We start from the raw sequence: 72,089 nt of genomic DNA, 5'->3' as shown, positions 1-72,089 counted from the left end.
ATTTTTAAACATTGAAAACAACCTAGTTGTCCATCAATAAAAGAAAAAAAAAACAGGTGAAAGTAAATAGACTAATAAATTAATATATACTAATATACACTATTAAAACCAATAAACTTTAGCAAAATGATAAACATGAATAAATCATAATGCAAATACATATTTACATTATAACTTTTATAGAGTATTTTAAGTATGCAATGCCATGTCTCTGATGTGTTTGTGTGTGTATATGTGCATTAAGGTATTAAAAACCATGTTGAAAATGATAAATAGGAACTCTGGAAAGCTCCTCTTGGAGAAAAAATGAAGCAAACGGAAGTGAAAAATGTTACATGGGTGGTGTCAGTTCTATCTGGAAAAAAATCTGAGGCAAATAGGCAAAAGGTTAAAACATTAACATTTAATCAAGTAATCATTATATCATCCTCTTTATTTTACAACTTAAGCATTTTCTTCTGAAAAAAAAAGTTCAAAGTGAAATTTAAAAAAAAATCAGATTCTAAAACTGGATATGAAAGCTTTTGTGTTTGTGTGCTATCTTGTGTGTCGGGTAGTGGGTGGTGAGGGTGGGAAGGAATGTTTGAATCTCAGAGCCCAGAGACAGGTTCCAATCAACTTTATTTGAAATTCACAGGATAAAACACACTTTTGAATAGCAACTCTGAGATTAAGAAAGCTCTTTACCATATTAAGTGGAAATTTACTGTATGAATCCCATGGGTATAATGAAGTATAAAGAAAACAGGATTCCGATTGAGATTGGAGTTGGAGTACCATTTCGGCCACTTACTAGCAAACAGGCCACTAACATCTAAATTTCCTTATTTTCAAAATTAACAAATACATGTAGATAAGAACATATTTGAAAAGGTCTACCTTACTGGAATTTAAAATGCAAATTAATATATTAACATCTTATTAATAATCAAATATTGAAAAAAATAGTTAATAATCAAGATCTGTGCTGACCAGTATGTGGTGAAAGAGGTATTTTCATACACTGATGTGAAAGCATAATCTGATTTATTTTCTGTAGAGAGCAAAATACATCAAAAGACTTAAAATATTCATACACTGTGTCTCAGAAATACACTTGGAATTCTATTTTAATCAAGTAATTGTAAAGGTTTTAGGAGACAAGCTCCTTTTGGACAAATATTTGTTATCGTGTTTGGTCACAGAGCTAACTTCAGTACCTACTTTTAGTTCAGTCAGTTCAGTTCAGTCACTCAGTCATGTCCGACTCTTTGCAACCCCATGAACTGCAGCACGCCAGGCCTCCCTATTCATCACCAACTCCTGGAGTTTACTCAAACTCATGTACATCGAGTTGGTGATACCATCCAGCCATCTCATCCTCTGTCGTCCCCTTCTCCTCCTGCCTCCAAACCCTCCCAGCATCAGGGTCTTTTGCAATGAGTCAACTCTTTGCTTCAGGTGGCCAAAGTATTGGAGTTTCAACTTCAATATCAGTCTTTCCAATGAACAGCCAGGACTGATCTCCTTTAGGATGGACTGGTTGGATCTCCTTGCAGTCCAAGGGACGCTCAAGAGTCTTCTCCAACACAACAGTTCAAAAGCATCAATTTTTCAGCGCTCAGCTTTCTTCACAGTCCAACTCTCACTCCAACACTCAGTCCAACTCTCCATACCTGACCACTGGAAAAACCATAGCCTTGACTAGGTGGACCTTTGTTGGCAAAGTAATGTCTCTGTTTTTTAATATTCTATCTAGGTTGGTCATAACTTTCCTTCCAAGGAATAAGTGTCTTTTAATTTCATGGCTGCAATCACCATATGCAGTGATTTTGGAGCCCCCAAAAAATAAAGTCTGACACTGTTTCCACTGTTTCCCCATCTATTTGCCATGAAGTGATGGGACCAGATGCCATGATCTTAGTTTTCTGAATGTTGAGCTTTAAGCCAACTTTTTCACTCTCCACTTTCACTTTCATCAAAAGAATTTTTAGTTCCTCTTCAATTTCTGCCATAAGGGTGGTGTCATCTGCATATCTGAGGTTATTGATATTTCTCCTGGCAATCTTCATTCCAGCTTCTGCTTCTTCCAGACCAGCGTTTCTCATGATGTACACTGCACATAAGTTAAATAAGCAGGGTGACAATATACAGCCTTGATGGCCTCCTTTCCCAATTTGGAACCAGTCTGTTGTTCCATGTCCAGTTCTAACTGTTGCTTCCTGACCTGCATACACGTTTCTCAAGAGGCAGGTCAGGTGGTCTGGTATTCCCATCTCTTGAAGAATTTTCCACAGTTTATTGTGGTCCACACAGTCAAAGGTTTTGGCCTAGTCAATAAAGCAGAAATAGATGTTTTTCTGGAACTCTCTTGCTTTTTCAATGATCCAGCAGATGTTGGCAATTTGATCTCTGGTTCCTCTGCCTTTTCTAAAACCAGCTTGAACATCTGGAAGTTCACGGTTCACATATTGCTGAAGCCTGGCTTGGAGAATTTTGAGCATTACTTTACTAGCGTGTGAGATGAGTGCAATTGTGCAGTAGTTTGAGCATTCTTTGGTGTTCCCTTTCCTTGGGATTGGAATGAAAACTGACCTTTTCCAGTCCTGTGGCCACTGCTGAGTTTTCCAAATTTGCTGGCATATTGCGTGTAGCACTTTCACAGCATCATCTTTTAGGATTTAAAATAGTTCAGCTGGAATTCCATCACCTCCACTAGCTTTGTTCGTAGTGATGCTTTCTAAGGTCCACTTGACTTCACATTCCAGGATGTCTGGCTCTAGGTGAGTGATCACACCATTGAGATTATCTGAGCTGTGAAGATCTTTTTTGTACAGTTCTTCTGTATATTCTTGCCACCTCTTCTTAATATCTTCTGCTTCTCTTAGGCCCATACCATTTCTGTCCTTTATTGAACTCATCTTTGCATGAAATGTTCCCTTGGTATACCTACCTTAGAGCTCAATAAATGTTGTTGAAATAACAGATATATTAATATTACAAGTTAGTTGTGTTATTTTTCATAATAATAAAAAACTATAAGCATTCCAGATATCTAGGAAAAATATTACATAGATTTTGGCATTTTCATTTGATAAATTATTTGTTGCTTTTAAAAATAATATTTAAACGCTTAGAAAACCATTTTCAACACTATATTAAGTGAAAAAATTAAAAATATATATTTAATAACACCTGCTGGATAAAAGCTTTAAAATATACCCATAGAAAAACATATTATATATAACTTATTGTTGTGCATTTCTCCAATTACTCAAATTTTCCAAAGAACACATTCAGTTTTGTAACCTAAAGAGTGTTTTTTGCAGCAGATGTCTGGAGCTAAAGCCTAGAGACTGAATCCTATAAAGTTAGGGCTCTGCAGCCTCAGGTGAGCCCATGAAAGGAGCAAAGAATGAAGGCAAGGGAGAGGAGAGTCATGACAGCTCCTGCCCACGGGCCTCCAGCCCCGGGGACTCTTTGCTTGTCCTCAGCTTCTCCCAGGTGGAGCCCTGGGGTTTCACATACACAGAGGAAGGAGCAGGATAAATTCTTCCATGACAGACATAGCCTGATGCCCCTCAGTGACACTGGTGCCATCCTGCCTACCCTCATCCTTTTTCAGAACTGATGACCTGGCTTCTCTTTTTAAAAGTTAGCAGCTGCTGGTGAGTCTCCACTGCTGTTCTGTGCCAGGGTCTCAGGGGTGGTTATTAGGGGGTCACAGGAGAAGAAAGGGAGAAAATACAAGAAGGGAATGTAGAGATTTCCAAGAAAGCAATGATCCTGGAAGGAGGTGGTCTGTGTTCTGGCTCCTCTCCTAACACTTAAAAAACTTTAGACAGGTATGTTCTCCATGTTGGACCTTGCTTAATTTTTTCAAATGCAAAATGAAGTCTTGGAATCCAGGCTTTCACAGAAGCTCTTTTACTTCTGATATTCAGTGTGTTTGCATAGACCCAGAGCCAGAGAGGGGATCAGGACTTGCTCCCCCTAGAAAAGTGGGGGTGACCATCTGCACTATCATATTACTTGGATTGGAGAGAGGGCTGCCTCTCTTCCTGACCATAGCCTCCATGTCCAGGCCTTCCTTCCCGGCTCCTGTCTGGAATCAACCTCCAAATTCCTTCAGGATGTCACAAGCCCTTTAGTTTCCATACACACGTCTCTGGTGAGCTGGCTGGCACATATAGCCTTCCCTTTTCCTCTTATCAATCAAATTGACATTTATTTAACAACACACATATTAAGTGCATTTTACGTCCCAGATCAGCTAAAGCAGAGAGGGTCCTGTCTCAGCCTTTGTGTATTGGTACAGACACCCCCTGTGACTTCCCCAGAACTTGCGATCCAGCCCTCTTCTCTCATAGTCCTCTGCTACCCCAGTCATAAGAGATATGTTGACAGGAGTTTGACAACTGTGGGAAGGTTCTTCCTCATTCAAAGGTGAGGTGTCTGTCTGATCTACGTCCTTGTGCTCAGGCACGGCTCCATCTGCATCTTCTCCTACACATAAGGGACAGCAGTCTCCACTGCTAATTTATTTTTTAAAATAAAATATATTGATTTGAAACATGAATATTTAGAACATACAGATGAGGTGGAAATCTAATTGCTTACTTCATAGTGAATATCACTGCTTTCATGAATTTCCTCTTTAGATCTCTCCTATATCTCTTTTGCTGTGAACATTTAAAATGGGTTACTGTGAGCCATGACTATGTACTGACAAATGGACTCTGTTGGTGTCATAACATAGAGAACAATCTTTATTTCTAGGGAAAACTCATTGGAACTTCCTTTAGGAAGAATAACACCAGCCCCATCATGGTCTGCATATAAAGTTTTCATTTCCCCCAGATCTTTAGACTTATTCTAAAGTCTGTGAAAGCAAGACCCAACCCCAAACTCTAGACACAGCTAATCAGGACAAGAGGTAAGCACTCAATTCACTCATTGGCTTAATTTTTCACATAAAAACAGAGTGGGGTCCTCTTGTGTTAGACACTGCCGTGGGCCCCAGTGGTCTAGTTGAAATTTTTTTAAAAGTGGATAAAAATCAGGTTATAAAAACACACACATATAGGGACTGTATTCTATGCTATGCTACACTAAATTGCTTCATTTGTGTCCGACTCTTTGCAACCGTATGTACTGTAGCCTGCCAGGTTCCTCTGTCCATGGGTTTTCCCAAGTTAGAATACTGGAGTGGGTTGCCATTTCCTTCTCCAGGGGATCTTCCCATTCCAGGAACTGAACCTGCGTCTTCATTGACAGGCAGATTCTTTACCACTGAGCCACCTGGGAAGCCCTTATAAACAAATAAATATATATAAAATGTTTAAGATGTATATCTGTGCATTTACAACTTTAACGGTGCTGTAGCAAAGGAACTACATGCATACAGAGAGGGATTTGCCTAAAGCCTACCTGTGAAAGTGAAGAGACATTTTTCAGAGAAATGATATCTGTACTGTCTTAAAGGATCAACAAATATTCACTGGTCAAAAAATCAAGGTGGTTTCTGTTAGGAAAGTAAAATATAAAGCAATATAAAGATTAGAAACAAAACAAAAAACACATATGGGGAACTGTAAAAAAAAAAAAAAAAGCAACATGGGCTTGTTAACTGTGGGAGATAAAACATAAATTTGGAAAGATACCAAAGGAAGAAAGGACTGGGCAATGATGGAGTATTATTAACACATCCTATTAGGACTGCCCAGTTTGGAATTAGATAGTGTAGTGATTAAGAACACACATAAAAGCACTGACTGGTCCCACTCTGAACTTACAAACCTGAAATATTCTTTTATCACTGCCTGGAATCCTACTATATTGCTCTTGTACACCTATTTTCTCTCTCTTCCTATTTTTTTCTTCTTTATCTTATGAAAACATGAATGCACTTTTCCTCCCTAAGAACTGCTTTATTGATACTACTGCACAGCTGTCCACTCAAGTGGTCCTGTGGAAAATAATTGAGAACTGTGATTGTTCTGGGTCAGAAGCAGACATGCTCACAGTAGAGGGAAGTAGCAATATTGACAAGGTCATAGTCCTTCTGGAGTAGGCAGGGATGATTTTATTCCCAAGTATTCTTGCCTGGAAAATCCCATGGACATAGGAGTCGCAAGAGTCGGACACGACTCAGTGACTAAACCACCACCACCACTCCTTTGAAACTGTTCTTCTCAAGGTCAGTTTTAACTTGCACATTGCACAGTCCTTTAGTCAGTTCTCAGTCCTTATAGCCCTGACCCCTTGGCAACATCATATATAGTTGATTAATCACTCTTAAAAGTGATACAAGATCGCATTCTTCTTATTTTATTCTGACTGGCATTTTCCCCACAGTCTTTTTCAGTGGAGTCTTTTCTTCTCCAACTCTAAATATCAGATTTGTATAGTCAATACTGGAAACTTCTCCCTACACTAACATTTTAGGTTTCTGTATCCTGCCTATATACTAATACCTCTCAAACATGTATCTCTTCTTCAGCTTATTTCTGAAGTTCACATTTCTATTACTGAGTCAATGAAAATGAATAGATGAAAACCCTGTTGGGGGAGGTGACTATAATTAAAATTTTCAACATGCTTTTGAAATAACAGTGAAACACCTAGATGCAGATGCTCAGCCTACTGCTAGACATATAAAAGAAGAAGAGAATTATAGTTTTGTATTTGACATTCATCAGCTTAAGTATGGTAAATAATTATGGGAATGATGACATTGTATGAGGAGGAATAATAGAGTAAGGCCAGAAAATTTCCAAGGATAAAAGCAGCTATATATCAGCATTGATAAATGAAGAGAAGTCAGGAAAGAAGAAATATAAATGTAGAGAAAATCTTTTATATTCAAAGAAAATTTTAATCAAATAGTTTGGTGTTATAAGTGATAATAGTGAAGTAGAGGATATCAAAGCTGATGACGCTCATGATCTGCTTATGATGGTGTGTTTGTGAAGCTGAAGAATTAATAACCAGAACTTCCATTTATTGTCAGCTCAGCCCCTGAAGAATGCCAGCCCACTATCCCCTCCATCCTCACATCATGCTCCTGTCCAACCTCACACAGTTCAGCCCCATGCTCTACCTCACCGGCTTTCCCGGATTGGAAACCATTGAGCACTGGATCTTCATCTTCTTTTTCCTTATGTACCTCGTGGCCATCTCAGGCAACTGCTTCATCCTGATAATTATTAAGACCAACCCTCGCTTGCACACGCCCATGTACTATCTACTCTCCTTTCTGGCCTTCACTGACCTGGGCCTGTCAGTGTCCACCTTGCCCACTACTATGGGAATCTTTTGGTTCAAGTCCCATGGCATCTACTTTGGAGCCTGCCAAATCCAGATGTTCTGTATCCACTCCTTTTCCTTCATGGAGTCCTCGGTGCTCCTTGTCATGTCCTTTGATCGGTTTGTGGCCATCTGTTATCCCCTGAGATACATGGTCATTATCACTGGCCAAAGAGTGGTCAGCGGAGGCCTCATTGTCATTCTGCGGGGACCCGTGGCTCTCATTCCCATTGTTCTCCTCCTGAAGGCTTTTCCTTATTGTGGGTCTAGAGTCCTCTCCCACTCTTTCTGCCTGCACCAGGAGGTGATACACTTGGCCTGCACAGACACTACCTTCAACAACCTGTATGGGCTGTCATTGGTGGTCTTTACTGTGATGCTGGACCTGGTGCTCATTGCCCTGTCCTACGGGGTCATCCTGCACACAGTGGCAAGACTGGCCTCCAAAGAGGAGCAGCTCCGAGCCTTCCAAACATGCACCTCACACCTCTGTGCTGTGCTGGTATTCTTTGTACCGATGATGGGGCTGTCCTTGATTCACCGCTTTGGGAAGCATGCTCCACCTGCTGTCCACCTTCTTATGGCCAATGTCTACCTCTTTGTGCCTCCCATGCTTAATCCAATCATATATAGTATTAAGACCAAGGAGATTCGCTGTGTCATCAGTAAGCTCCTGGGTTAAAAATTCCACTGAGTGCCCAGAAGAAAATCCCAAATCAAGCTAAAGATTGGCAGTATTTAGTACCTGTTATTACATCCTTTGCTTCCCCAAGCTTTTTTCCACTGCCCTGAATAAAATATGGGTGAATTTCTTTCTTGAGTTATGAGTTGGTAATGCTGACCTTCTCTTGCTTGAATTGTAATGCCTTCCTCTCTATATAAGACTTAGATATTTTGGTAGCAGCAAAAACTGCCCAGAGGAAGACTGCTATCAATGTGCAAAAACTAAAGTGAAACTAAGCAAACACTGAAGAAGAGTAATCAGCAAAGAAGTACATAGAACAGAACTAATGAGAGAACAGATAAGTGTCAGTTGTTTAAATTCACTTCACAAAATTTACCTTCTCCCATGGCTCCTTGGTACTGCCTCCTTTCTCAGCTGGCCAAGATCCTTCTCTTAAGTTCCTATCCTGCATAACCCATATCCTTTGGACTCTTGAGTCACATTGGAAGAATCAGAACTCCTGCACTGTTTTCTAATTGAAACTCTTCCAAATGTTTCTGATGATGTGCTCTCTTCTAGCCTTATTCAACTAGTAGACACCCTGGACCCCACCCCTGGCTGTTATCATTTCTGATTTTATCTTTTGTATGGATTTACTGACATTAACTGAAGCCAATGTTTGCTTCTGGGCATTCTAATCATAAGATCTTGCACAATGACCAGAAATGCGACAAAGCTCCAATAAAGGAAACTACCACAAACACATCTAAGTCATGCTCCTGTTGCTTATGATGTTGTGAACCTAAAAGTGGCAGAGATTGGCCCTACTGTTGACTGAACAAAATTCATGTTGAAGTTTCAACATTGAGGTTGCTTTCTCATGGACATTTTTCAGGGCAGGCCTTCTTCACAAACAGATTCCACTCTGAACTTCAATTGAAATCCACACTATAGGCCACACTATTGAAGAGCAACTCTAAGACTCAGAACGTTCTTCTCCATATTGAGTGGAACTTTACTGTCTATGGATCCCATTAGTAGAATGAGGTCTAAAGAATAGAATTCAGATTTAGAGTTGGAGTTCAATTTCTGTAACTTACTAGCAAATAGGCCACTAACACTGAAGTTTTCTTATTTTTGAACTTAGGAAATATGTATACATAATAACATTTTAAAATTTCTACTTTGCTGAAATTTAAAATGTAAATTAACATATTTAAATCATGCTAATAAGTAAATATTAAAGAAAACAGTTAATAATGAAGCTCTGTGCTGATAAGTATATGGTAAAAGAAGGATTTTCACTGGTGTGAAAACATAATTTGGTTTTCCTGGTGGGTCAAACAGTAAAGAATCTGCCTGCAATGTGGCAGACCTGGGTTCAATCCTTGGATTGGGAAGATCCCCTGGAGAAGGGAACGGCTACCCACTCCAGTATTCTGGCCAGGAGAATTCCATGGACAGAGGAGCCTGCAGGCTACAGTCCATGGTGTAGCAAAGAGGAATGGGACATGACAGTGACTTTCACTTTCTGTAGGAAAAAAAATGTATCAAAAGACTTTAAAAGATATTCATACACCCTATCTCGGAAATACCACTCCTTGAATCTATCTTAATAAAACAATTAAAAATGGAAAATAAAGATTTTACAGTGTCAGCTCCTTGGAAAAAAATATTTTTCTTTTCTTTAGAAACCATGAGCTTTGAGTTCTTTGAGAAGATTAAGTTTAGAGAGAAGCAAGATACCAGTTCTCCTGATCGCATGGACATGCAGAGAGTTTCACATCATGACAATAAAGAGATAGAGGAGAGAGCAGATTGCATGAGGAAACTCTATGGGCATCTTCACTTCACTTCGAAAATTTAGAGATCATTTCTTCCATAGGAAAAGCTTGAAGTGGTAAAGTCAAACAAAGGCAATTTGGGAGTAACGATATTCCTGAGAATCTCAGCATTCTGTTAAGGTTGAGCTATGTAGATTTTTGTAAGGGAGACTAAAAAACTGTCTTTCACTAGCTGGTTCAGAATAAGAATACAGAAAACCCTTGCTGAGATTTGATGTCATCAAAGTTAAAGATTACATGGGAATAAGAAAAAGATAAAAAAAAACAGGCAAAGGACAGGCTGTCTGTAAGAGCAGGGGTTTACTGCAAGGTCATTGAGACCTAGAGAGAACAGAGAGGCCAGACCAGCCAGCAGGGCATTAGTCCGCTATGACAGTGCAACAGCTCATGCTTACTGGCCTAGTAAACTTGGACCCATGGCCTCCTTTCACAGAGCAAAGAGGACTCTTGAGAAGGACGATGTGTCCGCCTTACCAAGTTCCAACCTGAGTTTCCACGTCCCTGTTGATGGGCTTCCCAGGCCTGGAGTGGGCTCGCTGCTGGAACTCCCTGCCCATTGCGTAGGCTACCTTGTGGCCCTCCTGGGTGATGCCACCATCTTGCATCGGGTACGAACTGACCCTGTTCTCCACCAGCCCGTGTAGTACTCCCTGGCCGTCCTGGCTGGGACAGATTTGGGCCTGTGGTTGTCCATGCTGCCCTCAGGGCCGGGTGCGCTGTGGTTGGAGACCCGGATGGCGGGTCTGGGGCCCTGCGTTCTGCAGCAGCGCTTCCTACACTCCTTCATGGAACCCGCCGTGCTCTTCACTATGGTTCTGGACAGCCTGGTGGCCATCCGTTTCTCACTGCGCTACGCATCTATGCTCACGGGGCCCCGTGCGGCATTGGTCGCGGTCGTGCTGGGCCCGCGGAGCGCTGCCATCACAGCCGCGCCTTCATTGCATCTCTTGAAATTTGACTATTGTCACCATGGGGCACTTACTATGCTTACTATGCTTACTGCCTTCACCAGGACATGATCCACCTGACCGGCTCAGATACACATTTCAACAGACTCTGTGGACTGTGCATCAACATGCTGGCCATGGGCTCTGATGTTCTTTTCATCCTGCTCTCCTATACAGTCATTCTCGGTACTGTGCTGGCCATTGCCTCTGCTGGGGAGAGGCTCAAGGCCTTTAACACTTGTGTCTCCCACCTCCTGGCTGTACTGTGCTTCTGTGTGCCTATACTAGGTCTGTGCATCCTAAACAGGTTTGGGAGCCACACTTCACCCCTGGTGCACATCCTTATGCTCTTCCTACCCTTGATGAACCCTGCTATTTAAAGCATCAAGACCCAGCAGATCTGCAGGGCCACCCTCAAGGTGCTCTACCTAGGGAAGATACAGTGAGCCAATAGAGATGGACCAGGGTAATTTAAAATGAGGAATACAGCAAAGCTTCTTTCTAGAGTCTTCCTATCACAAAACAATTTCCTTTCACTTAGTTTGATCTGTTGATTGTACATCATTAATTCACTCTAATGTTAAGATAAAATGTATCTTTATTGCTACTTGTATATACTTATACTGCTACTTGTATATATAGTTACAAATATAGAGTAAAACATTTTCTTACATAAAAATGATTTTTTTACATAAATGTCTGCAAGTTTAAAGTGACTTCTTTTTCTCCCTTTTTATAAACTGCATGAGATATTAACACTTTATTTTTTATAAATTTATTTATTTATTTTTGGCTGTGCTAGGTCTTCATTGCTGCTCAGGCTTTTCTCTAGTTGAAGTGAGCAGGGGCTACTCTCTAGTTGTGGTGCACAGGTTTCTCACTGTGGTGACTTTTCTTGTTGTGGAGCATGGGCTCTAATAGTTGCAGCTCCTGAGTTCTAGAGTACAAGCGCTGTAGTTGTGGTTCACCAGCTTAATAGCTCCATGGCACACGTGATCTTCCCTGATTAGGGAGTGAACCTGTGTCTCCTGCATATGCAGGCAGATTCTCTACTGTTAAGCCACCAGGGAAGCCCTTAAAGTGATTTTTGTATTTTATTTTCTACCGATTTATTAGAACATTAATTCTATAATAATGACATTAATGATAAATTACTCTGATGATGTGTAAAGTTGAATCATCACTTCATATTCCTTGGATTAACTAATGGATATACCACAATTCCTCATAATGTAATAGTTCTGTTATATCCTTCCATCAGCGTAACCTTGTTGTAGATTTAAGCAAAACTTTCCAACACTGCTTTTTAACCCTCATGGTTCATATTTGGATGATTCATATTTGGATGATTCGTATTTGGACAATTGAGTTTCAAGCTTAGAATTATAATTTTATGAGTCATCAGCATATAGCTGATATTGAAATTCATAAAAGTGGAAATGACATTTAGGGAAAGTAAGTATAGGCAGCTGAAATAGTTTTCAACAGAATACTAATAGAACATAATATTTATTATGTTATTTAATAGAACCATAATATTTATGGTTTTATTAGAGTACAATCAAGCAAAGAAGACCAGAGGGAAGATTAATGAGACAAGAGGAACAACATAAGAATATGGGGTCACAAAATTCATAAGAGGAAAGTATTTAAAAAATGGAGAAAAGGATTCTTGTTTTCTGATTCCACATGTAAGGAGCTTGATTGCATCACTCCATCCTAACAAGTAAGATGCAAAACAGACTGAAAAAACCAATACTCTTCTTGGATCCATAAGAGAGGGGAAGACACTGAGCAAAATGCTGTCCCCAAGAATGAAGAGACAGATAGATGAATAAGTCATGGCTTACCAGGGCAGAGACCCTCGAACAGAAGCAAGTGCAGCCACCATTGTCTGGACAGGAAAAATCGATCTATAATTGAATATTGCTGAAGGCTCAACAGGGACAACAGAATAAAAAACTCCCAAAGGATTAAGTCTTAGGAGAGATGTACCCCCACTAGCTCTGTTTGAGTCCATAATAAATATCTGAGAAAAATTATCTCAGGTTTTTTCATCAAAAGAAGAGGAAAAGGAACCATGTTGTGATATGTCAGAACACTGTTTCTTCTTTAATAAAACCTGTCCTCAAGGGAAACTAATTGACCAACCTGCTAAGGTATATTATCAATGTCTAACTAGGGAAGGGACATAACAAACTTCAACCCATCCTGTCCCACTTAAGGGGAGAGAGAGAGAGAAAAAAAAAGAAGCACTTGTGAGGTTCACAGTCCAGAGGTACAGACCCACTAAAAGGCTGAGACCTAATCATAATGCTATAGAATGCTTTTCCTACCCTCACACCTCATCACCACATTACTAGAGGCTCACTTATGACAGTTCCTTTTGCCCAGTACATCACCAACAGTTATCAAGAAAAAAATTTCAAGTCATACCAAAAGGCAAAAATCCCACAATTTGAAAAGACAGAGCCAGAATCAGAATCAGATTTGACAAGAATGCTGAAAGTATTGGATGGGAAAATTAAATGAGCTATGAATAATATGCCAAGGACTCTAATGAGTAAAGTGGACAGTATGTAAGAATAGGTGAGAAAAGTACAATAAAATAACTGTTTTGAAATGTGTTTGCTCCATCTCTTAGTCTTTCATCTATAAAGTGTTTATCCTTCTTGATTCTCATTTATAAAAGTTATATTCTAGCTCTTGTTTGGTAGCTTGTAATGTTTATGCAGAGTAGGAGGGTGGATGTATGATAGGATTCTAAGCTCTAGCTGGACCATAATAGGTGCTCCACATACATAAGCTGCTATTAAACAGAAATATTTAATTTATTTTATTTCTGGGAAAGAAGAATGGAATTCTCCTTAGGGTGTAAGTTGAGATAGCTATGGAGGAGGCACAGGAAAGCTTACCTCTAAACAGTTTGTTGGGAAACCTGAATGCTGCACAAGGTTTTGCCAAGAGTTTCCCATCCCAACATAGCTGCTTAGTTATTTTCTCTATACCTGGGGAACAAGGGATTGTAGATGCAACAAAATACATAAAGGCGCACTGAGAAGTACGATGGCTGCAATATCTAAATGAATCAAGGTTGCTTATGAAGGGAAATCAAGGGTATATTTCCTTGCAACTATGCTGGGGGTGGGAATCCTACCAAAGGAATCCCAAGGCACGAGCCTTAGAATACAACATGACCTAGGACACTGCCATGAGATGAGTGTCTTATGCAACTAGATTTTCAATAATTTGGTGATAATTCAGAACACAGGAGCAAGTGAGCAGATGAAAATGAGAAAATCATCCCAATAGCTCTGGTTATAAATCCTTGTATAATCTGGATATGGGGATTCTACCTCAGGGGAGGCTAAGTGAGGTGATCATCTAAGAAAAATGCCATCAGGACCAGACCTCAGACTAGCAAAGCCAGTGCCTTATCCAAGAAAAAAAATCACAATTGCAGTCCCTAGGGGCAAAGGTCAGAGAAAGAGGAGAATTAGTGCAGGCCAAGGGTTAATTTTAAAGAGAACTGGGAATGATTTCTTTGGCAATGGGATTCTGCTGGTGATGAAAAAGAACAACCAAATAACATTTTGAGTACCTACTACTTTTGAACACTTAATTGAACTTAATTTTGTTCAATTAAGTTTTCAACAAATAAAATAATACTAATACTTTGTTCTTTGAAACAAGCACAATCATTCACATTATTAAGGGGGAGGAAATAGATTCAGAGACCATTCATACATTCTCAATGAAAAAGCAAAATTAAAAAAAATATATTTATTTATTTGGCAGCATAAGGTCTTAGTTGCAACATATGGGATCATTCATTGTGGTATGTGAACCCTTAGTTGCCTCATGTGGGATCTAGTTCCCTGACCAGGGGTTGAACCTGGGCCCCCTGCATTGGGGGTGTGAAATCTTAGCCACTGGACCACTAGAGAAGTCCCATGAAAAAATAAAATTAAAGAGAGAAAACAGACAGTGAAATCAGGTGCTTTGACTTCAAGTTTTGTGGTTAATTCAGGATATGTCAACTCCAGGTGCAAAATAACTTGGGCTCTGAAATAGATATCACAGTGAATGCATTCTCAGAATCCAAAGAGCATGTAAAATTTAGCCAGGAGAAACATAAAAGCCTAGATTATAGCCAAGGTGAGAAAAATTGAGATTGAGGGGATCAAAATTACAGATGGTAATATGACAGAGGTATGCCCTGGAGTTGCTAACCTAAGGAACAAACCTCCAGATTTGAATGAAAGGTACAAATTCAAAGGCCCCTTAGAGTCAGACTTTGCCAGTGGGATATCTCTGATCAATAAGGTTTAGGCTAGGGACAATAATTATAGTGTTTTAGAAGGATCTTCAAGAAATCATATATTGTTACATAAAGACATATATATCTAGAGAAATGCAACACATACATTCACATACGCAGATGTGAATGTATCACATCTGATGATAAATATCTATATGGAAAGATATTAGAGCTTATACAGTCACAAAAACTTGCAAATAAAATTCTACACATGGTTATGTATATACCTGTATTCTTATGCATGTATAGATATTTGTTCATATGTTCATCTACATAAATTTATATATGTGCCTATGGACATTAAAGCATGTTTACACAGACAGATATACACACATATGCATGCCCCTACATACATCATCTCATTCTATATTTTATCAGAATTTGACTTTGATTTGAATTTGTTCTCTCTGGGATTATTCTCTCTTGGCCCAATTATTCCTACAGATCCAGTGAGAGGGAGCATATTTTTCTGAGGCTGGTTTGTCTGAATCTCCCACGGGACAGACTAACAAAAATGGAGGAAGGGGAGGGCTGGTTTTGGAGTCACAATAAATAAGAAGGCCAGCCTACACCTGCCTCCAGCTAGTGACCAAGAGACCAGGCTGAGACCAACCCCATTGAAGTTCTGAGACCAACTCACATTGGGCCTTCATAAAGGAGTGAATTGTGCCCAGAAGTCCAGTCAATAGGAGCAAGAGGATGAGAAATTTGTCCAAGTAAGCTGAACCTGGGGCTTTTGTTCTGAGATGCAGTTCATTTCTAGTACATATTTTATTTCTTCTTTCCTCATGTCATGAAAGACTCTACCCTGGAGGACACAGACTTTTTTGGTGTTTGGGTTTCTGTTTTTGTTTTTAACTTTTTATTTTGTATTGGAGTATAGCTGACTAGCAATGCTGTTATAGTTTCAGGCAAACAGCAAAGGGACTCAGCCATACATATACATGTATCCATTCTCCCCTAAACTCCCCTTCTATTCAGGCAGCCACATAACACTGAGCAGAGTTCCCTGTGCTATATAGTAGAACCTTGTTGGTTATCCTTTTTAAATATAGCAGTGTGTACATGTCCATCTCAAACTCCCTAACTATCCCTTCCCTCCCACCCTTCTCCTCTGATAAACATAAGACACAGACTTTTGTCCAGAAAGTCTTAGTGTGACTGAGAAACATTTGGAGTCTGTGTTATTTATTTCCTCTCTGTTAATTCAGGAAACCTGGGACAAGGAAGCCTCCATTTTGTCCCCAAATCCATCTCTTTTAAATAGTCATGCAACTCCATTTTTAAATCTATCTTCATTTCTTATGCCTATTTGTCCTTCCATTTTTCACCTTCCACACCCAATAGGCCTTCTCCCCTCCAACCCTTGTAAGCAGCAGCATGACCTTTAAGACATGGTCACTCTTAAACCCAACTCCATGGATGACCTACACTTCACCAGTTCATTTCTTTCTCTGGCTGATTGGCCTTATCTTCATCCCCTTCTTATTCATTACCTCTATTTTCCTTGTATGGCTTCTCTTCTGTATTTTTTTCTTCTTTTTTTTCTCTTCTCCTAACTTTACATTTTGCAACAGTGATTTTACCAAGTCACTTTAAATGCCAATTTTTCACTCTCTCAAGTTGTAAATTGGGTGTGATTTGGTTGTTTTGAGCATTTAGATGATAAAAAAAAAGATGACATACATGAAGCTAACATACACAGGGGACCCTTCCAGAGTGCCTGATACATAGTGCTCAATCAATGCATTTTCTTTTCTTTTCCCATAATTCTTATTTGCCCTCTTCCTCACTAAATAGCAGACTTTAAACTCTCATTTAAAAATTCCCACTCAACCTTCACACCTTATTCATTAGCATTGATCTCTGGCTTCCTATATTAATAGATTCGCACATGTAATGAAGTAAAAGGATGGTATTCATTGACCCTTGAACAACACAGGGGTTAATCTACATAACTTATATTTGACCCTCCACATCCATTATTCCTCAGAATCCATGGAGTCAACCAACCACTCATAGTATAGTACTGTAGTTTTTACTATTGAAAAATGTGTTGCATTTTGTGTTTCATTGCTAAGTCATGTCCAACTCTTTGTGACCCTCTGAACTTTTTTTTTTTTTTTTTTTTGGCTGTGCTACATGGCTTATGGGATCTTAGTTTCCTGCTTAGGGATTGAACCTGGGCCTTTGGCAGTGAAATCATATAGACCTAACCAGTGGACCACTAGGGAATTCCTTTCACCTTTTTCTTAATGTCTCCAAAATTAACACACTAGGCCAAAGAAAATGAGAATGCCAAACCTGAAGCTTCGGCTGGATTCCAGACCACTTTTCCCTCCCCACAGTATGTATTATGGACAAGCATATTCTCTCTCAAGCCTTAGCTGCTTCTTTTTACCTGGCAGGTGACACTTAGTACTGATGGTTCTAAGTAATGACTCTTTTTTCATGAAAACATTTTTCTTCTTCTTTGTTATTAATGCACAGAGGAGCTATGGAAAGCAGCAGACTTTTTAATATGTGTGAGATGAAGTGTCCCTGATGAATCAGGAAGCAGGGTCAAATGATTTCTTAGAGACATCCCAGATACTTGTAATGTATCTTGGGGTAAAGATATAAAGTTTGTGTCATCAACCAGAAAAATTAAAGCAATTGAGAAATGGCTTAATTGCAAGAGAAAAACTGAATATCACTCATAAAAGAGAGGGGATAAAAGCCTACATAAAAATTAATTTTATAAAAATTAAATGCCTGATTTGTATTGATATTATTATTGTCATTATTATTATTTCACCAACAATAGTAACATTTATTGAAAGTGCATTGTATGCTAATGATTCACTTACATTGACTTATTTAAGCCCCAAAACAAGCCTATGGAGCTATATATTATAATTATCTCCATTTTACAGCTCAAAGAATAGCCCACTAGAAACTATTAATAGAAATCAAGTGTTTAAAATCATGTTTGTGGATTCAACTGTAGCTCACCTTTCAATACCTGCAGCTTCTTTATCTCCAGTGCATCCCCTGCTATATCATGTAGTTTTTTGTTTCCAGTGGGGAATCAGATCTGTTTTCTTGACCTGAGAAGAGAGACATTTTATTGCTCTCATATTTTTTCTAACACAGAGATTTTGATTGACCTTCTATCCTGAGGTGTTGATGTTTGTTTCCTCATAGATATGTCTCCTTGTTATGCAAAGGTTGTTTTCCTTTGTCCTGAACAGATATTTTTCTCTTGGATGACATAAACAGATGCAGGTTGCCTTCCCAGGAGGGGTTTCAGAAGATAGCACACTATTAAGTTGGGCCATTATGGATAAAAATGTTTGTCATTATTCTTGTTTCAGAAACATGGTGTATTAGAAGACATCTGGCTCTTGTATTTCTGAATTAAAGCAAAATATTTCATCAAAAAAAGAAAAGAAACATGGTATACAGGGAACTTATTCTAGGACTTTTGTTTGCTGTACTCATATACATAACAAGTATTGATTAACCATGCAGCAATGTGTAGATTGACAAGAGGAGAAGAACTTTCCAATGAATAGAATATTTTTCCCACTAATAAGAATTCTAAGGGGTGAAAACTTTTTCCTATTAACTTTTATAACACTGTCTTTTTTCTATACTCTCCCAATGATGTATAAGAAGCAAAGTAATCACAGGAGTCTCTGACATTTTTGGCACCAGGGACCAGTTTTGTAGAAGACTATTTTTCCACAGACTGTAGTGGGGATGATTTGGGGATGATTCAAGAACATTACCTTTATTGTATATTTTATTTCTATTATCATTACATTAGCTTCACCTCAGATGATTAGACATTAAGTCCTGGAGGTTGAGGACCCCTGAGAGTTTGTGAAATGAATATAGAGATTTGAGCCCCTTTAAAGGGTATTGAGTCGGGTAAAGGTAGATAATTCTCCAATGGAGGGCAGTCTCTGATGCTACTTGGAAGTGCAGGCATGGATATTTAGAATCTCTAGTATAGATTCTATATTAATGCTGAAGTAATTTTATTCTTAACTCCTATCCCCATCAGTCACTTAAAATCCAACATGCTCTAACTAGGATCTATAGAATATCTGATAGATTATAGCTTTCTTTATGTCAGTTTCTTTCCATTGATGCCTTCTTTAAACTATACAATACCATCTCTTCATAGAGACATGAGAGACATGCAATTCCTACCAAATATACACAGTGACATCATTAAGGGGTTAATTTTAATTATAAAATATTCTACCAGATTTCCTTATTCTGGAGTTATACTTATTTGCAAAGATGACTCCATATTTTTATTTAGTATTGAAGACCAAATGGAGCTGGTCATGATTGGAGAAGTGGCATAGGCTTGCAGATAGTACTAGGCAGGTAATTTTCAGGTCCTTCTCAGCCTTTCATAATCTTTCTGTGTCTCACTCTAGGCTGCATTCTTGGCATCTGCCTGGGTCAAGCTCCCCAGACTCCAGACATAGGAAAATGTTCAACAGCAGTCAATTCACCCCAAAATATTTTCTACTGACTGGTCTCCCTGGCCTGGAGACCCTGTACCCTTGGTTTGTCTTTCCATTCTGTACCTTGTATCTTATGCCTCTTGTGGGCAAGAAAAATACCTCCCTCCACCAGTCAATGTATCTATTCCTAGCTATGCTAGCCTTTGCAGAGCTTGCTGTCTCTGCTTGTACCCTGCCCACCATGCTGGGCATCTTCCTTTTTGGTGCCAATGAGATCTGCTTTGAAGCCTGCCTTTTGCAGATGTTCTCCATACATTCATTTTCCATCTTGGAGTCAGGAGTTCTGCTGGCCATGTCTGTGGACCGCTTTGAGGCCATCTACAACCCGCTGCGGTACACCGCCATCCTGCCCGTGCCCCGTATTGCTGGTTCTGCTGCTGTTCCCGGACAGAAGAGTGTGACGCTCATGTTTCCATTGCCTTTTCTCCTGAAGCATCTGCCCTTCTGTGGCCACAATGTCCTCTCCCACTCCTACTGTCTTCACTCAGATCTAATCCAGCTGCCCCGTGGGAACACTCGCCCCAACAGCATTCTGGGGCTCTGCATCGTGACTTCTACCCTTGGACTGGACTCATTGCTCATTGTCATCTCTTACATGCTGATCCTGTACACAGTGCTGGGCATTTCCTCAGGGGAGGGACGACGGAAGGCCCTTGGCACGTGTGTCTCACGTGTCTGTGCGGTGCTCGTGTACTACGTGCCCACGATCAGTGTGGCCCTGGTGCACCGCTTGTGAAGCAGGCTGCACCTGCTCTCTGTCTGTTCCTGGCCAACGTCTACCCTCTGGTGCCTCCTGTGCTCAATCCCATCATCTACCGTGTTAAAACCAAGCAGATTCGCCAGGGGCTAATCCGACTCTTTCTTCAAAGAAAATAAGAAAGGAGTTGGGGGCGATAAGAGGGCTACCCTCAAAGCATTCAGTGTCATCATCCAAGGGGTCCAGGGATGGTGGGAGTGCTCATCACCTTCAAAGTTGGAAAGCCTGATAAAGCTGCATGTTGGTGAATATGTATTAGAGAAAATGTTCATTTTCTTGCACTCCATGTTGTCATCTAAAATAGTATTGTTTAGTGTTTTGTCAACTATTTATGTGTCAACTTAAAAGGCACCTACTTTATAATACTGTATATATTATGTATGTACACAGGGCTTTCTTGGTGGCTGAGACGGTAAAGAATCTGTCTGCAACAGGAGGATTTTATTATATTTATAACAAAAGAGAGTGCTGAATGTTATATTCTTCAAATTTTATAAGCAATACACATAAAGTGAGAATTCCTTTTGTTTCTCTCTTCACCATATCACTGATTCCTTCAAAAGAGTTATTATTGTTATCAATTCTGTATGTTTTATTACATATACCAACAAATTGCTATTTTTATGTGGTCAAATTGTTGTACAAAAAGTATTATCAAATGTGTGTGTGTGTGTGTGTGATTTGTTATTTCTTTCTTGCTTATACATCTGGATTTTTTTCCTAAGAATATTTCATAGTATGGACAGACCCTATATCTGTGTTTATACTGGAAACCTACTCAAACTTTGGGACAATTAGAACCAAGCTAGGTACTAAGAGCAAAGTCCTGTAACTGAGCATAAGTATTGAGAATAAGTCTAGAGGGAAGAGTTTTGTGAATCAGGAGTCTGCAAACTTCTTGAGGAATACTGACTTTGAGGAATACTGACTTTGGGGAAAAAGACTAATTCTCCAGCTAAGACCTTATTGGAAAAATTTCTCATGAAGAGGACAACATGAAAAACAGAGGGGACAAGTTTGCTAATGCTAGGATATACTTTGTCCACTTGAGATTTTGAAATGTGAGGTTTTTAGAAGCTGTACTGATTCTGACTCATTATAGACTGAAAGTTAGCAGGGTAATATGGGAAGGGAAATTTTTCTGATACCTTATTTTTCTTGGATTCCTAAGGGCCTGTTTCTATCTTTTCCATAGTAGCATTCAGTGGCTATGAAGACTAGTCATATTTTTTACTTCTTAATGTTTGTCTCATACCACACATCACAGTTGTAATGGAGTAATTATTTTTATATTGCTTCATCTTTTAAATGCTTCTCTGTTCCACTACATTCTAATTTTAATAAGGCATAGACTCTGTCTTCTCTTCTCACTATGTATCTCCAGTGATTCCAGACATGCCTGAAATATACTAGCTATTCAGTAAATATTTGGTGGATGAATAAATTAATTATTGAATGAATTAATATAGGTCTACACATATTTCCTTAACTCTTAGGTTTATATCACCCAAAGAAAGATATGGATAATTTTTTTTTTTTTTTTACTTCATCAGGCTGTATCTGAATTTTGTTTCTAATCAGAGTTATTTTTCTCTAAAGAGATTTTGTCTACTACTAAAATAAAAAAGTCAATACATGATTTCATAATACAATATATAAGCATATCTTGGCGATATTGTGGGTTTGGTTCCAGACCACAGTAAAGTAAATATCACAATAAAGCAAGTCATACAAATTTTTTTTTGGTTTCTCAGTGGACAAAAAGTTATGTTTATACTATACCATAGTCTCTTAAGTTTGCAATAGAATTAGGTCTAAAAAACAATGCACATACCTTAATAAAAAATATTTTATTATTGAAAAAGGCTAATGATTAGCTAAACCTTCAGTGAGTCTTAGTTTTGTTGCTGCTGGAGGGGTTTGCCCCCATGTTGATTGCTGCAGATTGATTGGGGTGGTGGTCGCTGAAGTTTGGGGAGGCTGTGGCAATTTCTTAAAGTATGTTAACATGCATCGGTTGACTCTTCCCTTTATGAAGCAGTTCTCTATAGTATGCTTTGATTTTTGATAGTAATTTACCCAAAGTAGACCTGCTTTCAAAATGGCGTCTATCTCAAACCCTGCCACTGCTTTACTGATTAAGTTTATGTAATATTCTAAAATCTTTGTTTTAATTTCAACAGCCTTCAAAGCACACTTCACCAGGAGTAGATTTCATTTGAGAAATAACTTTCTTTGCTCATCCATAAGAAGTGGCACCTCATCCATTAAATTTTCATCTTGAGGTTGCAGCTGTTTAGTCATATCTGCAGGCTCCAATTCTAATTCTAGCTGTCTTGCTAAATTGACTATATCAGCACTTGCTTTCTCCACTGAAGTCCTGAACCCCTCCAAATTACTCATTAGGGTTAATACTTCTTTCAAATTCCTGTTAATGTCTACATTGTGACCTCTTTCCATGAATTAGAAATGTTCTAATGGCATCTAAAAAGGTGAATGATGTTCAGAATTTTTTTTCAATTTCCTTTTCCCAGAGCCATTAGAAGAATCACTATATATTGCAATTATAGCACTATATTGACCAGGTACATTGTCAAGAAGCAGGCACACTCATACTCATTTTTTTTTTTTTTTCCTGAGCAGTATTCCTCAGTATTCTTGACTGGAGAATCCCATGGAAAGAGGAGCCTGGCAGGCTGCTGTCTCTCAATATCTATCTATCTATCTATCTATCCATATTCCACTTTGTTGTACAGCAGAAACTTACAGAAAGTTGTAAACCAACTATACCTCAATAACTTTAAAAACGTTCTGTTAATGGTAAAAATTTTTAAGCCAACTCTTTTTTTCCCCTTTTGTCAGTCAGAAAATTAGCAAATGAACCAGGCATCTACTTATAATCAAAACTAATTTTGCTCAGCAATTTTAAATTATTTTAACATTGGATTCTGGAAATGCTCACTTTCTACTAGCTCTTCCACAGTCATCTTATGCTGGGAAACCCTATTCATCATAGCTTTCTGACCAATCTCCCCTTCCCTTGACCCTAACTCAGTCTGGAACATTTTCTCACAAAAATGTAACCCCTTGGATCCTGTCATCTCCTGATATTAAACATCCTTGATATTTGTGGATATCAACACTTTTGTGCCCTGTCCCTTATATATTAAATACATATTTGTGAAAGCCATAGTCAATGATCATAGTAGTGCAGTTCAGGTCAGTCGCTCAGTCATGTTCGACTCTTTGCAACCCCATGAACTGCAGCACGCCAGGACTCCCTGTCCATCACCAACTCCTGGAGTTTACCCTAACCCATGTCCATTGAGTCGGTGATGCCATCCAACCATCTCATCCTCTGTTATCCCCTGCTCCTTCTGCCCTCAATCTTTCCCAGCATCAGGGTCTTTTCAAATGAGTCAGCTCTTCGCTTCAGGTGGCCAAAGTATTAGAATTTCGGCTTCAACATCAGTCCTTCCATTGAACACCCAGGACTGATCTCCTTTAGGATGGACTGGTTGGATCTCCTTGCAGTCCAAGGGACTCAAGAGTCTTCTCCAATACCACAGTTCAAAAGCATCAATTCTTCAGCACTCAGCTTTCTTTATACTCCAACTCTTACATCCACACATGACTGCTGGAAAAACCATAGCCTTGACTAGATGGACCTTTGTTGACTAACTAATGTCTCTGCTTTTTAATATGCTATCTAGGTTGGTCATAACTTTCCTTCCAAGGAGCAAGTGTCTTTTAATTTCATGGCTGCAATTACCATACGCAGTGATTTTGGAGACCCCATAATTAAAGTCAGCCACTGTTTCCACTGTTTCCCCATCTATTAGCCAAGAAGTGATGGGACCGGATGCCATGATCCTAGTTTTCTGAATGTTGAGCTTTAAGCCAACTTCTTCACTCTCCTCTTTCCCTTTCATCAAGAAGCTCTTTAGTTCTTCTTCACTTTCTGCCATAAGGGTGGTATCATCTGCATATCTGTGTTTATTGATATTTCTCCCAGCAATCTTGATTCCAGCTTGTGCTTCCTCCAGCCCAGCATTTCTCATGATATACTCTGCATATAAGTTAAATAAGCAGAGTGACAATATGCAGCCTTGACGTACTCCTTTCCCGATTTGGAACCAGTCTGTTGTTCCATGTCCAGTTCTAGCTGTTGCCTCCTGACCTGCATACAGATTTCTCAAGATGCAGGCCAGGTGGTCTGGTATTCCCATCTCTTTCAGAATTTTCCACAGTTTATTGTGATCTACACAGTCAGAGGCTTTGGCATAGTCAATAAAGCAGAAATAGATGTTTTTCTGAAACTTTCTTGCTTTTTCAATGATCAAGTGGATGCTGGCAATTTGATCTCTGGCTCCTCTGCCTTTTCTAAAACCAGCTTGAACATCTGGAAGTTCCCAGTTGAAGTATTGCTGAAGCCTAGCTTGGAGAATTTTGAGCATTACTTTACTAGCGTGTGAGATGAGTGTAATTGTGTGGGAGTTTGAGCATTCTTTGGCACTGCTTTTCTTTGGGATTGGAATAAAAACTGAACTTTTCCAGTCCTGTGGCCACTGCTGAGTTCTCCAAATTTGCTGGCATATTGAGTGCAGCACTTTCACAGCATCATATTTTGGGATATGAAATAGCTCAACTGGAATTCCATCACCTCCACTAGCTTTGTTCATAGTGATGCTTCCTAAGGCCCACTTGATTTCATACTCAGGATGTCTGGCTCTAGGTGAGTGTGAGTGATCACACCATCATGATTATCTGGGTCATGAAGATCTTTTTTGTACAGTTCTGTGTATTCTTGCCACATCTTCTTAATATCTTCTGTTTCTGTTAGGTCCATACCATTTCTGTCCTTTATCGAGCCTGTCTTTACGTGAAATGTTTCCTTGGCATCTCTAATTTTCTTGAACAGTTCTCTAGTCTTTCCCATTCTATTTTTTCCCTCTATTTCTTTGCATTGATTGCTGAGGAAGGCTTTCTTATCTCTCCTTGCTATTCTTTGGAACTCTGAATTCAAATGGGAATATCTTTCCTTTTCTCCTTTGCTTTTCACTTCTCTTCTTTTCACAGCTATTTGTAAGGCCTCCTCAGACAGCCATTTTGCTTTTTTGCATTTCTTTTTCTTGGGGATGGTCTTGATTCCTGTCTCCTGTACAATATCACAAATCTCCATCCATGGTTCATCAGGGACTCTCTCAGATCTAGTCCATAGCAGAGGAATATATAATTTCTCTGGGATATAATTGTCTTATGATAGTTATAATAATAGCTAGTCCTTATGATATACTTCTTATAGTCTAGACACTTTCTGAGAAATTTACATATATGAATTATCTCATTTTCCTACAGGATGCATTGAATTATTATTACTATTATTATACTCATTTCACAGAGGTACTGACTCAGTACACTTGCTTGTTTCTTTCAAAGATCCCTGGACATTGAAAAGAAGTGATGCAATTACCTAAGTAATTGCTCCTCAGGGAACCCAAGTCCCTCTCTCTTCCTCCACTCACCAGAGCTGATCAGCTTACAAAGAAGGGCGCAGCATCCCCCTAGGATGAGGGAAATCTTAGAGCCAAGATGGCTGGGACTTGGTAAACTGAGCTCCCTAGTCCCACTTGATGTTCAGAGGTCAGGGCTGTTTGTGGTGAGTACTCAAGCCGATAATCTCCAGCCCTGCCTCCTGAAGCAGCTTTCAGAAGCAGTTCCCAGAGTCTCAACTCTACCCCGCAATTTGCCCTCTAGATATTTCTCTAGTCAGTGACCATCTTTCTAGCTTCCTGAGCCTATGTGACAGGATGAGAAGAGTTTTCTAAATTTGGTAGCAGATGAAGAACAAAATAAAAACATCCAACTGTCGTGGATTTCAGAAAGCGTTAAGCCATTGTACTGTCTTCTGTTGGTCATGCGATGTATATATCTTCTTTATATTCTCATCTGTTAAGTGGAAAGTCCTTGCGTCCTTGTTTCCCTCACAGATATGGTCTGAGTATGAGTGAGACAATGACAAAAATATATCAATATTGATAGAAATGTGGGGACAAACTGACTTTGGATGATTCCTTCTGGTAATGCCTGAGGGTGGAGGTAGAAAGAGCAAGGGGTAATAACATTCACTGATTGCTCAAAGCTCACATTAAACACCTAGAGCCACTCTGAGATGTAAGTATTCATATCTTTATCTTTAAATATAAAGAAATGAAGCTTCACAAATGCTTAAGTAAGTAAAGGTACTCTGCACATAGCTTTCATTTCTAATTCTGTTCACTTTCAGAGATGCAGTATGAACTGGGTCACATACTTTTGTTTCTAAGGATTTGTTGTTTCTTATGTGTACAATAGACTAAATTATGCCTTTTAGCCTCTCTAAAACTGAAACACTCTTATCATACAAATCCTAAACTCAGGGGAATAATTGCCTTTTAATATCTTCTTTAAAAAAAAACCTGAGTTTTGTTTGAGAAGATTCTTGGGGATAGGAAGAATGCAAAAAAGCAAATAATAATAATAAATAAAGGTAATGGAAAAAAGAAAGAAAACAAAACAGAGCATGAAGAGGCAGAGAGGACAGCTTCTAACAGGAGAGGGGAAACCCTAGATTCACGTATCCTTCAAGACTGTCCCTTCCAATAGCAGGTCACTGGGAGTGAGATAGACAAGAAATAGGGTGCAGCGGGATTAAAAGTACAGTGAGGCTACACACAGAAGAGCCGCTTTACTCAGAGTTGTGTGCTCAGTTGCATCCGACCCTTCAGTCCTTGGGATTTCCCAGACAAGAATATTGGAGTGGATTGCTTGCCTTTCTCCAGGGCATCTTTCCTACCCAGGGATCGAACCTGAGTCTCTTGTGTCTCTGCATTTACAGGCACATTTTATCCAGAGGCAGACCTATGTTTGGTCCTTGAAAGGGTTAAGAAAGTTATGTTGGCCATCTGGAGGTGAGGAGAGAACAGGGAAAAGACCATTACAAGTAAGGTTCAGAAGTATCTCTTAAGTTTCTCAACCAAAGGAAGTTCTGATATGCATGATAACGTCTTGGGGTCAATAATGTGTCCCTGAATTTTCCTGCCTTAACTTTTAGTATAACCCATGACACAGAGTTTTCCCTAAGCTAATATTTACTGAGGTAAACTGCATCAGACCAAGACAGGTGCAAAGGGATCCTGGATTTAGGCAGACAATGGTCTTTTATTTCATTTTTTCTTCTCATATTTTCATGAAGTAAAAATTATGGGAAAAATAAACAATTTTGATATCATATTACATCAACAGTTTTCACTTCCTCCATTATTTCTTTTAGTCTTTGACAATGTAGGGCCTTATATACTCACAGTATAGTAATTTTTTCTGTGTTTCATTGCAGTTAGATTTTTCATTTAGCCTGAAAAAAGTCCATTATTCCTCTGGAAATAGCTGAAATGTTACTTTCTGAGGTTAGTTTCCCTGAATCTTAGAATAAAGTAGGTTTTTTCCCTCTAGTTCCTTATTGTATTAACTTTCCTTTTGCAGCACTTAACATAATTTAACTAGCTTAGAAAAAAGATCAGGGCATTTGGCGATTGCATTTGACTACTTGTAGGAGAAGGTATATTCTTTGACCTGTGGTTGAAAGTTGCCGAGATTTTCTGGGAAGATCAAGAAATCTGTGTTGCCAAGGTCCTGTATAGTACATGACCTAAAGAAGTGCTGATTGGTTATAAATGAGCAAGGCAGAAAAGAACTTAATAATAATCATCATATAATAGTGAGATCTCTATATGTTCAGCAGTGCCTGGATAATAAAAAGTTCACATCAGGGAAGTTCAGACAGGATTTCAGCAAGGGTGGAAATATGTGCATGTGCAAACATGTGAGTAGATATGTGTGTGGGTGTGTGTCTGTGTGTTGGATGAATGAGTTGAAAAATGCCTGTAGAGCCTTTCCTACCTTGCCAGACTAGAACTCTTATTGTTATTTCTGATCTAGACAGTGCTCAGCTTCAAATGGACTCTAATTAGAGAAGTCACTTTATCTTCCCCTCTCTTGCCTTCCTCTCCTGCCCAAGAAAACCTTCCTTGATAGTGTGTTTAGGTTTCCATTTTTGTCACAATGTATTCAGAGATTTGTCTGAGCAAGAAAGAAGTCCCAGTGGGTCAGATCAGTTGTCTCTTAGAACTGTGAGTTGAGAGATTGTGAAGACCATCACGGCAGTCTTTTCATGAGCCTGAAAGTCTCCATACTAATACACCAACCTTGGTTCCTAACTTATTCTGTCCTTTACGCATAACCTGTGAAGGTACTTCCTAGTCCTTTCAAAGCCCAAAACAACTAACACCAGTGAGTGTCCAAGTTCTATTCTTTTCTAGTTTAATTTTTTTTAGACTCCTGCTCCAGGCTCTGGTCATCACCACTTCTCAGGCTTGCTTTGAAACTCACTAAATTATTTATATATCTATATTTGTTTATCAGGTATTTTTCACTGTTTTTATATAGTGACCTTTTGCCTTATATCTGATACTTACCAAAAATATCTCTATTCCTCTATTACTGACATTATCCCACATCTTATGCTGGGCTTCCCCAGTAGCTCAGTGGATAAAGAATCTTCCTGCAATGCAGGAAACCTCTGGGTTGGGAAGATTCCCTAGAGGAGGGCATGGCAACCCACTCCAGCATGCTTGCCTGGAGAATCCTCATGGACAGAAAAGAGTCAGATAGGACTGGGTGACTAAGCACAGCTGACAGTATGCTGAGATTGCCTACACATGCCTTCTCCCCAGCAGCTTTCCAGGCTCAGGCATTTTCATACCAAGATTAGATAGCCATTTCCCCCTTAGCAGATTCAAGGGGCACTACCATTTATAGGGATAATTTTCTACTAACCTTGAACTTCTTTCTGTTGGATACTATCACCTCCTTGTAAGTGGGAATTTCCTGATGATGATCATCTGTCAGTTTTCAGGCATGAGATATTTAACCACATTAATCTGTGACTTTGTTTTATTCTTCCCTTTCCTTAGTGCCCAGGAGTCATTCTCTACTATCATGTCATCTCATGAGTTTGCTTTTAATTTTCAAGGAAGCACTGATCCTACTGAATGAGATTTTAACATGAGGAACTCCAGTAGTACTCTGGAGTTCCTACCTACAAGGTTCATTCTGGTTGGCATCCCAGGACTGGAGGCAGAGCACATCTGGATATCCATCCCCTTCTGCTTGATGTACATGATCATCTTCCTTGGGAACGGCATCATTCTTCAAGTCATCAGGACAGACACTGCTCTACACCAGCCCATGTACCTTTTCCTTGCCATGCTGGCACTGGCGGAACTTGGTGTCTCTGCATCCACTCTGCCTACAGTGCTAGGAGTTTTCCTTTTTGGTGTCACTGAGATTAGTTTCAATGCATGTCTTCTCCAGATGTTCTCCATCCATTCTTTCTCCATTATGGAGTCTGCTGTGTTGCTCTCCATGTCTGTGGACCGATTTGTGGCCATCTACAACCCACTGCGCTACACAGCCATCCTAACTGTGCCCCGCATTTTTGGCATGGCAGCCAGTATTGGGCTGAAAAGCATTGTGCTCATGGCCCCATTGACCATTCTCCTAGGGCACCTTACCTTCTGTGGCCATAATATCCTCTCCCATTCCTATTGTCTTCACCCCAACCTTATCCATCTACCTTGTGGGGATGCTACTGTCAACAATATCTATGGGCTTTTCATCATTACTTCCACTTTTGGGCTTGATTCACTCCTCATTGTGGTCTCCTATGGGTTCATACTCCACACTGTACTAAGCATTGCCACTGGGGAGGGACGGAGGAAAGCACTCAGCACATGTGGTTCACACGTCTGTGCTGTATTCTCTTACTATGTGCCTACGCTTGGCTTGTCTATGGTGCACCGCCTGGGACACCATGTGTCCCCTTTGCTCCATGCTATGATGGCCAATGCTTACCTCTTCTTACCACCTGTTGTCAACCCCATTGTCTACAGCATTAAGACCAAGGAAATCCGTCGTGGCATTTCCTGGATGTTATCAGAGAAGAAAGCCAGAGTTTAGACAAAGGACAAAGTAGAAGGAAACTTTTTCTATAATCACAAGTGGTCCCAGCTTGCAGGTTATACAAATGATGTTACCTTAAAACATGGTACCTAACAGGAGGTTGGGCTTCCCTGGTGGCTCAGTAGTAAAGAATCCACCTGCAATGCAGGAGCCTCAGGAGACGTGGGTTTGATCCTTGGATTGGGAAGATGCCCTGGAGGAGGAAATGGCAACCCACTCCAGTATTCTTGCCTGGATAACCCCATGGAGAGAGGAGCCTGGCTGGCTACAGCCCACAGGGTAGCAAAGAGCCGGATACAACTGAAGCGACTAAGCACAAGAGGACGTTATCCATAATATGGTAGAGAGCAGGAGTTGGGGTGCAAATGGTGAGGGATTATGTATGACAGAACAGTATAAAGAATTGATGTTATTTTGAAACATGTTATGTGCAATACCTTGCATAGATGGAACAGGAATGCCAGAAGGATTGTTTATGAAGACATAGAACTCCACATAAGGAAAAAAAGTAATCAGAAATTGGAAAATGTCCTGGGAAATCTATTGAGTCAACTGTTCTAGGAAAAGAGAAAGTGCAAAAAGTTACATTTTCTTGAGTTGTTGGTACTGAAAGGTTGTTGCTGAACGATAAGACGCCAGGATTCTTGGCCTCCGGAGGAGACAAATTCAATGCAGGGGCAGAGATGAGGCTGGATCGCTCAGAACTTTTGTGTAATAAAGTTTTATTAAAGTATAAAGGAGATAGAGAAAGCTTCTGATATAGGCATCAGAAGGGGGCAGAAAGAATACCCGCCTCCTAGTCTTTAGCTGTAAGTTATATAGTCACTCACAGTCTGTTAATGAAAAGAAAGGAATGTCTCAGAATTTAGAATGGCACCAGATAATTCATCCCTGGCCATAAAACGATTGACTTGAATCTTGTAGAAGGGCAGTTTACCAAACAAATAGTTTCATTTACATAGATTAGGGGGACAATATCTGAGTAAGTAGGTTAGGCCGTAAGAAAAAGAAATGTATTGGTTAACTCAAGGTTTGAGAGTAGTTAGCTTCAGGTGAAACCAGGTGGCAACACAGCATTTTAAGAGAAACCTCCTTTTACATTTGTATAGAGAAGAAAAAAATATCTCTGGTTTGTTTCCTCCTGCCGCTTAAGAGAGATTAAAAATGTCTGGCACTTGCAGCTTATTTCCTCTGTTTGGAGACCCCTGGCCTTCCTGCCTGTTACCCTCTCAGTACCCAAGCTCAACAGCAGAAGGACATACTGAGTAGCTCGCTCAGAGGAGACTTTGAGTACTGGCTCCAATGTGGCATTCACTCATTCTCACCAAAACTCCCAAGTTGGGGAGACTGAAGATTACAAATCTTGTTCATTATGCAGAAGTCTGACGGTCTCCCACCCATAATGCAGGATCTTTCAAAAAAGCAAAATCCCCTTTGTGGACATTAATATGTTCTATCTGATTTGATATTTCTTTGCAGATATTTGGAATAATGTAAAAATTTAACATTTATATTTTATGGAAAGTAACTAAGACTTTTGAGATGAAAATGTACACTAGGAAGCTTATATTTATTATCTCAATTACTCCCCACAAAAATCCTATGAATTATGTTTAATGCAATTATTATTTTTCAGGTGAAAACTGATGCTTAGATATTGTAAGTATCTTACTGAAACCTATACATCCAAAAATTAGCAGTGGAATCCAGTTGGATCAAACTCCAGCATAAAAGCCTAAACTATACTGTCAACTAAGCAAGAATTGAAGCTCTTTGGATCCTCTCAGTAGACAGTCAAATATCATTAATTGAACAAACTCAATGGGTCAGAAAGAAATTTATCTTTGTTTGCTTATTCCACAAATCTAGGCCTTAGGTATAATGCGAGGACAAAAGAAACTAAGCTCCTCATGGGGTTTAGAAATTATTATTTTTTTTTTTTCTGCCACTACAGGGTTCAAGTTTATGCTTCCCAAAATGGTGTTTAGAGCCAATTTTAAATAAACTTTGTAATACTTTTGAATAAAATAAATAAAGTTTTTGAATATGAATTTAATTTTAAAAATCTTTGCTTGTGTTGTATGTTGTAGAGATGCCAAAAAAATCCAAAGTTTTTTTTTTTTTTTTTGTAAAAGTTAATTCTGTAACTCTACCACCAGGTTTCTAGATATTCTTTTTCCATATAATCTGGCCTAGGGATTTCAGTTGTCTGCAACTATATCCTAGATTCACAGCCCGCTGAAGGATGGTAGAACTCAGAAGAGAATTATGACTTAGACATATCAACTGAAACAAAGCAGGTAAACCCACAGGAAGAGGCATCTCATAGATGACCAGAGAAGTGAGAGAATGGTGGTTCCCTGGGAGGAGAAAGGAATATAGAATACCATTAGAGTGTCTGGAGAAAGATATTCTATAGCTAAAAGTTTCAGTAAGAGAGGGTGGGACCAGGTTGTCAGGTGGCTTGACATAAAATGAAGATCTTATGTGCTCACTTCCATTTTCTCTCTCAGATTACATGATGAATCCTCAGGCTTCTAGTATATTATTAATTCTATATTCAAGGCCATCAAAGACATTTATATTCTGTTATAGTCAGAGTTTATCATTAGTTATCAGATCATGGTTAATTTAGCTCTTTCCTAGAAAGAACTCTGTACACCATGCCCTGTCTAGCTAGCTCCAATCTTTCCAGTTTGAATCACTCTATGTTCCTAATGTCCAGACTCAAACACAACTTCAAGATCAGACAAAATTCTAGAAAATCACACAGTGAAAATAATTTAGAAGTCTCTATATCTGTGCTGTGTATGCTCAGTCATATCTGACACTTTGAGATCCCATGGAGTGTAACCCACCAGGCTCTTCTGTCTATGGGATTTTCCAGGCAAGAATATTCCAGGCAAGTGGATTTCCATTCTCCTCTCCAAGGGATCTCACCTACCCAGGGACTGAACCTGCATCCTCTTCATTGACAGACAGATTATTTACCATATCCATATAGGAAGTCTTTCAGTGTCTATAAAATTAAATAGTAAGCAGAATCCAATGTGACTTTGAAAAAATATTGTTTGTCTTTATATTTTTCTTCCTTTATATTTACTATCCTAACTTAAAATTCAGACCTGTGACACCACCTTGATTGTTTATTCTCTCAACAGGACAAAATTGTGTAATCATATTCAAGTAGGTATAAGCTAAATTACTAATCAGAACACTTTGAAAACTACATGAAATATAGGCATTTTTACATTCATCAAGGGAATATTGATTTGTTTCAGACCAATCTTTTTGTCAAGAATAATTAAAAATGTCAAAGAAATGTTTTGCAAATGACTTCAGAGAGCATCCAATGCCAGGAAGATGTAAAGGATGAAATTCCAAATATAAAGGAAACATAGAAGAGTGAGGCTGTTTTTGTGCAGTTCTACCACCTAAGGAATTTGTCAATTCAAAATAATAACTTATCAAACCAGAGCACTTACAGCATCCTCAAAGGGCTGTATTGCAAAGGGGAAAAAAAAAATTAGAATACAAATATCTCCAAGAATGAGGGGGCTAATAAATGCTGAGGCATTTATTTTTATCTCAGAAAATTCTCACCTTAGAATAGAGAAATTTAGAAACAAACTAGACTAACAAACATTTTATTTTATACAATTTATTTATATAAAATAAAAAAAAATTTCTTTTCTCTTATTTTTAAAGTCTTTATTGAATTTGTTACAATATTCCTACTGTTTTATGTTTTAGTTTTTTGTCTGCAAGGCATGTGGGACCTTTGCTCCCCAACCAGGGATCAAACCTACACCCCCTGCGTTGAAAAGTGAAGTCTTAACCACTAGACCACCAGGGAAGTCCCTAGTTTTCTTTATAAAATCAACTCACTACCTAATTTTACTCTTCTGTCTGTAAGAATTTCCCTAACTGTATCTCAGATAGTACCAAATCCTAGGAAATCCTTCAGTCACAAATTGGGATGGTTGGTCACTCTTAACCAGAAGTAAAATTAAATACTCTCAGTAGGAAGTTATTAATTGACACTTCAAATTATTCTCATAATTTTTCATGACATTCATTAAAACGTAAACAAGAATGTAAAGTACAAAATTTGAACATAAATTAAGAGATTAAAAAAGAAAACAATAGGATTAGATCCACAGATGATCCAGGTATTGGGGTTAGCATACACAGACATTAAAATAATTTTGATTAATATAGCCTAGGACTTAAGTTTCAAGACATAGAATTTAAGCAATAAATTGCAAGCTATTAAAAATAAAATGGAAATACTAAAATTGCAAATAGTTAAAATTAAATACTCAATGGTGTTTGTCACTCAGTCATGTACGACTCTTTGTGACCCCATAGAATGTAGCCTGCCAGGCTCCTCTGTCCATGAAATTCTAAAGGCAAGAATACTGGAGTGGGTAGCCATTCCCTTCCCCAGAGAATCTTCCTGACCCAGTGATCAAATCCGTGTCTCCTGTGGGAGGGTCTTCCCTGGAACCAAAAAGGTCTCAAAAGTCAAGTAAGCCAGATACAGGAGGAATCACAAAGATAAGCCACATTTGCAGGCAACACTGCCTTTGGTTGTAGGAAACAACAGATTTCACAAACAGTTGCTGATTTCCACTGTTTGGAGAAAGTGAAGTGAAGTGAAGTCACTCAGTCGTGTCCGACTCTTTACAACCCCATGGACTGTAGCCTACCAGGCTCTTCCATCTATGGGATTCTACAGGCAAGAATACTGGAGTGGGTTGCCATTTCCTTCTCCAGGGGATCTTCCTCACCCAGGGATTAAACCCAGGTCTCCCGCACTGCAGGTAGTCGCTTTACTGTATGAGCCACCAGGGAAAAGCATATTCTAAATAAGCTCACACATAAAACCCTAGGTCAATTATCTCTATATATTTCTTTCTGGGGAAGAAGTAATACAATGTATGTTAAGGTTAATATCTGTAAGAACGTAAGAGGAAAAAAAAAAAATCCATTTTGCCTCTCTGACTTCTGAATCTATCAAGAGATCTGGGATATCTTTCCCCAAATCTAGCTGTATCAAAACTGAGTTTAATCACATTCAACATGACAACATTAAAAATCAGCGCTATTCCAACGTAACAGTCCCTTTCTTACTGTAGTAAGCAAAAGGGAACTGATGGCTGAGGAAAAAAAAAAAAAAATCTGCCAGAGCACAGGCTATGTCTTTTCCACATCACCTCACAAAATCTACACATTTCCATGAGTTGGCTAGTCAGTGGTTGATACATGTTGAACACTCAGTAAAAGTTAACTATTATATTTACTGTAGCTGTTAATTTTCCTGGTTCTGTCCCTTGGGGGCTTAAGTCTCAGAGCACAGTCCTCGTATTCCTATAAGATTCTTTCAGGGGTTTCTTCACCCAGCTCTTACTTTCTAGCCTGGGATCTTCAGGAGCATAAAACCACACTCAGCCAGAGTAGAGAATAAAGGCCACAGAGAACACTGGAGGAACAAGAAAGCACAAACGTGAGTCTGGACATGAGTATTTGAATAGATACCATCATCATTTGTACCTACAATGTTCTTTCCTTTATGCTTCCATAAAGACCATGCATCTCTCTGATTAGCATGTTCTTTACTTAGAATATTTTAGAAAGTATTTCTAATACCTCAGCTATATTAATCAAGTCCGTTAGTACTCAGTACTAGGTTTAAAAAACTTTTGTCCTGACCTCCTGTCTTTTGGTTTATAGTTTAAGTCCTACAAATAATCCCTATTATTTAAAATTTTATTGGTGACCTCTCATTGACCTCAAAAATTCTTCAACAGTTTTACTTCTTTCATTCTATTTCATTTCTAAATGTTTGACTATGTTTCTTTTCCTTTATCAGATTTGTTAGAGGAATTCAGATTACATAGATCCTTACAAACACATAATTTTTGATGCTTATCTTTTTGCTTTTCTAATTGAAAAATTCCTTCATTTAACTCATCTTAATTTTTCCTTTTCCCATACTTTTATTTTGAATTATTTTCTAAATTCATAAGTGTAATGATTTTTGAAGGATTCTTAGTTTGGTATTTATGGGCACTTTATGGGGAGTTTGAGTAGACTCCACAAATACTTCAGTTCAGTTCAGTTCAATTCAGTCGCTCAGTCGTGTCAGGATGGACTGGTTGGATCTCCTTGCAATCCAAAGGACTCTCAAGAGTCTTCTCCAACACCACAGTTCAACAGCATCAATTCTTTGGTGCTCAGCTTTCTTTATACTCCAACTCTCACATCCATACATGACTACTGGGAAAACTATAACCTTGACTAGACAGACCCTTGTTGACAAAGTAATGTCTCTGCTTTTTAATATGCTGTCTAGGTTGGCCATAACTTTCCTTCCAAGGAGTAAGCATCTTTTAATTTCATGGCTGCAGTCACCATATATAGTGATTTTGGAGCTCAGAAAAATAAGGTCAGCCACTGTTTTCCCATCTATTTGCCATGAGTGATGGGACTGGATGCCATGATCTTAGTTTTCTGAATGTTGAGCTTTAAGCCAACTTTTTCACTCTCCTCTTTCACTTTCATCAAGAGGCTCTTTAGTTCCTCTTCACTTTCTGCCATAAGGGTGGTATCATCATCTGCATATCTGTGGTTTTTGATATTTCTCCCGGCAATCTTGATTCCAGCTTGTGCTTCCTCCAGCCCAGCATTTCTCATGATGTACTCTGCATATAGTCCATCCTAAAGGAGATCAGTCCTGGGTGTTCACTGAGAGGACTGATGCTGAGGCTGAAACTCTAGCACTTTGGCCACCTCATGCAAAGAGTTGACTCACTGGAAAAGACCCTGATGCTGGGAGGGATTGGGGGCAGGAGGAGAAGGGGACGACAGAGGATGAGATGGCTGGATGGCATCACCGACTCAATGGGCATGGGTTTGGGTAGACTCCAGGAGTTGGTGATGGACAGGAAGGCCTGGTATGCTGCGATTCATGGGGTCACAAAAAGTCAGACACTACTGAACTGAACTGAACTCTGCATATTAGTTAAATAAGCAGGATGACAATATATAGCCTTGACGTACTCCTTTTCCTATTTGGAAACAGTCTGTTGTTCCATGTCCAGTTCTAACTGTTGCTTCCTGACCTGCATACAGATTTCTCAGGAGGCAGGTCAGGTGGTCTGGTATTCCCATCTCTTTCAGAAAAGAGATCTCTAGTCTTTCCCATTCTATTGTTTCCCTCTATTTCTTTGCATTGATTGCTGAGAAAGGCTTTCTTATCTCTCCTTGCTCTTCTTTGGAACTCTGCATTCAAATGGGTATATGTTTCCTTTCCCCCTTTGCTTTTCCCTTCCCTTCTTTTCACAGCTATTTGTAAGGCCTCCTCAGACAGCCATTTTGCTTTTTTGCATTTCTTTTTCTTGGGGATGGTCTTGATTCCTGGCTCCTATACAATGTCATGAACCTCCGTCCATAGTTCATCAGGCACTCTGTCTATCAGACCTAGTCCCTTAAATCTATTTCTCATTTCCACTGTATAGGCATAAGGGATTTGAATTAGGTCATACTTGAATGGTCTAGTGGTTTTCTCCACTTTCTTCAATTTCAGTCTGAATTTGGCAATAAGGAGTTTATGATCTGAGCCACAGTCATCTCCCGGTCTTGTTTTTGCTGACTGTATAGCGCTTCTCCATCTCTGGCTGCAAAGAATATAATCAATCTGAACGATGAACTCCCCAGGTTGGTAGGTGCCCAATAGGCTACTGGAGATCCGTGGAGAAATAACTCCAGAAAGAATGAAGGGATGGAGCCAAAGCCAAAACAATACCCAGTTGTGGATGGGGCTGGTGATAGAAGCAAGGTTCAATGTTGTAAAGAGCAATATTGCATAGGAACCTGGAATGTTAGGTTCATGAATCAAGGCAAATTGGAAGTGGTCAAACAGGAGATGGCAAGAGTGAACATTGACATTTTAGGAATCAGCAAACTAAGATGGACTGGAATGGGTGAATTTAACTCAGATGACCATATATCTACCACTGTGGGCAGGAATCGCTTAGAAGAAAAGGAGTAGCTATCATAGTAAAAAAAAAAAAGAGAGAGAGAGAGAGTCTGAAATGTAGTACTTGGATGCAATCTCAAAAATGACAGAATGATCTCTGTTCGTTTCCAAAGCAAACCATTCAATATCATGGTAATCCAAGTCTATGCCCCAACCAGTAACACTGAAGAAGGTGAAGTTGAACAGTTTTATGAAGACCTACAAGACCTTCTAGAACTAACACACAAAGAAGATGTCCTTTTCATTATAGGGGACTGGAATGCAAAAGTAGGAAGTCAAGAAACACCTGGAGTAACAGGCAAATTTGGCCTTGGAATACAGACTGAAGCAGGGCAAAGGCTAAAAGAGTTCTGCCAAGAGAACGCACTGGTCATAGCAAACACCCTCTTCCAACAACACAAGAGAAGACTCTACGCATGGACATCACCAGATGGCCGACACTGAAATCAGATTGATTATATTCTTTGCAGCCAAAGATGGAGAAGCTCTTTGCAGCCACAAATACTAGGAACCCATTAAATGCTATGTGTATCTCCTCATAAGAAGGTCCACAGCTTTCCTTCTCAGTACACTTCAAACATTAGTTGTCATTCATTTCCTCAAGTTACATTCACCCTTGTATTTAAAAATAAAATCTCTATTAATCTTCTAGGGACAGTATAGCTTCTGATATAAAATACATGACATATAGAAACTGTCTTCAATTCTTCATATTAATTCACTTCTCAAACCACTTTAATTTAGCTTCTTGTCCCACTGCTCTACAGAAGTGTCTTTCCAAAAGATTACTACTAACATTTACATCCCTAAATTATATAGATACTTTCTAGTAGGTATTTTACTGAATATCTACAAAGCACTAGACTATGGACCACATTCTTTACCTGCTTGGCCTCTGTGACCACCATTTCCCTTGTATTTTACTTACTTCTACTGGCAGTCTTTCACAGTTTCCTTTGGTTTATCTTTTACATCTACCCTATTGCTAAACCTTGCATTTTTATCTAGATCTCACCTCAACCTTCTTCATTTTTCACCCTATCTCTTGCCAAGATGATCACATCAACTTCTGGGTTCTTGGCTACTACCAATATGCCAAAGACTCTGAAAATGCCCAACAAAACTTTTCTGTTTTGTAGGCCTTATATTCATCTACCTAGTTGTCATTTCTCTTGGATAGCGCTCCTACAGACATCAAACTCAACATGCACAAACCAAGCCTGTAATCTTTCCCTGTCTCTTCTTCTAATGTGCCAAATAAAAGTAATTGGGACTATAATCCATGTGGTGGTAGTTTAGTCACTAAGTCGTGTCTGACTCTTGCGACCATACAGTTGCTCAAACTGTTGTTATGGCCACTGTGTTGTGGCCATAATTTATTTTCTCAATAATAGGTCCGTTCAACTGAACAGAAGGAAGTAGTTAGCAGAAGCTTATTTTTCTGTGTGTCAAGTATAAGATTAACTGAAATAAGTCTCTGGATTGGGTTACTAGAAAAGTTATTGGAAATACTGATGAGAGAAGTTTCAGTCAGAAAATGCATATGCATAAGTTTATGTGTGGGCATGTTAAGTCACTACAGTTGTGCCTGACTCTTTGTGACCCTGTGGACCTTAGCCCACTAGGCTCCTCTGTCCATGGGATTCTCCAGGCAAGAATACTGGAGTGGGTTGCTGTTCCCTCCTCCAGGAAATCTTCCCGATCCAGGGATTGAACCTGCATCTCTTATGTCTCCGGCATTGGCAGGCAGATTCTTTACTGCTAGTGCTACTTGGGAAGCCCATGTAAGTTTTGTATGTACATATATATTTATACATGAGCAGGTGGGAGATGTGTGACAAGATTTATAGGAAGAATAAAGCTAAATTTTAGTGTATAGGGTCAGGCATGAAAGTTGAAAAAATAGGCGATTTTATTTTTGAAATTTATTTATTTAAAAAATGTTTATTTAATGGCTGCACTAGATCTTAGTTGTGGCATATTGGATCTTCATTATACTGTGTAGATCTTTAGTTGCAGCATACAAATACTTAGTTGCAACAAGCAGGATCTATTTTCCTGGTCGGGGATCAGAGACCAGTCTCCCACACTGGGATCATGAAATCGTAGCCACTGAACCACCAGGGAAGTCCCCAAAAGGTCCCTGTAAATAAGGATGTAGGGCAGGAAGAACCATGTTCTGTTGTCAGTGCTCTGACTGGTGTATTGCGCCACGGTGTTAGAAGAACAATTCTAGACATATGTTTGGGGTCTGGATTGAATAGAAGATGTGTCAATGGCAGTAACACACTGATGGAATTCTTATGCAAAACACAGAGATTCTGGTTTTGTCTTCATCAAGCATGGCTAACACCACTCAAGACCCCTTCTACTTCATCCTCACGGGCATCCCTGGATTTGAGGCCTACCACATCTGGATCTCCATCCCCTTCTGCTGTCTCTACACCATCTCCATCATGGGAAACACTGCCATTCTCACGGTCATCCGTACAGAGCCATCCCTCGTCCAGCCCATGTACCTGTTCCTCTCAATGCTGGCCCTCACTGACCTGGGTCTCACCCTCAGCACCCTGCCCACAGTCATGCAGCTCCTCTGGTTTAACATTCAGAAGATCAGCTTTGAGGGCTGTTTTTCCCAGTTCTTCTTCCTCCATGCGTTCTCTTTTATGGAATCTTCAGTCTTACTGGCCATGTCCTTTGACCGCTATATGGCCATCTGCCGCCCTCTCCATTATGCCACCATCCTCACCAACAGTGTTGTTAGCAGGATGGGATTAGCCATCCTTTGCCGCTGTGTTCTGGCTGTTCTTCCCTCCCTTTTCCTACTCAAGCGCCTGCCCTTCTGCCACTCCCACCTTCTCTCTCACTCCTACTGCCTCCACCAGGATATGATTCGCCTGGTCTGTGCTGACATCCGAGTCAACAACTGGTATGCTTTTGCGGTGGTTTTGCTCATTATTGTGATGGACCTTCTGCTCATCATGCTTTCCTACACACTCATCCTGAAAAGTATCTTGGGCACAGCCTCATGGACTGAGCGACTGCGGGCCCTCAATAACTGTCTGTCCCACATGCTGGCTGTTCTGGTCCTCTATGTGCCCATGGTTGGGGTATCTATGACCCATCGATTTGCTAAGCATGCCCCCCCTATAGTACATGTTATCATGGCCAATATTTACCTGTTGGCACCTCCAGTGATGAACCCCATCATTTACAGTGTAAAGACTAAGCAGATCCGCCAGGGAATCTTCCATCTACTCTTCCAGAGAAAAATGCATTAAGGACTGGATTTAAGGTATGTGGGAATCATTTTTTACAAAGACGAAGTCAAGAGCAGGGCCAAGTACCATCAAAACTGTAAGCAGCATTGATAGGGGAAAGAACAGCATTGTATAAGAAATTTCTGATGTAAATACAGAGAAATCAAAATTTCTTTTAAATAAATTAAAAGACATGCGTTTTTAAAGCACCTTTTGCCTTTCACTAACCATATGACTTTGAGGAAAAAATATTTAAAACCATAATTCAATATATTATTTTTTTTTTTTGCTTTCTTTACAGTGATGCTGTTTTAAAGCACATAGTATAACACAATATTTTGCTTTATAAACTCTAAATGCTGATTCAGTTCAGTTCAGTCACTCAGTCATGTCCAACTCTTTGCAACCTCAAGAACCAACTCAATAGACATGAGTTTGAGTAAACTCTGGGAGTTGGTGATGGACAGGGAGGCCTGGTATGCTGCAGTCCATGTGGTCGCAGAGAGTCAGACATGACTGAGTGACTGAACTGAACTGAACTGAACTGAACTGAACCACAGCACACCAGGACTCCCTGTCCATCACCAACTCCTGGAGTTCACCCAAACTCATGTCCATTGACTCAGTGATGACATCCAACCATCTCATCATCTGCTGTCCCCTTCTCCTCCTGACCTCAATCTTTCCCAGCATCAGGGTCTTTTCAAATGAGTCAGCTCTTTGCATCAGGTGGCCAAAATATCAGAGTTTCAGCTTCAACATCAGTCCTTCCAATGAACACCCAAGACTGATCTCTTTAAGGATGGACTGGTTCTATCCCCTTGCAGTCCAAGGGACTCTCAAGAGTCTTCTCTAACACCACAGTTCAAAAGCATCAATTCTTTGGTGCTCAGCTTTCTTTATACTCCAACTCTCACATCCATACATGACCACTGGAAAAACCATAGCCTTGACTAGATGGACCTTTGTTGGCAAAGTAATGTCTCTGCTTTTTAATATGCTGTCTAGGTTGATCATAACTGTCCTTCCAAGGAGTAAGTGTCTTTTAATTTCACAGCTGCAATCACCATATGCAGTGATTTTGGAGCCCAGAAAAATAAAGTCAGCCACTGTTTCCACTGTTTCCCAGTCTATTCGCCATGAAGTGATGGGACCGGATGCCAGGATCTTAGTTTTCTGAATGCTAAGCTTTAAGCCAACTTTTTCACTCTCCTCTTTCACTTTCATGAAGAGGCTCTTTAGTTCCTCTTCACTTTCTGCCATAAGGGTGGTGTCATCTGTATATCTGAGGTTATTGATATTTCTCCTGGCAATCTTGATTCCAGCTTGTGCTTCTCCCAGCCAAGCATTTCTCATGATGTACTCTGCATATGAGTTAAATAAGTAGGGTGACAATATACAGCCTTGATGTACTCCTTTTCCTATTTGGAACTAGTTTGTTGTTCCACGTTCAGTTCTAACTGTTCAGTTGCTTCCTGACCTGCATACAGGTTTCTCAAGAGGATGATTACTGTATACTAATTTTTATGAAAGCTGTGAAGTATTCATGCCTTCATAAATAATTACTGAGGCAAATGTCAGCTTTTAATTACATCGAGGTACACATATCAACTCAATTGGAAATAATGAAAGAGAATCTTCATCAACTAGGAAATCAGTGAAGAAAGAGAGTCCATTCTGGATATCAGTGTTACTGGGAAAAAGTACCAAATACCAAAAACCAAAATGAAAGCAACCTGAGAATTTGAGAAAGCGTTGAACAAATTTTTAATGCAGAGTTCACTTAAATTCAATGATAGAAATGGATACAGACACATGGAATTCCTGCTGAAAGAAGATGGCAGACACATGGAGAAGTTATGACAACCATCTCTGAAGACAAGCATAAAAAGAGCTTGAAAAGTGAAAGTGAAGTCGCTCAGTCATTTCTGACTCTTTGTGACCGTATGGACTGTAGCCCTCCAACCTCCTCCTTCCATGGGTCTTTCCAGGCAAGAATACTGGAGTGAGTTGCCATTTTCTTCTCCAGGGGATCTTCCTGATTCAGGGATTGAACTCAGGTCTCCTGCATTGCAGGCAGACTCTTTACTGTCTGAGACACCAGGGAATCCCTAAAAAGAACTTAAGAGTGTGAATGTATAGAAACACTGAGAATTTTTTAAAATTAGACTTGTTTTCTAAGCTGGCTTAAACTGTGTTCCTATTTTGTTGGGTTCCTTTGACTTACCATCATGACTTGTTAATAAGTGAGCAGAGAATATTGTTTAACTTTGTGGAGGCACAGCTGCTTCATTTGTGAATTGTATAAAATATCTCCATGACAAAATTGAATGAATACTAAATAGAAATACTGTGTAAACTGCCTTAGGTTTGTAGGAATATATTTGATGAAGAAACAGGAAGTTAAGATCAAGAAGCACCCTCAATAAGTCTGTAAAGAATACCAATGTGGGGTAAGAAATGAGGGCAGTGATGAGAGAGGATTTGTGTGAATGTTAGAGTGCAGATTTTTCTTAATAAATTGTTATTTTTCTTCCCTTCACTAATCTTATTCTGTGATATTTTTAACTTTTACCTATGTGTATGTATATTGATACATTTAAGATATAGACTCCTTTTCTGTCATATTTTCATAAATGTTTTTGGAAGTTTATTTTAAATTTCATCATTTTCCTGTCATAGAGAATTATTTAACTTTTGTACTAACATTCAGACATCTTTTTCTTGGAATTTTTGTCTATTGCTGTTTAAAGATTCTCCCCAGTGAGAACTGTAATCAATATTTAAATTTTTTTTCTCTAACTTTTGTTAACAATTTACATCTTTATTGATTTGGAATTTGGGTTTGTATACATTGTGAAGTGAGTCTTCAAATAAGTAAATCATAATTGCACAATTTTCCTTTCTCATTAATTTTTTAATTAAAAATTTATTTATTTTATTTTTCGCTATGCTGGGTCTTCATTTCTGTACAAGCCTTTCTGAAGTTGTGGCTAGTGGGGGCTAATCTCTAGTTGTGGTGTGAAGTCTTCCTGCTCTGCAGTGGCTTTTCTTGTTGCAGAGCACAGGCTCTAGGACACATGGGTTTCAGTAGCTGTGGCAGGTGGGCTGATGGGCACAGGTTCAATAGTTGTGACACATGGGCTTAGTTGCTCCAAGGCATGTGAGATCTTCCCAGATCAGGGATCGAACCTGTATCTCCTGTATTGGCAGGTGGATTCTTTACCACTGAGCTACCAGGGAAGCCCTCTAGTTCAGGTTTGATAAAGTTCTCACCATTTACTTATCTTATAAATGTATTAGAAAATTTATCTTAGTATGCCCAGAGAATCACTGCAGGGTGAATGCTCCTGAAAATTGGTGTGCGATATTCCTTTTACCTGTTGCTCACCTGCTGTTCTAACGCTGCCCCAGCTTCAGATTACTTAGAGACCAAAACTTTTTTAAGCCTAATTTTTGACATCCTAAGCAGTTTTCTTCAAGCATAAACATGTAGTTTCAAATCATATTCAACAAGTTGTAAAAACAGAGTATTGAGGTAGTTTCCTGAGTTGTCACTCCACACGGACACCAGAGGCAACAAAGTTCTTACAGGCAGAGCCAACTTTTTCTGCCTGCCCAGTGGGACTCCAGGTCTCACTAAGTCTCTCCATGCAATCCTGAAGGGACTTGCCACACCTCTCCACTGCTAGCCTAGAGATTTTCATAGAGCTTATAATCTCTACTCTGTGAGACAAATGGAGGAAACAGAAGCCACAGGAGGTGAAGATGGAACCACCCAAATAGGAGAAACCACAAATAATATTCCTCTTGTAATGTTGAGGGAAAGGAAGGAGGGGTGATAACTACTGTTAAAGGATGATCTAAACTAACACATGAATCCACTTAGAACAGTGCTGAAATATAGAGACAGCCAGTAAATATGATTATCCTCATCTGAGCTCTACTTTCATTCTTTTCCTCTGTATCCCAACCTTTGCTTCTGGTCCTCTTCTAATGTTGCACACATGAAGTCTATGGTGTCAGATGATATCAACTAACAAGTATAAGAAGACAGATTAGAAATAAGACCTGATCATGATGAAAAATGAACTTACTGCATGATGAAATGAATAAGAAATAGAGGAAGAGTCAGTGATGACTTTAGAATAAGTGAAACAGGTGAGAAGTCTAATAACACTCAAAGAGAATTTCAAAAGGAGATGCTGGGTAAATTAGCTGAGGGCTAGGTCTTACCCAGTTAAGAGTTCATTTTAAGTCTTTGAGAGAATATTAGTGATGTGGTTTGGATAAAAGGAAAATTCCAGGCACTAAGAAGAAAATGGAAATTGAAAACTACAGGCATGAAAAAATCTTAAAGATTTGTTCATGAGTTAATGTGTATAGACTTATCTGGAGAATATGAGTTGTGTGGAAACAGTCTCTGCAGAGACAGGCCAGGAAGAGCTACCGCTGTCTTCCTAAGTTTCCTTAGTAATACTCAACAGCTCTGTATCTTTATTCAGATAGAGTTTAGATCAAACAAGGTAAAGATAAAGATTATTTTTAATGTTTCTGGTTCTCCCGGAGTGAAGAACTTCAACATGAAACTACATTCCTCTATCATGTCCGAGGCGATGAACACCACCCAAGACCCCTTCTACTTCATCCTCACGGGCATCCCTGGATTTGAGGCCTACCACATCTGGATCTCCATCCCCTTCTGCTGTCTCTACACCATCTCCATCATGGGAAACACTGCCATTCTCACGGTCATCCGTACAGAGCCATCCCTCGTCCAGCCCATGTACCTGTTCCTCTCAATGCTGGCCCTCACTGACCTGGGTCTCACCCTCAGCACCCTGCCCACAGTCATGCAGCTCCTCTGGTTTAACATTCAGAAGATCAGCTTTGAGGGCTGTTTTTCCCAGTTCCTCTTCCTCCTTGCATTCTCTGTCATGGAATCTTCAGTCCTACTGGCCATGTCCTTTGACTGCTATGTGGCCATTTGCTGCCACCTTCGTTATGCCACCATCCTCACCAACAGTGTTGTTAGCAGGATGGGATTAGCCATCCTTTGCCGCTGTGTTCTGGCTGCTCTTCCCTCCCTTTTCCTACTCAAACGCCTGCCCTTCTGCCACTCCCACCTTCTCTCTCACTCTTACTGCCTCCACCAGGATATGATTCGCCTGGTCTGTGCTGACATCTGAGTCAACAACTGGTATGCTTTTAAGCTGTGGTTTTGCTCATTATTGTGATGGACCCTCTGCTCATCGTGCTCTCCGACACACTCATCCTGAAAAGTATCTTGGGCACAGCCTCTTGGACTGAGCGACTGCGGGCCCTCAGTAACTGTCTGTACCACATGCTGGCTCTTCTGGTCCTGTATGTGCCCATGGTTGGAGCATCTATGACTCATCAATTTGCCTAGTGTGCCTCTCCTCTGGTGCATGTGATCATGGCCAATATTTACCTGTTAGTGCCTCCAGTGATGAAGCCTATAATTTACAGTGTAAAGACTAAGCGGATCCACCAGGGAGTTTTTCACCTCTTTTCTCAAAGAAGCATGCATTTAGGGTGAAAGACTGATTGCACTTAATTACAAAGAAATTGCAGGCATAGGTCTACAGGGAGAGTATAGTCAAATTTTTTGAATGGAGAGTGTAAAAAAAAAAAAACAAAAACCCATCATATTTTTAAGGGAGTATGACATGATCTTGGATTTAATCAGATTTTTGTTCTGGGAAAAAGTAGCAGCAAACATTCTGTCCAAAAGAGTTGTGGATCTAATTTTATCTGATTCTAGCACATTTATCTGTCAGTGAAATAAGCATCATTGACTGAGTAAAGACCTGCTTAAATTTTTTCTTCCTTTCTGAATATTTTTCTCTCCAGTGGGCTTGGTTAAGTAAATGTGAATGAAAACCTTTGTGTTGCCCCCACCACACATTCTCCTAGGCAGTTCCACTTACTCCAAGTAAACTCCAGTTTTCTGGTTCATATAATGGATAGGTGTGCTCTGAGTTTCTCTTGCAAAAAAATAGTAAATAGTTGAGGGAAGACGGATATTGATCAAGTTATTTGGCTATTGATCCAGGCTATATGGATATTGATCAAGAAATTTCTCAGCTATTCAACTGAGATTACCTAATCTATACTCAGCATGATTTAAGCACACACACAATGAGCAAAGAGCCTAAAGATGGAGGTGGGTATAGTTAGAGCCCCCACCATTGGACTAATGATCCTGCATTGCTAGAGGGCCTTAGTATTTAGGATTAAAACTTCAAGTATGTCTGCAGGTAACATTTATGGGAATATAAATTTATTTTTCTCACTATGATAGGCTTTTTTTTTTTTAACCTTAATGTTCTTAATGTGGTTTAAATTCTTAGAGGCGGTTTCCCTAAGGCATTCTGGACTTTGCACTAGAAAACATTATGATAGAAAGGATGTGACTTTTGGACTTCCCTGGTGGTCCCTGGTATAGAATCTGCCTTCTAATACAGGGGACACAGATTCAAGCCCTGGTCAGGGAACAAACATACCACCAGCTGCAGGGCAACTAAGCCCTTGAACCACAACTAGAGAAGCCTGTGTGATGCAATGATGACCCTGCACAGCCAAAACAAACAAACAAAATAGATGGGGCTTTAATGATCATAAAAAGTTATTTTATGGAAACCAGGTAACCTCTCTCAGAAATATCAGTTTGAAGGGCAGCCATGGGATTTCTCTGGTGGTCCTGCCAGACTCCTCTGTTTATGTGATTCTCCAAGCAACAATACTGGAATGGGTTGCCATGCCCTCCTCCAGGGGATTTTCCTGACCCAGGGATCAAACCCACATCTCTTATGTCTCCTGCATTAGCAGGTGGGTTCTTTACTACTAGCATCACCTGGGAAGTCCATGTAAAAGGCACAGTCTTGCATTACTAATAGGTTCCATAGGTGCTCAGTTTATGTGAATTATGTTCTCCTCCACTCCACAATTTACACTCCAGATTATGGATAAGAACATTTGCGTTTGCAGCCATTGTGGGAACAGGAATTAGGGTGGCCAAGTGGTAATCATCCATTTACACAGATGCTCCCAATTGCCATCTAAACACATCCCTGGACAAAAAGGGGTTTCTGAAGATAGAGGTGACAGAACAAAATTAGCTTCAGGACAATTAGATCTACCAGTGACTTGGGCTGAATTCCCCACACATTCCTATTTTGAAATTCTAACCCCAGTATCTTAGCCTGTGACTGCATTTGGAGGTAGGGTCTTTATAGACATAATCAAGTTAAAATGAGGTCCTTAGGGTGGACTCTGATCCTGTGTGACTCAAGTCCCTATATGAAGAGACTGTTAGGACCCAAGCACAGAAAGAAGACCAGAATGACGACACAGGGAAAAGACAGCCCCCTGCAAGCCAGGGAAGGGGTCCCGAGGAAACCAGAAATATGAGAAATTGCTAGAGACCTCCATAATTTGAAGATAGTAAATTTCTGGCCACTCATTTTGTGGCCGTCCTAGCAAACTAATACAACCAAAGACCTATAGATTATATTTCTGAAACTGTGTAATAAAGGTCAGCTATAGGAGATAAGATAATAATATTTACATTATAAAGGGACTCGAGGAAACATGAAGGGGGATTTTGGGGCAAAATAAGTTGTTCAATGACCAGCGGTGGTAGTTTAGTCACTAAGTAATGTCCTACTCTTGTGACCCCATAAACTGTAGCCTGCCAGGCTTCTCTGTCCATGGGATTTTCCAGACAAGAATACTGGATTGGGTTGCCATTTCCTTCTCCAGGGGTCAAAGACCAATGAATGATTGCAAATTGCAGGCTAAGCAATTAAAGACAAAGCACGTTTGACAGAAAGCATCAGCCAAGCCTCTGCATAACATCTTTACAGCAGCTGCTGAGAATTAACTCTGTCTTATAAATGATCTCTTGATGAGAGCTATCTATCAACTGAAACTTTTTATTCTCACAGATCATGAACTCTAGAACAGCCAAAATTTCACTAGAACTCAAATGAAGACATTAAATGAAGTAGTCTCTTAATCTTTGTCCTTCAACCTTTTCTGTTTCTTCTCACTAGACAAAACCATTAATTATTTCTGTGTGTGTGTGTATGTGTGTGCACGCGCATTGATATTTGTGTGGACTTTATGACATAAGAAATGGCACGATATGTTTAGGTTTCAAAATAGATTTTATTTTTTGAAAACATTTTATTGGTAAATCTCTGCATTAGGTTATCCAGTGCCTAGAATGTAGATAACTATACTAGTTACATTTTATTACGAAAATATTTTGTATTTCATAAAATTAAGAGGGTGGTCTTATTGATCATTTGTAAATTGACCTAAATCAGACACATAAGAGGACACAGGATTGGATATCAATTTTTTGATGATATCAAATGAATTCTTCAAGTGGAAGATAGCCCAAGCTGCTGCTGTGGAAGAACTCGACTCCATCCAGCCTCCTAAGTTCCTTTCTTTTGTAAATAATGAGCTTAAAAGGAAGAGACAGAAAACTTTAAGCAACCAAGATGTCTTCCACTGAGCAAATATATAAACAAAGTGTGGTACATTCATCCAATGGAATATTATTCAGAAATTTAAAAAGATTGGGCTATCAAGACCCATGGACTGTAACCTGCCAAGCTCCTCAGTCCATGGAATTCTGCAGGCAAGGATGCTGGAGTGGGTTGCCATTTCCTTCTCCAGGGGCTCTTCCTGACCCTAAAGATCGAAACCAGGTCTCTCACATTGCAGGCAGATTCTTTACCATCTGAGCCACCAGGGAAGCCCCTAATCAAGATACATAAAGACATGGATGAATCCTAAATGTTCATTGCTGAATGAAGGAAGGTAGTCTTATGGGTCTTTAAAACAATTATGATTTCATACAGACAAAACTCAGAAAAAGGTGAAACTTCATAGAGAGTAAACTTACTAGTGGTACCTAAGAATTTAAGCGAGTGGCGTATTAAATTAGTGAAGCACAGAGGGTTTTTTAGAGTGTAGAATCACTCTGTAATGCTGTGATGGTACACACATGACATTAGGCATTTGCTAAAACTCATAGAAATTTACAGAACCACAGAGTGATCTTTAATAAATATAATTTGTATATATTTATTATATATAATTTTTAAAAGCTACTCAGGATGGAAGACAAAATATGACAAAATGTTGTTCTATTACAAATATATGAGGCATCTGTACTGGAAAAGATGGAGGGAAATGGTGCTGATCTTTGGAACTGGGTGGGATCTGTACTAAAGGCAAAATGAAATATAATAAATGCTGCACCCAGGGATTGAACCCTCATATTTTATGTCTCCTGCAGTTGGATTCTTTACCACTAGTGCCACCTGGGAACCAAGTTTCTCCCTACTTGGCTGGGATGTTATGGAAAAGCAAGGGGAGCAACGTGAATGATCCATGGACTGGAGTTGGAGACATCAGTATGAAGTCATGTTTCGCTTAACGTAGATACAGCTGATTAAGTAAAACATACTTATAGATATTTGTATACAAACAGGGCAGTATACAGACATATATTTTCTTGCTCTCTTAACTGGGAGGACTAAGAAGAAATGACAAGCTAGTAGCAACAATTGCATATATCACACAAAATTCAACATTTTGGAAATAATTTTAATTTATCTGGCAAAATCTGTACAGGAAATATTGAAGCTAAAATTTGTTAAATTTCCAGTGAGAAAATTAACTGAAAACCTGTATAAATTAAAGTTATTCTAGCACTATTTTCCATGCTGAAATAATATCAGAAAAATAAGAGATTTAAACTTTTTTGTAAAAATGTCAAACTACTCTAACTTGTCTTACAAGCAATACTAAGCAAATTTGAATACTTGTACAACCCTTCTGAATTAATTTATAAAATATTCAAACATTTTACGTAATGTTTATGTCAATATGAGCATATTCTGTCATTGTGTTATTATGATTATAGATTTTTATAACTTATTATCTATTTGTATTTATTTTGCCTCTCATCTTAGAAGCTAGGTTTTTGTCATGGCTTGACTATTTTCATTAAATATATAAACGTATGTATATAAATATTTTAAGTGAGTATGGTATCTACCTTGTGTATTAAATACCAGGTAATATTTGCAAAACTAAAAGCTCCAGTAACAACTTTTAACCTGTAAATTGGCAGAAAAAGGTAGCATCATCATGTGTATTAAAAACGGGCTAAGTTATTGCAGGGGCTTCCCTGGTAGCTCAGTAGTAAAGAGTCCACCTGCCAATGCAGGAGATGTAGGTTCTACCCCTGGTTTGAGAAGATTCCCCTGGAGATGGAAATGGCAAGCTATTTCAATATCTTGACTGGGAAATCCCATGGATGGAGGAACCTGGAGGACTACAGTCCATGGGGTCACAAAAGAGTCTGTCCAACATGACTTAGCAACTAAACAACAACACAGTTATTGCAGGCACCACATTCATTAAGTTACAGTACTGTACACATTCTTTCTTAGAAATTAGCTATTTATGCGTTTCAGTGTTTGTAACTTCCACATATTGTTATGTGAGAAATGTTACTGGGGAAATAAGTCAGCAGCTTGGAAGATGCTATCATATATCTTGAAATGAATGGCCTAAAATTGTTTTAACCATTGCTGCTGAAAGGTCAAAATTAGAAGGTTTTATTTATTCTTGAATTTTCCCTTTCTAGTAGGCTCTTCTTTTATACATGCTTAAATTGTTTTAAATATAGAGGAATACCTGTCTCCATAATAAAGATGATCATGTTTCACAACAATTTGTAGGTGAAAGAAAGAAATATTAGCAAAATATGTATAATATATTATATGCATATAAATGTGTATAAAGTTATCTAAACATAAGATATTTTCTCTACCATTCATGTTGGAAATTTTGTGACCCTGAACCTATGGGATTCATTAAACAAAGAAATGCTTATTGCTAATTGAAATGTATCACTCTACTTAATTTATTAGTTTACACAATTTAGCTTCAAACCTAGTTCTGCCCAATAAATCCATAAGACAAGCATATGTTAGTTTCAATTTTCTAGTAGCAATATTAAAAAAGTAAACAGAAATAAATTAAAGTATTTTCAAAGTATATATTGTTTAACCCAATATATCTAAAATGTAATCATTTAAACATGTAACCTATGTTTAAAAAATAATAAGATAGTTTACATTCTTTTTTTTAATGTTAAGTCTCCAAAGTCTGGCCACATATCATTACAACAAATATCAATTCAAATCAGCCATTTTTCAAGAGCTCAATAACCACGTGTGCCTAGTAGCCTTCATATTACATGGTATATCTTTATCCTTAACCTTACAAGACTACAAAGCATCTCTGGAGGTTCTTATTTAAAGTTACAATCATTGAGAGCATCAGACACAAAAAGATATACTAGATAATGTTATAAAATAATGTTTTAAATAAATTGTACAACTATCACTTTGGATTTTTCTAAGATTTGGATTATTGAACAACTGTGAAAAAAATCAGTAATAATAAAATAATAAGAAAGAATAATCTTCATATATATGGAAACTAGAAAGATGGTACCAACTATCCTATGTGCAGGGCAGCAAAGGAGATACAGACATAAAGAACAGAGTTTTGGACTCAGTGGGAGAAGGAGAAGGTGGGATGATTTGATAGAATAGCACTGAAACATATAGATTACCATAAATAAATAGATAACCAGTGTGAGTTTGATGAATGACGTAGGGCACCCAAAGAAGCTGGTGCTCTGTGACTACCTGCAGGGTTGGGTTGAGGAGGTAATTGTGGGGGGTGGAGGGATGTTCAGGATGGAGGGAACACATGTATGCCTCTGGCTGATTTGCACTGATGTATGGCAAAAACCATCACAATATTGTAAGGTAATTATCCCCAATTAAAATAAATAAATAAATTAAAAAGAATAATCTGAACATCATTCTGAGTGTTGCTGCTAGTCAATCACGCCCTCTGAAGTGATGGTTTCTATGACAAAAGAAGTGACTCTGAAAGTAATGTAACTAAAAATGAGATTTGATCACATATCTAAAGTGTGTTGAAGCACATTCATCCTTTAGACTTGCAGCTTACTGGTAGACTCAACTGCTGATGACACCTAAAACCTAGAAGGGAATATCTGACTCGCCCCAAGAATTACTCCAACATCTTTGCTAAATTTCTAGATTTTATTTTCTATGCTGCATCCAAAAATAAGATAGTGTTACATATCTACCCTTTATACGTAGCAGGTACTCAAAAATATTACTTGGATAAATGAAGAAAATGATTCGTCACTTATTAATGAAAGATATACATATTATTTATAATCCCAAGTCTTTGGGTACCTCTCCAGAAGCAGTAATTATCTGTGATATTTGACTGTGAAATTGATCAATATCTGTCTAAGAAATTCACCTTGAATTTCACCTTCTTAGACAGTTTATAGAAACTGTCATTGGTGGATATATAACCTAGTGGCCTTCAAATTGATTACTTGTTCTTTTAGGGAAATAAGATATTTTTGGAAGTGCCTGAGCACAAAAATTTTTGTAAGAATAAATTTTTGATGTTCAGCATCCACATAGTTTCTTTATGAAATGGCTTTGTCTGGGAATGTAAGAGGTCTGACTGTGCCTCTGTTACACTACATTTTTTTCCTTTCTACAATCTTACTTACTCACTTTACAAAAATGAAATAGTAATAGCAATAAATTTTCATTTTAAAAAAGGAAAAAAATGTGAATAGACATAGTTCTTAAAGCCATTTAATGTTTCCATTGTATATCCCAAATAGTAAACATTTCTAAGATACCAATCAAAAGGACTACTGGAAATATTGACATAGATTTTGAGGAAGTGAATGACACCAGTGATAGGGTAGCATATTCTAGAGTAAAACAAATGGTATCAATTCATAAATAATAAATATTTTCCAGATCCAAGAAAAATAAAATCATGCAGCTCATTAAGAGATGGATTGAAATCAAATTTTACTTTTAACATATGAAAATTTGTATTATGCTCATGTTGTTTTGACAATTATGTATTAATATCAGAAAAATAACTCAATAAAAAATATAGATTTAGAACAATGTTCTGTGTGACCAAATTTTAAACATAAAATTTAAATATATGTATACATATTTCTTGGAAAGTATTATGAAAGAGCAACCACTAAAAGTTTCTCAAACAGAAAAATATATTATATGTATTACAAACTCTTTGTGAAGATAAAATTAAAATTTGAGTTTGAGGAGAAAAGGGACTAACATAAAAATATGTGAATGGAATGTTAAAGAATATGTTCATGCCTATTTAAATTCATAATGTTGGGTATCAAAATATGCATTTAGTTTACATTAGTTATTTTAAACTGTGATATAACAATTTATTTTAAACTTGGTATATTTATGAAGTGAAGCCTTAGTCTCTCAGTCATGCCCAACTTTTTGTGAACCCACGGACTGTAGCGGCCTGCCAGGCTCCTCTGTTCATGGAATTCTTCAGTCAAGAATCCTGGAGTGGGTTGCCATTCCCTTCTCCAGGGGATCTTCCCAACCCAGGGATCAAACCTGGGTCTCTGGGATACAGGCAGATTCTTTATTATCTGAGTCACCAGGGAAGCCTCAGTATATTTACAATACAGCCAAAATGTGTGCTCAACAACTATGTAAATCTATGATAAAATTTAGGTTTTAATCTGAAAATGCCTAAAAGGATACCTAGTTTTTTACCTATTAATTATTTTATATAGAGATTGTAAAAATTTGGTAACCACTATTTTAAACAGACCAAGTATTTCAAAAAGTTCACTGTTTAAAGGTGACCCTGATGACGTGGATGAACTCAGGAAGAATAGCATACGGTGAGAAAAACATTTCCCTTGCATTTGTAAGATCTGAAGTGTGAGAGGCTGAGATCTGAGGCCAGTTACTGATCAAGCAGCACAGGCCTATCAATCCACCATACACAGACCTCTATTATTTAGGAGGTGTGAAGACGTACTCTTTCATTTGACCAAAGGTTTCCAGGAAGCCACAGATACCCACAGTCAGAAGCAAGAAGTGCCACCTAGAACTTGCTGACAGTTTGAGAGAAGGGGTGGAGCAGAGGGAAAGATACAAGCCTACCTGCCTCAGGGCATGGTGCGGATAGGAGCAGAGGGGAGTGCACAATCCAGACAGCAGAGAATCAGGACCCAAAGCTCTACCAAAACAGAATTCTGTTGGTGTTTCTGTTGGGATTTTTCAGATCTGAAACCTGGTGTGTAAGGTTGTCCATATTTTACTTGATACCTAAGTTGAGGGCATTTACTCAGCTGTTCTTCATCCTCAGAATCTCCTGGCATATTAAATTTTGGTAGCCACTATTCTAAACAGACTGAATAAGCTAAGAGTAGACACCACTGGATGGTAAGCTGGGGGGAAGAGTCTGATTCCATATATAACAAGAAGGAAGTTGTTTTATATGTAGTTTTACCATAAATTTACTGTTTAGAGATGGATACTTTTGAGAAGAGAAGGGATTGCTATTAATAACAATGCTGAGAAAAATAAGCGTAAATCACGACTATCTGAGACAATCCAGAAAATACACTTATCTTGCTCAAAGTCATGTTACTAGGATGGTCTTTTTTTGGGAGGAGATTTTTAATATCTGTCTGACCCATGCCCTTGTTATATTTCAATTCAAATATCATTAAGTCTCAAGCTTCTACTGGTAACTTCCTATTTGTCAGACTATTTGGTGTGACCCTTGAGAAAAACAGGCAAAGGGCATTCAAGATCTCAACTTGATCATAACTGTCAGAGATGGCATGTATGTGGGCACATACAGAGACACACCTATGTTGATAACATGTGAGATGGCAAGGCATCAAGGTAACTCCTGTGATCCAAATACAAGCCTGAGGCAATGTTTTGAATTTCTCACTCCTATTCTTCCCCAGAAATCCTGGTGTGGAGCTCTGCCCACAGAAGAAACACCATCAGAATTTATGGACTGGTTCAAAGTCCCTCCCTGCTTCAAATGACTCAAAGTCATTCTCTTTTGCAGGAAAACAAGGTGACAATTCCCTGTTGGATTGGTTTGGTCTTGACACTGTAGATGATGGGATTGAGCACAGGAGGGACAAAGAGGTAGATGCTGGACATGAGTGTGTGGGCCAGAGGTGAGGCATGCTTGGCAGTACGATGCATCACAGACACGCTAATCAAAGGCACGTAGTACACAAGTACCGCACAGATGTGTGACACACACGTGTTGAGGGCCTTCCGCCGTCCCTCCCCAGAAGCAATACCCAGCACTCTGTAAAGAATCAACGTATAGGAGACCACAATCAGCAGTGAGTCCAGTCCATAAGTGGCCAAGACAATGGCCAAACCCAGGATGCTATTGAGCTTAGTGTCCGCACAAGGCAGCTGGATCAGGTCTGGGTGGAGGCAGTAAGAGTGGGAGAGGATGTTAGTGTGGCAATAGGGCAGTGACCTCAAGAGGACTGGAAGGGGAGCCCTGAGGATCACACTCTTCAGTGTAATGACCAGACCAATGCAGACAATACGGGGCAGGGTGAGGATGGCTGTGTAGCGCAGTGGATTGTAGATGGCTACAAAGCGATCATAACTCATAGCCAGCAGGACCCCTGACTCCATGCAGGAGAAGGTGTGGATGAAGAACATCTGGGCAAGGCAGCCATCAAAGTCAACCCGGCAGGCGTCAAACCAAAGAATGCCCATGACAGTAGGCAGTGTGGACACAGAGACACCCACCTCAGTGCCAGCCAACATGGAGAGAAACAGGTACATGGGCTCGTGTAAGGCAGGATCCGCTTGCACCGCTGCCATGATTAGGCTGTTGCCCACAATAGCTACAATGTACATGGTGAAGAAGGGGATGGACAGCCAGCCATGTTGGGCCTCCAATCCTGGAATGCCAGTCAGGAAGACAGATAGGAGGTCAAGACTTTCATTGCTCTTAGCTTTCATGTCACCAACAGCAGTGACCAGTCTTTACATGCCACTTGAGAAAAAAAAAAAAGAATCAGTTAACTCCCACCCATGAAGGCTTCTGCCTTAGCAACCTAACCTCAAAGTCTGAAGAAGAGAGAGACGGAAAGACATGGAGGAAATTGGAGTTATCTACATTATTCCTTGTAAAAATATTCTCACCTGCTATTCCCCTGACAGCCAGAGCCCTAAAATCTTATGCATAAAAAAGATATTTGAGACTACCCAATCTTATGAGAGATAGCATCATTTAAAAATTGAGAAGCACTGGAATAAATCAGAAGTGGGTCAAAATCAATACTTAGCCAGTTAATATATGATTTAACTTGTAGAGATAATAATATTCTCTTACTTGGATATAAGAAATAAATTAAAAAAAATAGCTTCATATGTTCAGTGTTTTAGACCTCTGGAGATGGATTTTCACAGACCTCAGTTCGGAGCCCAGTTTACAGTTTATGAGCAGTGTCACCTGGAACAGATAACTTAACCTTTCGAAGCCTCTGTGTTTCTATATCTAAAATAGATAAAATACATCTATTGCATATGGACATTGAAAAGGTAAACACGATATCATATGGTATGTATGGACACACCTCATTTGTCACAAAGAGTAAAAATGAAGGCTTATAAACACTATCCCTGACCCATGGCATGGAGGAGGAACATGAATGATGGCAAAGAGTAAAAACAGCACCCAGGAGCGCACAGCTTCAGGGAAATCATTCAGTCTTTGTGTGCTAGAAAGGATAACCAGATGGGCAACTGTTTCTCTACCAAGATGCCTGATTTCAGTCCCATAACAACCATGTTAAGTGACTGTCCTTAAGGCATTAAGTGGCTAAATTGGGACTAGAATCTAATTCTTTCAACTGTAAGTCCTGTGGTCCTTCCTATGAAACCCAGCTGCCAGCCTTCTGAAGTTGCAGCCACCTAAGTAAGAAGAATGTAGAGATATTGGGAAGTTGGTCACCTTCACCTTCACTTTCACAGGCAGAGCAAAGTAGAGAATGGAAGACAGATTTATTTTTCCTGCTTCCTAAGAAGACTAGGAGATTTACTTGCTTTATCTTCCTCTTCCTTGTTGTTGAACTCCCACTGCCATTCGTAGTCAACACCTTCATTTTATCTGCAGCTTTTCCTTTACTACTTAAGTGGAAACAATAGCCCCGTATCTGAGTTGAAAATATTTTATACATGATTCTTATTTTATGACAAGTGCCTTTACACCTCTGTTCTCCGTTGAAATCTTAGGTAAACTTGTGTCTGGTTCATTCTTGCCTCCCACTGCTTCATGTTTCTAGCACAAAGACACACTCAAATATTCATGAGTTAATAAAAGCATGAGCACATTGTTCAGGGTCATAATGGAAGTACATTCAGTTCTGGGTTCCGTTCTCTACATTGAACTTAAACCAATGGTACACACACAGAGACAGAGGGGACCAAGTCATATAAAGAGCATTGAAGGAACCAGTGATGCTGTGTTCTGAGAAGAGACTGCAGCAGAGATGGACGGGTATGGGTGTAAGAAGTAAGGAGTGACAGATGGAGACCACAAGATGACAATTTAGGGTCCAGATAAGGAAGATTTTTCTGAGTCAAAGCTACAAGATGAGATAATAAATTGTCAGTGAACGTGCTCAAGCAACAATCAGAATTGTATAACCACTGATGGAAATGCTGGGGGGAAAATTCAGGCAGCTGCTAACTGGGATTAAAGGCGCTTTCAAGTCTCCTTCTGCCCTTCGGCTTGCTGTTCCAGGAGGTCAAAATCTCTCCTGGTCTGTGATGCTGACAGTATCATGACTTTGGTTCTGTGTGGAATAGAACAGAGGCAAGCTCTCAGCCTCTGTCATGGGATTGCCACGTGTCTTTCACTGATAGAGCCGTCTCTGCAGCCTTATCTGAAATTGCTGTCCAGGAGGACACCTGGTACTGGAAGGTATATTACTCTTATCTTTATTTAAAGAAAATATACATGAAACTAAGATTTTGAAATTTTATTTTTAATTATTTTTTCCATTAAAAGGGTTATACAGTATTACCAACCAAGTGGGATCCACTCCTGGAATTTGAGAATGGGTCAAGAGACAAAAGTCAGTCAGCGTGATATGTCATCTTAATAGAAAGAAGGAAAGCAACCAAGATCATCTCAACTGATCCAACAAAAGAATCTCACAAAAGGGAATTTTATTTTTATTTGTTTAAACCCTTCCATCATAAGCCACACGAATCATAGCAAATACACCAGCACACACTTGCATGGACAGAGATTCACTCAGAAACACAGAGTCTTGAGAGAGGCTGAGGGACCCACACAGGGGCACAGAGAGAGTCACAGACTGAAATGTACTTCTTGTGAGCTTACAATAGATCTCAGACTCACCTGAAAGAGCGCAATGAAGTGAGAGCCGGCTTGGAAGACAAAGAGCCTGAGCTCACAGTGGTTCCAGAAGGAAACTCAAGCAGGAACTAGCCAGAGACAGGCAGACTTTACATCTCTGACTACGAGTTCCTAGGCACCAAAGTCTCTGGGGTCCTGGCTTGCCTGAGTGTGACGCTGTGCTGGTAATGGGGGAAGAAAAGGAGGATTAGATGTCACTTGGCAACAGAAGGAGGAAAAAAAACTATCCCTGGAGACACTGCTCTCTCTCCAAAGAGAAAATAAAATTCCAACTGCTTCCTTGTGATGAAGAGGAGAATTTTCCTCCAAGCTCCATAGCAACATCCTTCCTATCCCAACTATCCAGTCTCAAAATCAGAACCCTCAGCAGAGAACTCAGATCTGAAATCCCCAAATTTTGGGCTTAAAATCCACCTTTTGGGGTAGAACCTGAAGCTTTACCCTCTGAGCCACCAGGAAAGCCCTAAATAGTATACAATTTGTGTGTGTGTGTTCAGTCATGTCTGACTCATTGCGACCCTTTGGACTGTAGCACACCCAGACTCCTCTGTTCATGGGATTTTTCAGACAAGAATACTGGAGTGGATTGCCATTTCCTTCTCCAGGGAATCTTTCCAACCAAGTGGTTAAAGTGATGTCTCCTGTGTTGCAGGTGGATTCTTTATCATTGATTGAGCCTTCAGTGAAACTCCATGGTGTCTCAGAGAGTAAAGAATCTGCCTGCAATGTGGGAGACTTGGGTTCGATCCCTGGGTTGGAAAGATTCCCTAGAGAAGGGAATGGCAATCCACTCCAGTATGCTTGCCTTGGAGAATTCCATGGACAGAGGAGCATGGTGGGCTACAGTCCATGGGATCTCAAAGAGTTGGACATGACTGAGCAAGTAACAGTTTCACTTCAGGGGCTTCCCAGTTGGTACTAGTGGTAAAGAACCTGCCTGCCAATGCAGGAGACATCAGAGACATGGGTTCAATCCCTGGGTTAGGAAGATCCCCTGGAGAAGGAAATGGAAAACTGCTACACTATTCTTCCCTGGAAAATTCCATGGACAGAGGAACAGGGTGGGCTACAGTTCATGAGGCCACAAACAACTGGACAGGACTGAGAACACCTATTTAAAGCATAGACCCTATGGGCAAACTCCAGAACTCAGAGCCAAGGGAACAGAACTTGATGTGTAGAGTTAGTCCCAAGATTTAACCAACACATCATATGACCATGGCTACCTCCATTCACTTATAACTGGTGTTTCCTGCTCAATTCCCTCTCCCATCACCTCCAATCCAACCCTCTACCAAGTTCTACAAGACTGAGATCTCCTCCAGGAGAGACATCTCCACTGAAAGACCACTGAGTTCAAAGTCACATAGACGTGGGTTTGGGCCCTAACCTTTCTGTCTACTAGCTCCATAATTCATGAATCTAGTATTCCTTCAAACTGGTACTTGATCTGTAAAAAAATAGATCCTGTCTATAAGGAATTCAAATAAAAAGAAGAAAGTGATCTTTAAAAATGTGATTGTACTACATGTGGTAATTATACTCATTAGGAGTTCTGCTAAAGGTTCTAATTTCAGATACTCCAAATAGTTTATTCTTCCAAATAACTGATCTTCCCATTAAATATTTTCATTTATCTCCCCCTTGTTTCAGTTTCAGACAGAGTAAAAGTGTACTGAGCAAAGGAATGGTGGGAGATCTCTCTATTTTTTCTATCAAGTCGTGGGATGGTTAGGGAATAGAAATAGAATATGGACATAGAAGAAATTTTTCCTTCTCCATGTGGAACTTTGACGTATCTTAGAGAGGCAGTTTGAAAACTCTTTCTACTTTCCATCACTGTAGAATTCACTGGGTAAAAATTAATGGGTTAGGAATGAGAAGATATAATTAAAGAGAATGCAAAAAGCAGTCATGTGAATAGGGTCCTAGAATTATGGAGAATAGAGAGACCGACATGGTGCCTCAGATTGAGCATAAGTTCCTGGTGAGGAGAATGTAGGCTTTGAGAAGACCCAGGGGGAAGTGTCTCTAACTATGTCGCTAGAGGCAGCATAATGGGGAAGAAGCATCATCCTTGATACAGTCTTTCACTTATTTAACTAGTCATTTGGTTGTTGATTTAATTCACATGCATTGGGCATGGCAAACTCTGTGTAGGTGTAAGATTTTAGGTTTGACTATCATTTCATTATCTCTTTTTCAACTTTTGAAAAGTCTTCTTTCAATTCTTAGTGTCTGCCACTATCTTATGAGTAAAGAAGTCAGGGAAAACAGTATTTGTTCATTCCAAGAGTGATAATGACACAACATAATGTTTGTGCAAATCCCAGCAAAAGGGATCTATTACAAGTTAGGGCTTCCCTGGTGGCTCAGATGGTCAGAGTCTGCCTGTAATGCAGGAAACACTGGTTTGACCCCTGGGTTGGGAAGATCCCCTGGAGGAAGGCATAGCAAACCACTCCAGTATTCCTGCCTTTAGAATCCCATGGACAGAGAAGCTTGGTGGGCTACAGTCCATGGGGTCTCATATAGTTGGACTTGACTGAGTGACTATCACTTTCATTTTCATTTATGGAAAAATTATGAAGCATTTTGCCCCACAGAGCTTAAATAGGAAAATAAATTTGTCTTGAGGTGTTTAAATCAAAATTTTTTTCAATGGAGCAAAAAGATGCACACAATGCAGGTACATGTTTGGTGCAGAAAAATACAATCACATTAAAAATTTCTCATTTTAGCAAAGGAATATAGACTTTAGAAGGAAGTTAATGGAGTCTGTAGAAAACAAAAAAGTCTCAAAAGAGGTTTTGATCAGGAGACGTGTATGCATTGAACACTCACCCCAAAAACTCTTGCAAGATTCTGTATCTTAGTGTAACATCCAACTGATTATTTTCCCCTCTATAGTCAGACACGACTGAGCGACTGAAATGAACTGAACTGAACTGATATTGTATTTACTTAGAAGGTAGCCTCTAGTGGGATTGTACCTGAATTTTGGATTGCAGGTTAGCAGGTGGACATTGGGAGAAAAGCAAGACATCTAGTGATGAGGCAGGAGCCTGAGTGCTAGTGAAGAGGCTGGAGACTGTTCATCCCATTTCAGTTATTTCCGTGTTCCATGCACACTTCCTTGTGTAGATAATATGTTATAAGTTTGTATATCCCTTCACCACCAACACCTTCCACCTAGTTGTCAGGCACTCAATTTCTTCCAGCTTTAAAAATCACCTTCAAGCTTAGGCTTCCCAGGTGGTGCAATGATAAAGAATCCACCTGCTGATGCAGGAGATGCAAGAGACTTGATCAAGCTTGATTCCTGGCTCTGGAAGATCCCTGGAGCAGGAAATGGTCACCCACTTCATTATTCTTGCCTGGAGAGGCTACAACCCGTGGGATCACAAAGAGTCCGGTTTGACTGAGCGCACACACACAGTCTTAGGCACTCTCTCAGGATCGATCTTGTTTTCAGAGCTTCTTAATGTGAAACCTCCCCTTTGTCTAAACAAAGCTATTTGCAATTTCCCCAAAGAGTCTAGACCAATATTCTAGTTTAAAGGTTTTCAACCTGTAATATATATCAGATTTACTTGGAGGGCTTACTAAAAATACATATTGCTGGACGTCACCACCTAAGACTTTCTGATCAGGATATCTGAGGAAAGGCCTGAGAATTTGTATGCCTAACAATTTCCCAAGCAACGCTGATGACACTAGTCTGGGAATCACACTTTGAGAACTAGTTTTTCAGACTCATATTATTCATGACCTTTCTTATTTTTGTTGCACATTAGATACCCAAAAACTTAGAGGGGTTAAAAAAGAGAAACACTATGCCACTCAGCCTTTAATCACCCCAAGGTCTTATTAAAAGCAATTTGAATTCAGTAGGTCTTCTTCAGGGTCTAAGATTCTGTTTCATTAACAAACCACCAGATATAACAATGCTGTTGTTCACTGGACCACACTTGGAGTAGTAAAGATCTAAATATGTTTGCCTAAATATTTTTTCCTCAAGCAGTTTGTTATGCCAAGATCATTATTTTCCTGTCTTTCTGCCACCCTGACAAACTACCATAACCCTTCTCTTCCTTCACAGTCTACCTCACAAACATAGAATTTTTTTTTTTTATTTCCACAAACCAGTGGGACCTTCCTCCCCCATGCATGCTAAGTTGTTTCAGCCGTGTTCAAATATGTGTGACCCTATGGACTGTAGCCCACCAGGCTTCTCTGCCCACGGGGTTCTCCAGACAAGAACACTGGAGTGGATAGTCATGCCCTCCTCCAGAAGATCTTCCTAACCTAGAGATCGAACCCACATCTCCTTCATTGGTGGGCAGGTTCTTTAACTAGTGCCACATGGAAAGTGCCCTTTTCCACCCCACAAAGCACCAAACTTCCACTGAATTTTGTCTTCAGTTTATCATTTCCTCACTCTTGGTAGTAGCAGAATTGTGTTCCAGGATAATTGCACTGTAGAGCTTCCAATATATTCACATATGTCAAATATATTTCAGGGCATCTTTATTTTTTATGTTTTTCCCTTGATACATCTATCTCTTAAGAATATGTCTTATTCATCATTACAACATTGCTAGCAACTAGCACAAAGATTTTCATAGAATAAGTGTTCAATACATATATCATTTTATTGAGTCCGATATTCTTTTATTAGCTCCATATTCATGCTATCAAGATCCTGGCTCTTTTCCTTGTTTTAACATTCCTAAAGTCAGAAAAAGTCCTAGTCCTTCCTCCAGAATGGTTCTCTCAGGGTCTGCAGCATCCCTCAGCCCCAAGTCTTACAGAAGACTTGACGGATCCCTCTGCGTATCTCCTTTGTCTTCACACTGTAGATGATGGGGTTGAGCATGGGGGGTATAAACAGGTAGACATTGGACATCATGACATGAACAACAAGTGGGGCACTTTTCCAGAAGCGGTGGATCATGGAGACAGCAATAATGGGCACATAAAAAGCCAGGACTGCACAGATGTGGGACATGCAGGTGTTGAGAGCCTTGAACCGCTGCTCCTGGGATGCAATAGCCAGCACGGCTCTCAGGATCAACGTATAAGAAAGCAGGATAAAAGTTGAGTCTATGCCGTAGGTGAAAAGAACCACAAAGAGCCCATAGATGTTATTAATATGGATATCTCCACATGCCACTTTCATGAGATCTGGATGGAGGCAGTATGAGTGATGTAAAACATTGCCTTTGCAGAAGGGCAGTCGTTTCACCAGAAAGGGGAAAGGGAAGAGAGTGGTGAAACTTTTGGCAAGGATGCCCAGGCCCATAGCCAAGATGCGGTTGTTGGTGAGCACAGTTGCATAGCGTAGTGGGTCACAAATAGCCACAAAACGATCAAAGCTCATGGCCAGCAGTATGCCTGACTCCATGAAAGAGAAAGTATGAATGAAGAACATCTGAACCAAGCAGGCATCAAAGTCAACATGACGATAGTTGAAGCAGAAGGTAGCAAGCACGGTGGGAAGTGTAGAGAAGGACACTCCCAGATCATTGAGAGAGAGCATAGAGAGGAAGTAGTACATGGGCTGGTGTAGAGAAGGCTCTCGAATCACCAAAGCAAGGATGGTGAGGTTGCCAATGATGGAAATCAGGTAGAGGATGCAGAAAACCAGAGCAACCCAGGCTTGACCTGTCTGCATCCCAGGGATGCCTGTTAGCTGGAGTGTGGCGGGCTGGAAGGGGGTGCCATTGAGGCCCAACATGGCAGGCAGATATAAGGGTGTGTGGGAATGTTCTTCACTCTTTCTCAGACACCCTGTCTCCAACACAAAAGGTCAGAGATTGAAAGTGTTGGCTTCTGGTCCTACTTCCTCCATTAGACCATGAGCTCTCTGAGGATAACAACTGAGTTCTACTCATCTCTGACTCACCAGAGCCCAGTCCCCTCTTGCGACCATGTTATAAACTCCATATTACCTCCTCACCTAGGTTTAAATGTTGATGTCTCTAAAAAATCATCTTAGATACAACCTCTCTTGTATCTACTTTTTTATCATCTTCATTCCAAGATTATTTCTAGATCTTGGCGAAATGGAAAAACTCTTAGAGGATCAACAAACATGAAGGACTCTTCACAAAATAGCTTTACCCCACTGTCCTTAATCCCTGGTGTGAAAATTTATGTAATCCAGAAGGGCATATTTCACCAATGTTTCAGATTTTCCTCACTATGGAAGGTAACTTTGAAAATGTCTCCCCCAGAGTAAACATGATCTGTCACCACCCAGCAATAATTTTTTCTTTGCTTTCACCAAAGGGGTGTCAGTGAAGTCTTGCTAAATATAACTAATTTAGGCATAAATGTATATTTTAAAAAAAAAAGTAGACTGATACAAGCAATGTACTTCTTTTGCACAGCATGTATATGAGCATCTATACTTATGTACAGTCACATAAAGATATCAATGAATACATGCTTAACATTCATGTGCACACTTATATACCCAGGTATTCATAGGTAATACCTCACATCACACAGAGAGAAACTATTGCATAGTCCCTTACTCAAATAATACTAGCACAATCATAGAATTTAATAAGATGAATAGTTACTCATTGGTATTATGCAGTGTATTGCAGATATCCTCCCATGTTTATACCCACCTGAAGGTATACATATAGGGACACATGTGTACACACACAGGACTATAAATGCATTAACAGACTCACAGTAATATCCTAATCAATTATGTTCCCATGGCATACTCAATAATGAAAATCCAGCTAAAATTGAAGACTTCATTGTTCAATCACTTCAGTTCATTTGGTTCTTGATTTTCACCAGCTGCACACCCAAGAGTTAGGTATAGGACATAATATTTCAAATTGCAGGAGAAAAATATGCATACCATCAACACAAAATCTAGATTTGATGAATCAGTTCCTTAATCTAAACATGTGTGGTTTGGTACTAGGATTTTCATTCAGATGGCAACCTGGCATCAGGGTTTGTAACCACAGGCTTTTGGAAGAAAAGCTAGTTATCTAATGTCTAGAGAGTATGAGGATCTGAGTCTGCCTGGAGTCACAGTAAGAGTGTTTAAGTTTGGGATAAGTTCTCAATAAGGAGCTCTGATGAGCAATCTGAAGGAGGTGGCACTCACTGGCTAGGAGACAACTCTTCCCTGTAACTGGAGGCAGTGGTCTGTGGATCCCACAGGCTGAGCAGCATCAGCCCAGTCTTCTGTGACTCATAAATATATCAAACCACTAAGCTTGTTTGTTGTGATGAAAGGAGGGAGAGTGAAAAGAATGGGGAGGGTGGTGCCAATGAGTAATGGGCTGACCAGAGGAGGACTGCTCCCAGGAGAAGCTTTTTAGCCTCAACAGCTCTAATATCTCTATCTATATCCATTACTATGTTATCCTTTACTATGTTAATCCTTCCTTGATCAAGGAATGCACACCTACTTATGCATACAAAGATGCATCATAGACAGTCTGAGACCCTTCCCCCCCCCACAGATACATCCTTAGGCACATTGAGCCATTTACTTACTAACATTTTTTTTTCATTTATTTTTATTAGTTGGAGGCTAATTACTTCATGCAGGAGTCTCAGAGCCAATTTCCCCACGAGCTTGGCCCCGTCTCCTGGGGTTCCCTGGTGGCTCAGTCATAAAGAATCTGCCTGCAATGCAGGAGACCTGGATTCCATCCCTGGGCCAGGAAGATCCCCTGGAGAAGGGAAAGGCTACCCACTCCAGTATTCTTGCCTGGAGAATCCCATGGACAGAGGAGCCTGGCGGGCTCTCTTCCACAGGGTTGCAAGGATTGCAACCTGACTTAGCAAGTCAGGATACCTGACTTAGCAAGTATCCCGTTTACTTAGGTATTGAGAACATGTGCACCAGACCAACAGGGAGAGATCTCTGCTTCCAGGTTTCCTTATACCACCTCCTTCATGCGTCCCTGTCATGTCTGGCCTCCCTGGTGTCTGTGCAACCGTTATCCCGAAGCTACTGGTAAAAATTGCCTCTTATAGGTCCATATATATACAAACAGATAGAACCAAATATGTTCCTACAATTCTCCAATGCTCTAGTTACTGATCACACATCTGTGCACACACACACACATACACACACAAGATTGTGCTGGACATAGACCATTCTTCAGCAAGCACAAACCCCATTCAACTGCAATGAAAATTCAATCTGACATAAATGATCTCTAGACCTATTTTAAACCAACCCTGAACATCTTCTATATGAGATCAATTTTATGTATTTAAAATAACTGATACCTTTTCATATGATTAAAGAAAAGAATCAAATTTCTCAGCTGCAGCTCGTTTAATCCCAAGCACAGCTGCTTATGATGAACAAACCAGCATTCGGGGTCATACCTGTGCTCCATCCTAGGGGTAGCTAATTCTTCCCCTACACTGCTTTCTCTGCAATCAAGGCTACAGAACCACACAGGAACAGCTATAACACTGTGTTTGCTGCTTTCACGGCAGAAATGAATAATTCTTTAGGAATAAAGAATCATCAATTCTACTTCAGTCAGGTTATAGGACATGTTTTGAATGTTTGCCAATTTTGACATAACTCCAAGATAATCTGGCTATCTGGCTTTGAGATAGAAGACTATTATATACAATAGAAACTCTATTTCTAAAAACTAAGTCCAACTGTAATTTTTCACAGACTACAGTGACTTGATACCTTACATCATCCTGACTATGAAGGTAAAAGTCCATAGGAGATCATGTATTTTACAATTCTAGTGATATAACAAGACTTCAGTGAGTGGATGAATTCTGCTTCTATGCTATACCAAGGATTCACCTCTCACTCTCTGTGGTTCTTCTCCATATCATGAGGCTCCATTTTTTACTTGAAGGATATCCCAGACTCTAATGTCAGCAAATCATGGCATCCAGTATCATCACTTCATGGCAAATATATGGGTAAACAATGGAAACAGTGACAGACTTTCTCTTCTTGGGCTCCAAAATCACTGCAGATGGTGACTGCAGCCATGAAATTAAAAGACACTTGCTCCCCGGAAGAAAAGCTATGACCAACCTAGACAGCATATTAAAAAGCAGAAATAAAGTACCCATAGGGGCATGGGTTTATTTCTGGGCTATCTATCTTGTTCCATTGGTCTACATTTCTGTTTTGGTGCAGCACCATATGGTCTTGATGACTGTAACTTTGTAGTATAATCTGAAGTCAGGAAGATTGATTCCTCCAGCTCCATTATTATTTCTGGAGACTGCTTTGGCTATTTGAGGTCTTTTGTTTTTCCATATGAATTGTGAAAATTTTGTTATAGTTCTGTGAAAAATGATATGGGTAATTTGATAGGGACTGCATTAAATCTGTAGATTGTATTTGGTTGTATAATCATTTTCACAATATTGATTCTTCATACACAGAAACATGGAATATCTACTTATGTTGTCTTTGATTTCTTTCATTAGTGTCTTATAATTTTCTGTGCCCAGTTTTGTTTTTTTGTTGTTGTTTTTTTTTTGGTCTCCTTAGGTAAGTTTATTCCTAGATATTTAATTCTTTTTGTTGTAATGTTGAATGGGATTGATTCATTAATTTCTCTTTCTGATTTTTCATTGTTAGTATATAGAAATGCAAGTGATTTCTATGTATTTATTTTGCATCCTGAAACTTTGCTAGATTCACTGGTTATCTCTAATGATTTTCTGACACTAATTTTAGGGTTTTCTATGTACACTTTCATGTCATCTCCAAACAGTGAGAGCTCTACTTTTTCTTTTCTGATCTGGATTCTTTTATTTCCTTTTCTTCTCTGATTGCTGTAGCTAGGTCTTCCAGAACTGTATTGAATAATAATGGCAAAATTGGACACCCTGGTATTGTTTCTGATCTTATGGGGAATGCTTTCAGTTTTTCACCCTTGAGAATAATGTTTGCTGTAGGCTTATCATAAATGGCTTTTACTATGTTGAGGTAGGCTCCTTCCAAGCTCATTTTTTGAAGAATTTTTATCATAAATGGGTGCTGAATTTTGTCAAAGGCTTTTTCTATATCTATTGAGATTATCATATGAGGTTTATCTTTCAATTTGTTAATATGGTATATCACATTGATTGATTTGCATGTATTGAAGAATCCTTGCATCCCTGGAATAAACCTAATTTGACCATGGTGTATGAGCTTTTTGATGTGTTGCTGAATTCTGTTTACTAAAATTTTGTTGAGGATTTTTGCATCTATGTTTATTAGTAATCTTGGCTTGTAGTTTTCTTTTTTTGTGCTGTCTTTGTCTCATTTTGATATCAGGGTGTTGGTGGCCTCATAGAATGAGTTTGGAAGTGTTTCTACCACTCAGTTTTTTGAAAGTTTTAGAAGGATAGGCATTAGCTCTTCTCTAAATGTTTGATAGAATTCTCCTGTGAAGTCGTCTGATCCTGGGCTATTCTTTTCTGGGAGATTTTTGATCACAGCTTCAATTTCAGTGCTTGTAATTGGGTTCTTCATAATTTCTGCTCCTTCCTGGTTCAGTCTTAGAAGACTGAACTTTTCTAAGGATCTGTCCATTTCTTCCAGGTTATCTATTTTATTGCCATATAGCTCTTCATAATAATCTCTTATAATCCTTTGTATTTCTGCATTGTCTGTTGTAACCTCTCCTTTTTTCTTTCTAATTTTGTTGATTTGATTCTTCTTTTTTTCTTGTTGAGTCTGGCTAAAGGTTGGTCAATTTTGTTTATCTTCTCAAAGAACCAGTTTTTATTAGTTTTTTTTTTAAAGAACCAGCTTTTATTAGTTTTATTAATCTTTTTTATTGTTTCTTTCATTTCTTTTTCATTTATTTGTGCTCATATCTTTATGATTTATTCCCTTCTAATAATGTTGGGGAGTTTTTGTTCTTCTTTTTCCAGTTGTTTTAGGTGCAAAGTTAGGCTGTCTATTCAATCTTTTTCTTGTTTCTTGAGATGTGATTGTATTGCTGTAAACTTACCCCTTACAAATGCTTTTGGTGCATCCCATAGGTCTTGAGTTGTGTTTTCAATGTCATTTGTTTCTAGAATTTTTTTTATTTCCACTTTGGTTTCTTCAGAAACCTGTTGGTTATTTAGAAATGTGTTGTTTAATCTCCATGTGGTTGTGTTTCTTACAGCTTTTTTTCTTGTAATTGATATCTAGTCTCATAGCAATGTGGTCAGAGAAGATGCTTGATATGATTTCAATTTTCTTAAATTTACCAAGGTTTGATTTGTGACCCAAGATGTGGTCTATCTTGGAGAATGTTCCATGTGCACTTGAGAAGGTGTATTCTTCTGCATTTGGATAGAATGTCCTGAAGATATCAATGAGATCCATTTCATCTAATGTGCCATTTAAGACTTGTTTCCTTATTAATTTTCTGTTTTGATGATCTGTCCATTGGTGTGAGGGGGTTGTTAAAGTCTCCTACTATTACTGTGTTACTGTCAGTTTCTCCTTTGATGTCTGTTAGTATTTGTCTTATGGATTGAGGTGCTCCTATGTTGGGTGCAAAAGATTTACAATTGTTATGTCTTCCTCTTGGATTGATCCCTTGATAATTATGTAGTGTCCTTCCTTATCTCTTGTAATCTTTACTTTAAGGTCTATTTTGTCTGACATGAGGACTGCTGCTCCAGCTTTCTTTTGTTTCCCATTTACATGGAATATATTTTTCCATCCTCTCCCTTTCAGTCTGTATTTGTCTTTAGGTGTCAAGTGGGTTTCTTGTAGACAGCATATATATGGATTCTCTTTTTGTATCCATTCAGCCAGTCTGTGTCTTTTGGTTGGAGCATTCAATCTATTTACCTTTAAATTAATTATTGATATATATGTTCTTATTGCCATTTTCTTAATTCTTTGGGTTTTTTTTTTTTAGGTCTTTTTTCTTCTCTTATATTTCTTGACTATATAAGTCCTTTTGACACTTGTTGTGAAGCTA

General features: G+C 39.2%; 5 protein-coding genes and 3 pseudogenes across 5 annotated transcripts; 6 read left to right on the top strand and 2 right to left on the bottom strand.

Annotated features, from left to right (window-relative positions):
- The first annotated feature begins 7,006 nt into the window (after positions 1 to 7,006).
- Positions 7,007 to 7,969, top strand: LOC122449218 (olfactory receptor 51M1-like). The gene has a single exon (XM_043480760.1). It carries the CDS (start codon positions 7,007 to 7,009, stop codon positions 7,967 to 7,969), a length of 963 nt encoding a protein of 320 aa, XP_043336695.1.
- A 1,493-nt stretch (positions 7,970 to 9,462) lies between these two features.
- On the top strand, positions 9,463 to 11,188 carry LOC122449279 (annotated as a pseudogene).
- An 8,366-nt stretch (positions 11,189 to 19,554) lies between these two features.
- Positions 19,555 to 20,465, top strand: LOC122449439 (annotated as a pseudogene).
- An 8,983-nt stretch (positions 20,466 to 29,448) lies between these two features.
- Positions 29,449 to 30,402, top strand: LOC122450441 (olfactory receptor 51J1). The gene has a single exon (XM_043482792.1). It carries the CDS (start codon positions 29,449 to 29,451, stop codon positions 30,400 to 30,402), a length of 954 nt encoding a protein of 317 aa, XP_043338727.1.
- Positions 30,403 to 40,752: 10,350 nt separating this feature from the next.
- LOC122449278 (olfactory receptor 51Q1-like) lies at positions 40,753 to 41,730 on the top strand. The gene has a single exon (XM_043480815.1). It carries the CDS (start codon positions 40,753 to 40,755, stop codon positions 41,728 to 41,730), a length of 978 nt encoding a protein of 325 aa, XP_043336750.1.
- Positions 41,731 to 46,304: 4,574 nt separating this feature from the next.
- Positions 46,305 to 47,269, top strand: LOC122449277 (annotated as a pseudogene).
- Positions 47,270 to 56,756: 9,487 nt separating this feature from the next.
- Positions 56,757 to 57,701, bottom strand: LOC122449276 (olfactory receptor 51I2-like). The gene has a single exon (XM_043480814.1). The coding sequence runs from the start codon at positions 57,699 to 57,701 to the stop codon at positions 56,757 to 56,759; it is 945 nt and encodes a 314-aa protein (XP_043336749.1).
- Positions 57,702 to 64,914: 7,213 nt separating this feature from the next.
- LOC122450100 (olfactory receptor 51I1) lies at positions 64,915 to 65,871 on the bottom strand. The gene has a single exon (XM_043482253.1). It carries the CDS (start codon positions 65,867 to 65,869, stop codon positions 64,925 to 64,927), a length of 945 nt encoding a protein of 314 aa, XP_043338188.1. The 5' UTR covers positions 65,870 to 65,871; the 3' UTR covers positions 64,915 to 64,924.
- Between the last annotated feature and the right edge of the window lie 6,218 nt (positions 65,872 to 72,089).

Source organism: Cervus canadensis, chromosome 11, assembly GCF_019320065.1.
Source record: "Cervus canadensis isolate Bull #8, Minnesota chromosome 11, ASM1932006v1, whole genome shotgun sequence".
NCBI lineage: Eukaryota > Metazoa > Chordata > Mammalia > Artiodactyla > Cervidae > Cervus > Cervus canadensis.
Note: the sequence above shows the minus strand (reverse complement) of the source record. Positions and strands in the feature narration are given on the sequence as shown.

Bases quoted from the DNA above. Each gene is read 5' to 3' on its own strand.
- LOC122450100 (XM_043482253.1), bottom strand. From the start codon at position 65,869: ATGTTGGGCCTCAATGGCACCCCCTTCCAGCCCGCCACACTCCAGCTA.
- LOC122449278 (XM_043480815.1), top strand. From the start codon at position 40,753: ATGCAAAACACAGAGATTCTGGTTTTGTCTTCATCAAGCATGGCTAAC.
- LOC122449276 (XM_043480814.1), bottom strand. From the start codon at position 57,701: ATGAAAGCTAAGAGCAATGAAAGTCTTGACCTCCTATCTGTCTTCCTG.
- LOC122450441 (XM_043482792.1), top strand. From the start codon at position 29,449: ATGAGGAACTCCAGTAGTACTCTGGAGTTCCTACCTACAAGGTTCATT.
- LOC122449218 (XM_043480760.1), top strand. From the start codon at position 7,007: ATGCCAGCCCACTATCCCCTCCATCCTCACATCATGCTCCTGTCCAAC.